Raw genomic sequence first — 72,089 nt, forward strand, 5'->3', positions numbered from 1 at the left:
GTTGATTTCCTTTTTTATCTTTGAATGTTCCAATGACCCGTGTTTTGTTTGGATTTTTTTGTAAATATTGTGCAACATGTCATGTTTTGTTAATTTGATATGAAAAACGGTTTGAAAAGAAGAAAAAAAAAAATGTCGAGGCCATTTTTTTTTTTGTTGAGAAATAAAAAAGAGAAAGCATGAGAAGTCTCCCGGTGTGCTGTTGGTGTGGATGCTCGTGAAATATGTGCTGACAAAGTGTTTGCTGTTTTGTTAAGAAGCATTTAATCTGAATATAATATAAAGTATCATCATTTGTCATGAAATGACGTTATAGAAATGACTTCACACATGTACACAGATTCTAATCAAGTCTTGGACTTAGAAAAAAAAAAAAACGCATTTTAAATCTAAAAAAGTCAGAAGTCACAGAAGCAAACGGATCCTCTGAGGAGTTTGCTCCATAATCCATCTTGTTGTTTCTGCACAATCTGAAAAAATTCAGCCCACACATGAACGGATGTCTGTGAAAGAAACGATACTGTCTGTTAGTACCCACGTGTGGTCCAAGGTGCTTCCAAATCCAAAACGTTCTGGGCCTTTGGCACTGAGTTCGCTGTCTCATCAAGACTTATTGGTCGTGGCCTCCGTGTGACTTGATGGATCAATGCTGCCGACTGGATCATTGATACAGTTTGTCCACAGTTTGTGACACAATCTGAGCTGTGGAAAGGAAACCTCCTACGGCCATGATGTTAGCCTCTTCAGGTCACTTCTTCATGATAGAGGAGATATCCAGAAACATGCTCTGAAAAGAAACAAAGAGTACAGCTTTGGATTAGATTTACATTCAGCCAGGGGCAGCGCCAGGATTTCTAGGGCCACCGTGAAAAGATGTCACATTGGGCCCCTTCACCACAACATCAGCAATATAACCACAACACCATTACACAGATGACCGCTAAAGAGCTTTTAAATAAGGTCATCAAAATCTTCAGTAACAAAATGTTTAGAACAGTAAGTATGCATGTTTTGATAATTGAAAACCAGAAATGACCCAATATCAGATGTCTGGAACTTCTATTTTTGTTGCGGTGGTTTCTAATCAGGTATCAATATCAAAAAGGTATAAACTAGTATCTTACTGAAGTTTAAATTCTGCTATCCTGACGACTTTAAATAACTAAAACTTTTTGTGACATGGTGAAAACTCTACTGCAGTTTAAATGTAAGAATTTTGAAGCATCTAAAAGGTTTTACTATTTTTTTTAGTTAAGGATTTTAAGAGTTAGGAGAGAGTTCAGAATCATGTTTATTTATTTGAACAATTTTACCTTTCTTATAACAGTTATGATTTAGAAAGAAACAAAGTAAATATGTATAAATATTTCAGGCTTCATAAGGGCCCCTCCCTCCCTCCATTAGGGCCCCGGGTGGTCAGTCTCACTCTTCCCCCCGATTACTACGCCCATGGATTTAGCTGCTGCCGGTCAAAACACACTTCTTATACGTTAACACATCCTCCGTCAGCAAATGTCGAATGTCAGTGCCTAAAAGAGTACACCAATCAATCTTCACGGTCACTAACAGCAACATATTAACATAAAAAAAAGAACAACATGCAGATCTATTCTTTTTGGTTAAAAAAAAAAATTCTCAAGTTGCATCAGTTTCACTATTAGTTCATTTAGATTTATTTTGGGGCTTTTGTGCTTTTATTTCAGAGATAGTCCCAAATCGGGGAGAGAGAAAGTGGGGGTTGACATGCGGGAAAGGAACCACAGGTCGGATTTGAACCCCAGCCGTCTGCTTGGAGTATCGTAGCCTCTGTACATGGAGCCCATGCATTAACCACTACTATTTCGGCGCCCCGTGATTTTTCCACAAATCTCAATTGTTACACTTTATTTTGTCTTGGACATCCCTCTATCATATGTTATGACAGATGTGTTTTTGTTCTGTTGATTCTATTGCTCTACATGAGAGCAATAATTATTATCCACTTGAATTTGGTAAAAGACCATTTATAATCAAATAATTTTGAATATTATTTTGCATTTTTATTGATCTCATCTATGGATCAACAAATGTGTTTATCTACCTGTATTCATACAAATCATTTTGCTTTGTATGTTATTTTTGTAAATATGTGACATCTTTACCGTCATCACATCACCTTTCTCTGTTGTTGTTTTTGTTTCACTTTTCAAATGGCCTTTTATTTGTTTGGCCTCCTGTCAAAACTGAAGGGCATTATCTGAAAGGACTTCAGAGCCGTTTGATTTCTTCTCAGACTTTCACTGAAAACATTGAATGGAAGCTGCCAACTGAGTCATCATCGGTCTTTGTCCTGATCAACAGGAATGAACTTTCTCTCTCTCTAACTTTCTCTCTGTCTCTTCTACGCCTCCTGATCGAGACTGTTTATCAAGTCTTTGTGTCTATGTAGTCGTATTTTCTCTTTCATACATTGGTGAGGTTTGTAGAATAAATGCTTCTCCTCATCACTCTTAAAGTGAGCACACCTCAGAGTTTCCCCCCTCGACTTCTATGATATTTCAAATGCTGTAGGCTTATGTGTTAGATTAATAACTAACAAACACAATTAAAGTCATGACTGAAATGGGTTGCCAGTTTAACTCAGACAGTAGAGCAGGCATCCCAAAAACAGCGGCTGCGATCCTTGACACACTGGTCGCTGGTTTGACAATTTAGTGCATGTCTTGTCAACTCTGTCCTTCCAACAGTTCCTCTCTCTCTTTAGCTTTGCCTTTCAAAAAAAGGCAAAACATTACAAAACAAATATCTAAAAAGTCAGGACAAAAATGGCAAAGGAAACCCACGAGGGAACAGTGTTCTTGTAGATTCTCAATCATGCAGGTTATAATAATCCAAAATGTATTCCAAAAGGCATCTGGACTTGGTTGAAGTTCTGAAGAAACCTTTTGGACGAGAGGGGAAAAGCCTCAAGAACCTAAACCAAGTCCAGTTGCCTCTTGGATTAAACTTTGAAACGGGTTGTGGACAAGCTGCTGGATCGTTGGTAACACTCAGTCTTTTATAATTAATCATTTGAGGCTCTTAACTGGTGCTAAATGACAATCAAACATGTGATTTTTCCCCCCGCCCTTTACTTGCCATTGACATTCTTCGTCCTCCAGGAGGAGGCATCATGGGCATGTCGCCCTGCAGAGAGCCCAGTTCATCTGACTCCTCTGAGGTATGTAAGGAGGGGCTGGTGGAGCCAGTCATGGAGGACAAACTCTCAGAAGGTGGCCTCATCATGAAGCTTGTTTTTCGGGGATTGGGGACTATGACTTCACTTGCTATTGAGTCTCTATGCTGGTCCTCATACAGATCTCTGCCAGCGCTAGGTCTTATGTTGCTACTTGACAGCAGAGCTTCAATATGGCATCTTTGGAGTTGTTGGCCCTCGTGGGGTTCTTCATTATGGATTGTTGTAATCCCTTCTTCATTTGAGACTGCAGAGGACCAGCCTGCATGGTCGTCCACAATGGCTTGACTGTCATGGGTTTGGGGGGCTTGGATGGCACAGTTTTGGCCAGACGTCACTGGCATCCTAGGCTGGGGGCAGATAAAGCTGGTCTGCACCAGCTGAGTCAAGCCATACTGTCCCCGTGAATCGTGGCTGGCTTTGTACCCAGTGTTAAAATAAGGAGACTTCATGTTTGACTCTGGGATCACTTTAAAGGTCTGAGTTAAGGGTCCATTATGAGGTGATACATTACTCATCACACAGAGGTGAGGTAAAGATGTCTTTCTCTTGTTCTTGTAAATCAAACTGTCGTCCTCTGTGTACCTCTCTCCATAAAGAGTCTGTTTGATTTTCTTAATTCCCAGATGGGATATTTCCAGAATGTTTAGGAAAAGTGACACACCAGCGATGATTATCATAAAGACCATGAAGATGGTCTTCTCTGTGGGCCTGGAGATGTAACAGTCTACACTGTTGGGGCAGGGTAGCCTCTCACACTTATAGAGTGGCTCCAGTTGGATACCATAGAGTATAAACTGGCCCAGGATGAAGGCAACCTCCACCGCTGAGCGTGTAAGGATATGGATGATGTAGGTTCTCAACAGAGAGCCTCTGAGAGGAGCCTTCTTCACCTTCCTCTGCTCGTCCAGCCTCCTCAGTTCCCTCTCCAGACGCTTATGTTCGTCCACTGCCATTTCAGAGTCATCCATCTCGTCTTTCAGCATGGCTCGTTTCCGGTGGCGCTCCTTCTCCAGTGTCCGGATGCAATAGAGGGCATGGCCCATGTAGACCAACGAGGGCGCAGAGACAAAGATGACTTGCAGGACCCAGAATCTAATGAGGGAGATGGGAAAGGCACGATCATAGCAGACTGCCTTGCAGCCAGGTTGGTCGGTGTTGCAGATAAACTCAGACTGCTCGTCGTCCCATACATCCTCAGCGGCAGCACCCAGGATCAGCATGCGGAAGATGAAGAGTATGGTAAGCCAGATCTTTCCCACGATGGTGGAATGAATGTGGACCTCTTCTAGGATGCTGCCCAGCAGGTTCCAGTCACCCATGGTCAGCTTCTCACCTCTTCAATGCCACATGTCCTCAAACTGTGGAGACACAGCATGCACAACATTTTAACATCAAAAAGCTAGACCACAGGATTGTTATGGTTTGCTAGACAATTGTAAGGGTAAAATAATACTATTTTTAAAGTATGGGCAATCAGTCCCACTAACTAAAGTGATTAATGAGATCTAAAGAGACTGCAACATTGCATGTTGTAAAAAAAGCAGAAAAAGCAGTCAGAGAGTTTGCACATAAAGGAAGAGCTGAGGCTGATAAGCAACTTATTTATTTGTAGGCAAAAGCAAAAGCTGGTGCAACACAAATGTCATTGATAATATTAAATTGCAATAAAATAGTTGTAGCTAACGTCACAGTTTGTTCACAACTTCACAACTGACACATCCAAAATGGGGCTTACTGGGTTTGGTAGGTTTCTACTGTGATTGGGCCCAGAGTTGCAACTTTGAATGGGTTAATGATGGGCCAACATTGGCAACCAAGAGGGACAGCATGGGCTAAAACATGGTCATGTATTTTAGACAGTAAAATATGGTACTGGATGGTCCATAGTTGGACACAATTATGCACAATGGGCCCTATATTGTAACCCATCAAGGCCCATCATCAACCCGTCTGTGCTTACGTTTTTCTGGCCTCCATGGAAACTGAGGACCAACTGTGCATGGTCTCAGTTGGGTGTACCAAATGTGGCCAACAGATGAGCCCAGGTGAAACCAATATTGAGCCTTCTTGGACAAGTTGGCTTGGCTGCATCCTCTCTGAAGTTCAGACTTCTTGTTTTATGTTTCCTCATGGCACTTTTGTCAGTGTTCTTGTGATTTTCCAAAAACTAGAAATCTATGTACTTCCTTTGGTGAATTTATTGGTATTATAACCAACAGAATTCTTGGCATTGAACATAGAATAGAACCTGTTGACCTTCAGAAAAATTGAGCACATTGTGATTAAACTCCATGAACACACCCAAACTCCATGTGATATTTTGTCACTCACTACTCTCTGACCCCCCTGACCTGTGTGTGGCTCTCAGACCCAACCCCATTAGCTTCTGAGGAAAAATAGAAATGTCTTTAAAAAAAGCTCACAAATGTATAGTTTGATTCTTTTTGATTTTCCGTTTTCTAAAACAGTGGGCCTCTAAACACCCAAGAGGGGCTTCTCAAGAGACAATTTCCAGGAACACAGCAGCAGGCCAGTTTTGTTGAATTGGGTCAAATAAACTACTGTGAGTTTATTAATGTAGTAATGAAATAACGTGTCAACCAACCAATCAGCTTTTGGACAACTCCTTGGCTTGGAGAAAGAAATATATACAGGCTTTGAATGCAAACCCACACAACGTCTAAAGGATATATCAATTGTTGAGTTTGGGATTTGTCAACAATTAAAAATGTGTAGATTGTCGGCATAGCAAAAGTAGTTACACAATGAGAATATATGATCAATCATATTAGCCAAATTATAAAACTGATGGGGTTTTGTTGAACACACAAAACAACTGATGATTCTTCAAAACATCGACAATGGACACTTTAATGGGATTTCTTTAGATTTACCACTTAATTTAAAATTCTGATGTTCTAGGTGAGAAAATTAAACGTTTTTACCTGACTAGCTTTGCCGAAATTTGAGAGCAGCTTTGTTTTTCGATTTTTTTAAATAGCACACACCATTGAAATCCTAGCAACAATATGCTCATCCAATCAGGTGTTGGAAGATTCTAGTTGATGTATGATTCAAGGAGATAACTGTCAATCATGTTAGGTACCACAATGTTAAAATCAAGGCCTGTCAAGAGGGACTGGTCAGACCAAAGAGAAACGCTAGCATTGTGATACTGAACTATTTATGTGTCCCTATTACAAGGAAATGCTGCCTTAAAACAGAATTATAAAGTTAAATCTCATTTTTTTAAGGCCTTAAAGAAGCTTCCATGTCCTGCAACAGATGGTATGATGAATATGATAAAAAATCAACCTGCGCAGTGGCAAAATTAACATGAAAATACTTTTTTATGGTGGATTTTTCCATTTGTAAGGTGACAATGATAGACAGTGAGTGTTTGCGTAAGTACAAATTAGGCAGAAACCAGTATTTCCACTAATAAATAAAAGTAACACATTTTTCACACTTTCAGGTCTTCTGTGTGAACAAAACTTGGATGAGTCATTCCTTGAACTTTGGTTTCGCACTCTTTGGGAGAATGAAATCACCGCCACGGACAAGAATCAGGAGCACTTACGTTTGACTAGTACGGGTTCCCTCTTTGTCTCTTGATGCACTTCATTGTGATAAAATATGTATCCCAGTAATTGACCAAGTCTGAGTGGCTACCCCATGGAGGTGTTTGGTGGTCCTCTTGCGTTGGTCCCCGTCCTCCAGCCCACATCCCTCAGCTGTCGTCGGTCTTTGTCTCTCTGTGTATCTGTGTGTGTTGTTTGGCTCGCTGTGTGTTGGAGTGCTCTCCCGTGTTACATGCAGGGTTCACAGGATGTGACAATCGATCGCCTCCCAACGGGACAATGTCCCCCAACCCCCTGCCTTCTCCCACGCCAACAGTGCCAGCATCAACCAACCGGTGCTGTCAATATCTGCTTCTCTGGCAGAGAGAGGGGATATTTGTTTATGGTTGCTCTTTCACATGTGGCCTCATTCTGGTGCCCTCAACATAAAGATGTAACTGAGCCAGCAGGGAGTCATCAACTCGCTTTCATGTAATGTGGGTAATGTGTTTTAATGGACGCTACAACATACCATCCTCTACACAGCTTCTGATTTTGGATTTGCTTCGTGCATGCACGTGCATGCATGACTGGCTGGCATCCCTGCTGTGATAATTCAATCCAACAGTCTGTACAGACATGTTGTACTGTAAAAGCATTCATGTGAAAAATACTCAATAGTGGAAAGAGAACAATTTACAAGACAGACAAACGATCGGAATTGGTAATTATTTGGGGCATTATTTTAAGCACACAGCAGGGAGACGATGTTAAAAACTAGCAGGCAACGGAGTGGAGCATTTAGCAACAAGAACGGCAGATTTGAAGCTGGTGGAGACCAAAAAAAAAACAAAGCTTATAAGGGGCAAACACTTTCTTTAAACTCATCAATGAGACACACACATTTGCAATTTTATCAAGCTATAGGGAATTCACTGGGATTTCAGGCCACATTTACCACATTACCAGAACCATCCAGATCATACCTTGTATTAGACCCTACACTGGTCCTGCTGAATATATTAGAGAAGAAGAGAAGGCACAGTATTTGATAAATTGATTGTTTACAAACCACAACTGATAGCAGAGTTTACTTTCTATTTTTCTAGTCTCTGGATTATTGTTCAGGATGTGTCTTGTGATAAACTGGGGGAAATATAAGTCATAAAACACTATGAGTGTACCCTTCTAGTAATCAATGTAAAGCTGTTTTGTTCTTCAACCAAAAACAAACAAGGTCAAGATTTTCCTCAAGTTTCTCGGTTGTTGCTTCTAGGATATTCCCCCCTCCTACTATCAAACCTTCGCATGACACAGGCTTGAGTTTTAAACATATCGAATGCTGACAGCAGCAGACCGCCTCGCTCAGCGCACAGAGTAAAGCAATAGTACATATTACCGGCTTGATTTGAAAGCCTGGTGCTTGGCTGCATAAAATGACCAGCTGTGCCTGCAGGGCCTTTAATTAGGTTTCCATCGCGCTCTGACAGAGTCAATGGAGCATTGATTTGATTTTCCCTTCAGAAGCTGTGGCTGTGGTCGCTGAAGCCAAAAGCCAGATGTCACACCAGGATCATTGGGTTACACAACCACTGGCTGCTTCAGCACAAGCTCCGCCCTCCCCCGCTGCTCAGCTGCCCGTAAGGCCGTTGGGGGCAGTGGGCGGGACTTAGTCAACTCTTTTTTTTTTTTTGTTTGTTGACACTAGGCCTTAACTCATTAACTTGATGTTGTTGATATCATGTCAGTAGAAGTTTAAACATATCTTGTTACAGAGCTTTTGTAGCAAGTGTTAGAGTTCAGCAAAGCACAAATGATATATGAAGCATATGAACTACTTCCAACTAATATTCTAATTATGTTTTCTACAGAGAGTGGGCTTTAGAGAGAGGAGAGGGGAAACATTCGCCTTGACACTGTGTGCTCCAACAACAATGCAGAGTGTATAACTATCAGTGTCTGTGGAACAGTGTGAACATTTTACTCAAGCAAACCAAAAACTAGATTCTGTGGAAGAAAAAATGTCAACAGAGAGGAGACTCTGATATCTGTTTAAGTTTATTTTCCTCTGGCATTGACTCTAGCTGGATATTAACGTTAAAACTAATTTAAAGTAAGGGGGTGGGGGTAAAAAAAAGGTAAACTTCATCCTGAGGTGTATTTTTGACTTTTATCTTTTATTAGATAGGACAGTAGATAGAGTGGGGAATTCAGGAGAGAAACAGAGTGGGGAATGACTTGCAGGAAAGGAACCAAAGGGTTGGACATGAACCAGGGCTTGGAGGACTATAACCTCCATACTTTGGGAGCGACCTAACAGCTTGGCCATCTGAGACTCATCATACTGCTTTTTGAACTGGTAATGTTTACTTCTTGTTGAACAAGGTAGGTTATAATTTTGTAGGTAATCAATTAAAATCAATTACAAAAACCACTGAGATCCAATAAAAACGGTTACAGTTCTATGAATCAAATTCCTAAACTCTGCGAGAGAGGGAAGAGCTTCAGTCTTTAGAGTTTGCTGGAGGGCGTTCCATGAAATAAGGGCATCAAAATTAAATGCAGTTTTACCAAGTTCTGTAAAAGTACAAGGGACTTTAAGAACGAGCCAATCAGAAGATCGGTTGGGGCCCAAATTCCAGTATAAAGAGGGTTTGTCTGGTTTGACTGTAAACGTTTCAATAAGTAATTTACTTGACGTTTTTATCACAGCAGCACATACAGCATCAGTACGCCAGCTTTCAGTAGCAGCTCCCGCTTCCTTATTTAGTGGTCTTTGACATAACATCCGGTGTTTCCACGGCAACGATAAACAGTGTGTCTGTGATGACGGCCGCCTCGACAAGACATGTCTATAAAATTTCAGATTTCTCATGTTTTAATAACTGGAAATATTTGAGATTATGTAATTACTCAAAAAAATATATAACATGGGTTTAGTCTCATTTTAATGAATTTAGAAATTTTAATGTAAACATCGTCATACAATTCTACATATTGTAAGTTAAAATCATGCACCATTGAATTGGGTTATTTATATGGATTAATTTATGGGAATATAGGGGCAGAAAAGTAACAACACTTTATCTTTATATGTCAGTTTAATATTAACAAATGTAAACAGTCTTCAAACTTTTAGCAAGCTCATGTAAAAATGAACTGTCCCAGTAATATTTAAGCAATATTTTAGTGTATGTAGAGGATGTATGTTCAGTATAAAACGCAGAAATGATTGCATCTATTAAAATATAATTTATTTTTAATAGTTTTTTAGTGATTAGTGCTTTGATTTTATTCCATTTTCTACCTTTGCTGATTAGAGTCTTTATAGGTTGAAAAAAAAAATCCTGTCAGTCTCTGTCCAGTTTTTATTCACTGTCAAGTTGCACCAGTGTCTCTGTGTTCTCATTGGTCTTCAGCTTCGCAAGCTCCTCCTCCAGCATGCTGATTCGCTGCAGCAGCTCCTTCCTGTCCTGCTGGGATCTGAGCTCCGTCTGCTGCTCCACCTCCGTGACCTTCCTCTCGTACCAACGCTCCAGCTGGATGGACACGGTCTCAAAGAAACGTTGAGTCACCTGATGGAGTATCCAAATCAACCAAATCACCAAATCTCGTTAACGTTACATTTTACAAGGAAATGTTCCATACCATACCATACATTTCCATACCATACAATTCCATACCATACCATACCATACCATACCATTCCATACCATACCATTCCATACCATACAATTCCATACCATACCATTCCATACCATATCATTCCATACCATACCATATCATTCCATTCCATACCATTCCATACCATACCATACCACTCCATACCATACCATATCATTCTATTCCATACCATACAATTCCATACCATACCATTCCATACCATACCATTCCATACCATACAATTCCATACCATACCATTCCAAACCATACCATACCATACCATACCATGACTCAACATATGTTATTAAAGTTTTCATCATGTCTTTTTACGACTGATATTGGTTGTTGTTTATCTCGCAGTTATGTCTTTTTGGCGCTCTATTTCCTTGATTGTCACTGTTTTTCAGACAATGTTCAGCTATTTCCTCTTTTTGAGTAGAACTTTATTGTAACTGATAGAAATAATCACCTTCCTAAAGTCATAACACTCCAATCGGAAAAATAGGTATTGAATTTTCCTCGTAGGCTCTAAGAAAAATGTTATCAACATGTTTCCTTGATTGACAGGTCTAATTAAAACCACTTCCTGCTACCATCTTATTTACCCTCACCTCCTTGGCGTGGAGGTTGTTCCTCTCCTGGATGAATGTGGGCTCTACAGGATGGTCAATAAAGAACTCCAGAGTCCTGGTTCCCTCAGCATGGATCCCTGTACGCCTGCAGCCGCTCATTAGCCCTGCAAACTGGTTCATTTCAAAGCTTTGATCCTGATGCTGGATCAGTCTGGGTGCCTGGTTGCCGATGCTGGACCAGCTGCTGCTGCTGGTGGAAAAGCCCTCCCCCCTGCACAGAGCCGGCGCTACAGGACCGTCCTGCACTCCCGGAGGCTGCCAGAGGGGTTCCACAGAGCCCAGCAGGAGGCCGGAGGTGCTCTGGGCAGGCAGAGGAAACAGCGCTGTGTTTTCATAATCATCTGATAACAGAGGGAGGGGGGTACAGAATAAAAGATCAATACTTTCCGTGCTGAATGACCCTTTGAAATGGTCTGCCTTCATTACATTTTTTTTTACTTACCTGGTGACCTGTCCACTTTCATTTCAAAATACGTCCCGTTCTGCTCCTGTTCCAGGATTTGCAGACTGTGAGAGGATCTAGACGGTAGGATGTTGACGTAGGTCGCCAGCGAGGTGCTGCTGTCTCCAGGAATGACAGACAGCAGGGGGAGGGACTCCAGCTCAGTGTCGCCCGCACACTGCTCCACGGACGGCGAGGGGAGGAGTTTGTAGTACTTGGTTTTGGCGGGGACGTGCACCTCCATGTCCTTTAGCTGGGACAGACACCACCTCTTCAGGTCATGAGACACTGCTGCCTGCTTGAGAAACATCAAACATTTACTTAGCCACAGCAAATACTCCTCAGACCTTGAAGGGGAATTCATGTATTTTTAAATCTGGGCGCTACTTTTTTAAATTTATCTCTGAAAAACTCCTTAGAATGTAAAGTCAACAGCTTTGAAACCGGCTGTAATGGCTGCAAAGTCATCGTTGGTGGCTAATATCCCAACCAAAATATTTCCAATAAAAGTTCTTGTTTTTATTACTGACAGGCTCGGACGGTTATTCTAAGTGTCTGACAACATTACAGAAAAGATCCTACAGAATTAGATCTATTTGTTAGAGGGGGATCCTAAACAGCTGTTACCAGATTCCACTGACAAAAACACTCATTTGACCTCCCAGAGTTCAGGAGTTACTGGACAATCATGGCCTCCATCTGTTTGTTTATTTGTTTGTGTTATTATGTGACTTTGGTGTTAAAATGGTTCTTTCAAATTGCAGTCATTCCTGCATATACTGTAGAGAAATCCATTGTCAGCTGGAGGTTTATCACCTGTACCTGTGTCATCAGTGTTTCCTCCCTCCCCTGAGCCACTCTCTGTTCGATCCTGTAAATCATGTTCCTCCTCTCTGCCGCGGCTCTTTCTTGGTTCAGCATGTCCAGAACTTTGATCTGAATAAAGTGCAAAAAAAAAATCTGAGCATTAAAAATACGCTTTGTGCTCGAGACAGAAAACACTGATGGCTTTTAGTGCAGAAGCCCCAGACCCCAGTTCAAAATGATGTAAACAGCATCAAGCCATCAAGACTCCATTTCTGTCTGCAGCAGGGGTAGGGATGCTTTGTTTTACACGTTGTGTGTGCATTTTGGATAAGACACTTTCTTTTGTACTGATATTGTGCAGGTTACGAGCTGCAGAAGCTGCACTAAGCTTTTCTGAATTTGCCCCTAAGGTGAAATGGTGAAGTGAGAAGAGGAGCACCTGGTGTCGGTTCCTGCGGTCCATCTGTCCCAGCCTGCAGCCGACCTCCTCCTGGACGTTCAGGATGTGCAGCCTCATCTCCTCCTGTGTGGCTTTCAGCTGAACCTCCAGCTTCTGCAGCAGTGGCTGACACTGACATCCATCAGCTGGAGCCTGAAGGGAGTCACATCAGCAGGAAGAAGGCCACAGAGTAACTCAAATTATAGCTCATATTATGTTTAACTTTCTCATTCTTCTGGAAATGTCTAATCTCCTTCCTTTACCAAAAACATCTGTAGTAAGTAAAGAATCATCTGTAACCTGTTTGATGTTTCCGTCCTTGTCCCGATACAGAGAGTAAAGCTGGAACGTTTTTCCATCCAGAGCAGGACTAACTTCATCGTCATCATCCCAGAGTAGATCTTTTTTAACGTGGACGTCCTTCTTTGTTTTTCTCCGATCGACATCTTCATTCACAGCCTGCAAAGTATTTAACAATGTCAATTTTTGATGATAATGATAAAATGAAAATCCTCTTTTTTTAATCAATGATCATGTTTTTCCTGCCAGGTAAGATTTCCGTGTGAAGTCGGGGTGAGCTGATGTAGGAGATCACAGCAGGAAATATTCAGGAAAATCATCACCAGCGAGTTGAAAGGGGTGTTAGAGGTTTTTATCCTGAGACCGACCCACAGCCAAAGACTGTGCATGCCTCCGATGCAATTTCAGTGCATGTAATGAAACTGCTTCACCATTTTCCTGTATGTCACTATGTTTGTCTCTGCTTTTTTGTTGCTATGGTAACAATGTCTTACTATCTGATATACTTGGATATAAAGGGAAAAACTCTGATCATAGAGTTGGACTCTGAGTCTCGCCTCCGCCTCTTCTTGACCGACAGGGAGGAAGCCTCCAGCTGTGAGGCGCATGTGTGAACAAGCTAGTCAGGAAGATTTCAGCGGCAGTCTGCCTAAAAACAGCGTCAGATAAATGATTAAATATTACAAAAATGATCAATAATGAAGCCTCGCTGCCTAGTGGGATGTTTCAGAGGAGCTGCTGTATTGGAGTGAGATGACTGAAAGCGTCACAGTAGAACACCTGTTGGTCAAACTGTTTCTGACTCACCTGGACCCTGACTCTCCTCTGCCGGGGGCTGCAGGGGTTGCTGACAGCAGCTGTGGTTTTGTGGTTTTGTTGTTTCCGTTTCTTCTGTCTGCGAGGACTCACCTGGACGCCCGTTTGTTCACTGCTGCAGTCCTGCACACCACGCACGGACCAAGATATTTCCATCAGGAGAAACAAGTGATTTAAGAAATTATTTATTACAATGAATTACATGGAAATGGGACTTGACAGAAATACTTTGACTTTTTGGGGGTGGTTGATGTGTTTGGACAACGACACTTCTGAGCGTCGACAGAATAAATTCCCCCCATGGAGTCCAGTTGGTGAGACCGGATGGGTGAAGAATTGATGGATGATGATCCTGTGAAGACTGGCGGTGTTGGGGAGATGGAGGGGAGCACGAAACATCAACATGAAGGAACTAAAGGCAGAGAAAGGATCATATTTAAAAGGGGAGCCAAACGATGATAGGCTGACAATGAGGGAGGAACGCCATGCCATTGGTGAGATGAGTACCGCTGACGGGACAGCTGATTATCCAATGACAGCCCCAGAAAATGACAGCCCAAGAATGACAGCGGAAATGTGAGTGAGTGTGCAAAAAGAAGGAGAGAAATTAAGGCTATTATAGTCTTCTTAGCTGAAATACGTTTTGTGTGTGTGTGTGTGTGTGTGTGTGTGTGTGTGTGTGTGTGTGTGTATTTTCTTACTTTGTTTGGTAGCATTTCCTCCCTGGGCTCAGACTGAGTCCTCCTCTCAGGTTTCTGTCTCTCTCTTCGTTTCTTGATTGTTTTCCTCATGAAGCGATGAACCTGAAGACAAATGTAGAAACACAGAAACAGCCTGTTCTGAGCAGGGCTGAAATAGAGGGGTTTATAGACATGATCAAATACAGGATCAGAGTGGATGTAGAACTCTGAGAGCTCTGAGACTTATTTAAACTGGTTGAAGAGGAGGAGAATATGTGACCTTTAAAATAAATTTGGATTCTTTAGTAAATTGTCTCAAAAAGTGCTGCATCCTTCCCCAGTCTCTTCAAGAAGTCTACAACTACAAACTCTGGCTAAACCAGTTAAAAAGCTCAACTTATAATAAAATAATCACACATTATGAACACTCTTATATTCTGTGAGCGATCAAATACTAAATACCAACAAAAAAAAGTCCTTGTCTATGTTTGTGATGATGATACCGACCTGAGGAGCTCTGGCCAGGAGAAGAGCGACATCTTTGTGGTTGTTATCTCTGGCTTTGTCCAGAGCTGTTTTACCTGCCTGGTAGTGAACACATCACAACAACAACATTATTAAAACTCACTGAAAGTACATCTGGCACATGCTTCCATGTTTGTCCCCGATGCCCAGACACAACCATCGGACTCTTTCATGCACGGCCTGCTCCGACCTCCACCTCAGCGCCAAGGAAGTGTGGATAACAGGAAAAGAATACAAAGGAGAAATCCTTCTTGCATCTTACCCAATTTTTCTTTTGTAACATAACAATGAGTAAGGTCCTTCACCTTCCTTTTTTAAAACATCTCAAGAGAACACTTGTTATGAATTCATGGCGCCACACAAATATTGATTGATTGATTTATATTTCTTATTATCCTTAGCCCCCCTCACTGCTGCACTTTTGTATGTATCTTTTTAATATTTAATGTTGTTCAAAGAGAGTAAAGTTAACCAGGGTCAGTCTTTGTATGTGCTCTCATACCTGGCAAATAAAGCCGACTTTAGGATTCATAAAGTGAGGTATAGCGCCCACTCGTTTCTGCAACACCAAATTTGGCAGAGAGGGTCTAAAAAGCAACAACGAGAGTGCAGTATGGGAAATGTAGGATCCTTTGCTTCTTGTGGTTTACTCATGCTGGCACCTAAAGTCTGAATTTAGCGCCCTCTGCTGCACAGAGTTTGAACCGACTTCTCTTGTTACATCACAAAATTTAAACGATCAATACTGAATTAGTGGACTGTGAAAACAACCAATAACATCAGACTGTTTCTGAAACCTCGACGGGGAGAGGCGTGGATGTTCTGAAAAAATGTTCAGACTTTAAAATCTAAAAATGAGGTGAGACTGACGGTTACATCAGTTGTATCAACATGAGGATAAAGTAGGCTGGGTCAGACGCAGTTATTCTGCTCAGATGGGGTGCTCACATTGTTCCTGATTTTCCCATCAGTCCCCGCCTCCAGTAAGAGCTCCACTGTCCTCTTGTGGTTCAGAGCTGCAGCCACATGCAGAGCCGTGTCCCCTGACTGCAGGAAAACAAGGACAGAATTTATTTACCGGTACAGTAAATGTTCTAACAACACTTTTATATGTATTTGTTTGCTTAAAGTTATTTGTTGTTTAAAATTTCAATAATGAAGATTCAATATTCTTGCAAAACTTTTACTGCTTCCTAACGATGCTCCACAAAACAATACAATAATTTACTGTAGTTAACCCTCTTTTTGTCTTCCAGTGACTCCTCTCGCTCACATTCTGTACCTGGTTTCTCTCGGTGACAGAGCACAGAGAACTAAGCAGGATCTTCACCAGAGTCAGGTTGTTGTAACGAGCAGCAACATGCAAACACGCGTCACCCATCTGCAACCAAAACAACACAATCATTTGCTTCATGTTTTCAAGCAATACCAAGTCTGCAGTGTATTACTGTGGTACTATCGCTCACTTTTAAAGGTCACATATCCTCCTCCTCTTCAACCAGTTTAAATAAGTCTCAGAGCTCCCCAAAACATGTCTGTACAGTTTCTTGTTCTAAATCCACTCTGATCCTGTATTTTATCATGTCTATAAACCCCTCTATTTCAGCCCTGCTCAGAACAGGCTGTTTCTGTGTCTGTACCTTTAAATATGTAAACGAGCTGTGTCTGACCACGCCCCCTCTCTGAAAGGGCATTTGTGTCTCGGGCTTTCTCGTTCCATGTCCTATTGTTTACGGTGAGAAGGCCGACTCAGAGGGCAGAACAAACATCTAGCTGTGGGAGTGTCATCCACCTGGGGGAGGGGCTACTGCCCTTTGTGATGTCATGAAGGGAAAAGCTTCAAACCTTGAATTCTAATGACACACCATGTTGTTCTGTGAGTGGAGCTCAGTACAATGGGATGTCCGAGGACTCACGTTGTTCTTGGTGTCTGGTTTGGATCCTTCGAGCAGCAGGAGGCGAGCGGTCTGAGCGTGTGCGTTCTGACAGGCCAGGTGGAGGGCTGTATTTCCTGCCTGAGACAAAATCACACTGTAACTGCCCCTGGTCAGGGTAGGGTTAGCCTAACAATAAAGCCATAAATATTGGTTTAATTGTCCTACCCTATTCCTTATGTGGACGTCAGCTCCTGCCTTGGTGAGCAGTTTGACGCAATGAGTGAAGCCGTGCCAGGAGACCTCGTGCAGCGCCGTGTTTCCGTCCTTAAACACAAAATTAAAACAGTTTTTCACATCGCAAACCAAACACACAAACACGTGTGCAGCTGGTGCTGGATTGTAAAGTATACAGGTGTGCCAGAGCTCACCTTGTCCTGCAGGTCGATAGCGCAGCCCCCCTGGATCAGAGCAGCCATCGTGTCACTGTTTCCCACCGTGGCGGCCCGGTGCAGGGCGGTCAGGTGACCACGACCCGGGTAGAACGAGGAGGGGACGTGGACCAGAGCTTGCTCACACATCACTACTCACAAACACACACACACACACTAACATTCAGGCACAGAACTGTTTTTGTTGAGTTTCAATGTAACTCTAAAATTTCAAGTTTTTACATTTTCTACTCACCTTCGAGAAGACGACCGGCACCATTCAAACGTGATGCATATTGAATTTTCTGTTGCAAAAAACATAAAACGTTTGAACTTTACAGAAACAACACTAAGAACCGCTCATGTGCTTCGTAGGATTTTAGCTTTGGAGATATACACTGTGGTTGATGTGCGCTCAGGATCACGAGGAAAGTCTATTAACTCACCTATAAACACAGCTGCTTCTAAGCTGTAATCAAGCCAGAATTTAAGCATGTCCTTCTCACTCACTCATTGCCAGATTGTTCTTTACCTCCAATGCAAGACTTTCTAGCACTGTCACTTGGATTAATTCCCTGTTGCCGACCCTGCCTGCCTCTAACAAGCCGGCCTTTTTTGTAATCTCTGAAATAGCCTCAACCTTCTGTCCTGCATGGGGGAAAGTTCTGTCTCTGCATTCCTGGATCCCGTCTGCCTCTCCCTTAAGCCTGGCTCAGACTGCAGAATCATCGGGCCAATGTGAGGTCCAAGATTTCGAGTGTTCCTGACTCAAAGATGCTCGGAACTGATTATCTTCCCAGATTATCTTGTAGTTGAGTGGCATAAAGATCCAATCTCAACATCCCACATGTTGAGATTGTTGAGATGCCTCAGTTTAAAATGTTGATGAGTACATCATGGCATGGTCTGGTGGAAGTCGTGTGTGACTACAATTAACCGCGAGAGACGAGGGAGGACAGAAATAAGTGGACAATAGTGGAGACCAGCAGCAAGATGCAACCCACACGAGTGAGCTGGACTTCTGTAATGTATCTGACAGTTACTATCTCACCTCCAGCTCTTGATGAAGAAAAGACAAACCATGTTGTCCACTTCCCCCCCTAGACATTTCTTCACCCAAACGTTTCTTTCCTTCTCTGCATAAAGCATCACAGCAATCGCAAATTTAACTGCCAGCTCTATCGTTAAAGTGAGGAGGTGCGTTCCTCGATAATCTTAATAAAATCTTGTAGTATGTGAGGTGCCGAGATTTTCATATCCTTTAGTGTGTGTAAGCTTCAGATTATGGAGAATAATATCTGTTAAGATCATCCTTATGTGTGATGCTACCTGTCATAAAAGTCAAATATGATTTGAAAACTCCTGAAGTCTGAGCCACGCTTTGGGCTCTTTGGCTTTTACTTTACTAGCCAATCACAGCGGCGCAGTTAGGAGAGTGTTTGGGTTGCTTAGCAACAGTCTATTCCTCAATTGGAATGCTCATGCTGCTTACTGTACCACTTTAAATATTACGTGGGATTAAAGGATCAAATTGTTTTCATAATAATATATCTTATACCTGTCACATGCACAGACCACTAACATGGTATAAAAAAACACACTGACCTGAATCCTCTCTCTGTCTGTCTGTCTCTCCTGCTCCTCTCTTCAGTGTTCAGCAGCAGACCTAAAAGACAAAGGATTTCATGTAAAGACAGCAGAGTTTGAGCTCACAGGCAGATTATTCTCTACTGAGGGTCAGCTGTTAATCTTTACTGATGATTATAGAAAGTCTTCAACCCGCAATGTGTGGAAACACAACACTCTGTTCTCAGCAAATAAACACACAGGGATCAATCACATCTTTACATGTTTATGTTTCTTTATTCTTAATTCCACACAGTAAAGGGTAGCGGTGTTTATTTGTTTGCATCTAGTGTTGCTGTGCAGCGTGTAAATAGTCCCTCAGTTTAACTAAAATATATGTCATATTCTCCTTTCCTTTGCAATAAGAGTGACCAGAGGTGCTGCTTGTCAAAAGGCAAGGCATGCTACAGCTTGGGGCCCCAGACCAATAGGGCCCCCCACAAGGACTGAGAAACTTCCTATAGCAACAGCAGTGGCTCAAAGTGTGCACATTTTTGCAATGACAGTAGGACACCTCCCTAAGGGGGCCCCATCTGACAGCACTCCCTCTCCATGCCCTACTAATCATCGCATGCATGTTTGCTGTAAAACCAAAGTTTGTCAGTGAAAGTCAGTGAGGGAAAATGAAGAGGAATTATGGACAGTATGTGGGAGTGAAAAGAGAATGAGGAGTTAGCGTCAGGACTCTAGCAGACATAATGGTGATGAACGCTCGTTTTAATAAATGTTTCACTGTTTCAAAAATGCATTTCTTTATTGGTACAAACTGTGTGGGGATGATTTTTAATTACAACTAATTTTATTAAGGCTAAGAGTTATTTAATATTTTGCATAATTAGGGGCGTGGTTGATTTGACTGACAGGTGGGCGTGTTGTAGTCTTGTCCCAGTTGGCTAAAAGCCTGTCTCAGCACCACCTCTTTGTTTATTTCTATAAGTGAGATGGAGAAAGCATTTTTAATACGGTGACCGATCCGGTCCTGTTGAAAGTTATTCCTCAGAGGGATTTTTATACCAAAGAGGCTGCTGTTTTAGAAGAAACTCATTTCATTTGACTCTTTTCTAATGCTGAACCCCTCTTAAACGTAGGACTACATTATAACTCAAGGAAGAAAACTTTAGTCCCTCCCCTCTCCTCTAAGGGAAGACCATTAGTAAGAGATCTTATAGAGGGGGCAACACGAGCAGATTACAGTCACAAAATCCTGCTTTGATTTTCAAATTGGCTCTGTATGCTGCTTCAAGAAGAATAAAAAAAAACTGTCAACTTTTTTTACCTTTTAGCAACAAAAACAAAGCTGCAGCTTTGCAGAATTTAATTGAAGATTTTGCCTGGAGAATCATCATTTTTGTTCGGATAATGTATAGCTTTGCCTTGTTTGTCCACAGAAAAAAATGCAATAATTTACCTTTATCTTCATGGAGCCTGCAGACCTCTGTCACTGGTCATCGTAGGAAAAAGGAGCATCCATGTAAAATCCAAACAAGCCTTTCAAAGAGCTGCTGTGTGTGTTTGTGTGTGTGTGAGAGGATGATACCGCAGAAACAACAACAGGCTAAATACTCAGAGTGTGTGAAGAGGAGCAGAGAGGGGGCCAGCTGTTACTGTGCATTAGAGCTCAGAGAGAGAAAGAAAGAGAGAGAGAGAGAGAGAGAGAGACATACATCTACTACAAACCTTTAACCCTCCATCTGCACACGCTCACTCTCATATGAAACGCTTTAATCGTGTCTATGACCTTGTTTTCTGTGATCCAGTCTAAAGTTGCACACCGTCTTGAGAATAGCGTGTTTTGAGTCTCCTTTACACACGCACGCACACACACACACACACACTCACACACACACACACACACACACACACACACACACACACACACACACACACACACACACACACACACACACTGTATTGGCGTGTAGTGAATCTTTTAGCGTGGATTAGGATCAGAACCCTCACATGAAATCTCTGGATTACCCGGCTTTAATGGGAGAGTTCTTCTTTTAATCTAATCTTTTGTTGAACATGATAAAAAAAACTAAAAAAGAAGAATTATCTGTCGGGGAGTTAAAACAGAAAGAGAGAAAGAGGAAGACGAGTGAGCATGGGGAAACTGGTAGACATTATGGAGATGAATGCTGGTTGGAGGGGCCCCCTTATCAATTTTTGCCTAGGGCCCCAACAGACCATATAATCGCCCCTGGATATCCTTTTTTATTTAGGAAGTCATTATTCCACAATAGCCTATATTAAAATTTTTGTTAAATGAATATTCAGAATCTCTTTAATACCTTAAACATGACTGACTTTAATGTGTTCTGATTGCTGCCGGCCTACTGCCTTTATTATTAAATGTCTGTTTTATGATGTATTTTTATTTTTGGGGATTTTTGGAACTGCTGTTTTAAAAATGGATATATCAAGAAATGTAACTCAACTTCTTTCACTTGAGATTTCATCTCACTCAATCACCCAGCAGCGCCCCCCCACCCCTCCCCTCCTCCCCTCCTGCCAGTGTGGCTGCAGTGTGTCCGAATGGAGGCAGGGGGTGTTGAAAGTTCACCTTCATGGCTCTCACGTATCAAATGACAATGTAGGGAAAGTTTCGCAGCAGAGGCAGCGGAGCTCAGATATAAAGACTCGAGCAGCAGAAATGTCGGGGCACAAAGTGTCAGCTGTGAGCAGGGAGGAAGAGGAGGATGAAGCTCTGGGATATTACGACGACGAAGACGACCTGGAGGCGTTTTCCGAGTCTGAGCTGGGCTGTGAGGACGGAGGTAGGCGGATATTTGAGCTGTTTGGAAGGTCACACTGCTGCAGGAACACTCTCACTTCACGAGTCTGAATCTGACAGTGGAACTGGCACCAGTCTGACATGTCTCTGAAACCGAGGATCTCGTCTTTTAAAAGTAACATTTAAAGAGCTGAAATCAAGCAGCGCATGCCATACAAGTTCTATAAACAGACACTAAAAGTTGTGGTCACGCGGAGGAATACTACACAAATCTGACAGATTTTAAACTCGTACATTTACCAGAATAAAGTCGTAAACAATGAAGTCGTAAATTTACGAGTTTAATCTCGTAAATTAACGCGTTCGAGACCAGCCTGCGCGAAAATGATGAGAGTAGAACTCTTAAAGTATTTAAAGAATAAAAGAATAAAATCGTTATTATAGTCTAGGCCTATATCAGAAGAGCAGCAGCATCCTGTTCTCAAATGACAAACATGAAGCATCTTGTCCTAAAGGTTTCACTAATAAGGAAATAGGCTACTTCCTTGTGTAGTCGGTAAAAACAGTTAGTTCAAGAGAAGTTTTCACTTCAACTTGGATGAACTTGTTTATCTGTAAAATGATGAACAGGACACAAACTGGCTCTGCACATGAGACACTTTAACAAGGCAGACTGATGACAGACACAAATAGATGTATTGGGGGCTTTACTTATGCAGATATGAAACTACACATGCTTTTGGCACATCATCATCTTCACATTGTCATAAAATATCAGCACCCTGAAAAGATACTGCAAGAAACTGAAGAAAGAAGCACACTGACTTGAAGGAAGTTGTCTGCAAAGGAAAATACTTTAAGAGTTCTACTTTCATCATTTTCGCGCAGGCTGGTCTCGAACTCGTAAATTTACGACTTTATTCTCGTAAATTTACCACTTTAATCTCGAAATTAAAAAACTTTTTTTTTTTAACTTGGACTTAATCCTCCGTCGTAATTTTCAGACTTTTCGGACCAAAACTTACATCTCTATATTGTTTAGCTGAATGGCGACAGTCAGATCAACATGTACATGAAAAATGAACTACCTGTTCGTGAAATTAAAAGTAATACTTGCTATGCAGAACATTTTGTTGGTTGTACTGTGTCAACCCATAAACTGTAAACCCAACAGAACGTACATCAAATATGCACCAAATGTCAAAGTTAGAGATGGGAAAGATTTGATCTAATATCTGTATCCTGTCCGATATTGAAGTAATGTCCACATCGGATATCGAACTGACCAATTCATGATGTCACCAATCAAGAAAACACTCGCAAAGTCTCGATTTGAAGACATTTAGACTGAACCGACAAATCATCATCACAACATTCAGACGAGATGAAACTGCTCCTTCTTGCAAAAAGTGCAAACCTTGTACTTCAGTATAAAATATTTAATTTGAAAACCTGACAGTTGTTGCTGCTTCCTGTTTGTATGTGAAGCCAGCACAATGCAAAGCCGGGTTTACTACAGCTTTGTGTAGCCTTACACATAACACAAACAACAACAACAATCACACTAGTAATTCTTTATTTGAAAGTATTGGAATCAGGATCTGTATCTGTAAACATGTTTCTGAATCGGATCAGAACTGAAAAAAGGGGCATCTCTAATTAAAGTGCACGTGAGGATGTATTCTGAGTTACACCTAACTGGATGATTCAGGATGCATTTTACTTGTGATAAACAGAACTCGATTCATCATAGATTCATATAGTTCATATAACTTTAATAGAAGCAAAGAGCTGCAGTGATTTTGTTCCTCTCCGTCTCTGTTTCTTCGTCACTGTTATCCCTCGATGTCTTCTTTAAGTTGCTCAGGAAAGGAGAAACATGTCAGAGAAGGAGGGATGGAAATGACTCAGGTTCACATCATGTGCTCTCTGTGTCCGAGCTGATACAAAATCATGAGAATTTATAATGAGGGGAGGTTACATCTTTACATGCTGCAGAGAATGAGTGTGACTTAGATAAGAAGCCTTGTGAGGATTAGTTTGACCTTTTCCAACATGGAGCGATGGCGAACTCAGTGTCAGAGCAGGAATGTGACACACACACACACACACACACACACACACACACACACACACACACACACACACACACACACACACACACACACACACACACACATAGGAACACAGACAATTGTTGTCCTGTACTGCTCAGAAGAACTGGCTTTAGGGAGTATGATGAAGCTCTTATGCGCTCTCCATTAAACACTTTTTTAACCACAATCCTCTCATGTTTGCCTGCTTTCAGCTCAAATAGGGACTGGATGTTTTTGTACATTAAGTCTTCAGTTCCATAAGTGTAATATTTATGTAGGTTAAGGTCAATTCACTGCAGTTTCATCCTCTGTCTGTCTGTCTGTCTGTCTGTTTGTTTGTGTGTCTGCCTGCCTGTTTGTCTATCTGTCTGTCTGTCTGTTCGTCTGTCTGTGTGTCTGTCTGTCTGTCTGTCTGTCTACCTGTCTGTCTGTCTGTCTGTCTGTCTGTGTCTGTCTGTTTGTGTGTCTGCCTGCCTGTTTGTCTGTCTGCCTCCCTGTCTGTCTGTCTGTCTGTCTGTCTGTGTGTCTGTCTGTCCGTCTGTCTACCTGTCCGTCTGTTTGTCTGTCTGTCTGTCTGTATGTCTGTCTGTCTGTCTGTCTGTCTGTGTGTCTGCCTCCCTGTGTGTCTGTCTGTCTGTCTGCCTCCCTGTCTGTCTGTCTGTTTTTCAGTGTTGGGCTTCAACGACCCTCTGAGTGGAGAAGTCAAACCTCGTATCCTGCTGATGGGTCTGAGGAGGAGCGGGAAGTCCTCCATCCAGAAGGTGGTCTTCCATAAGATGTCGCCCAACGAGACGCTGTTCCTGGAGAGCACTAATAAGATCTGCAGAGAGGACGTCTCCAGCAGCTCCTTCGTCAGCTTCCAGATCTGGGACTTCCCCGGACAGATCGACTTCTTCGACCCCACGTTTGACTACGAGATGATCTTCAGAGGAACCGGAGCGCTCATCTTTGTCATTGACTCACAGGTCGGTGAGATACTCGAGTCACCACTGGTGCAGCGAGCAGGACATATAAGAGACACATGTCAAACTAGTGTTCATGTTGAGAGTTCAGACTGAGTCAAAGCCAACGTATTTATTTATTTATTTTTAGAATGAATTGTAGTCACTCCAGACAATAATCAACTCAAGTCAAATCGATGTGAAAATCTATTTCTGTTAAGATTCTCTCTTAAACATGCAGTATGTAAATTCCGCCACCAGGGGGCTCTCAATCAAAACAATAACAAAAAATTAGGTCATGGCTGGCGGGGAATCATGGGAGTGATTCTCTCCGCCACTCCAGTGCCAACCCCGATGAAAACGAACTCCAAGTTGACCGTAGTCATGACAACTGGGCAAAACTGACCTGAGGAAGAGAATATGTTCACACACGAGCTAATATATCCAATTATAATTTACATGATGTTTTTAATCACAGCAGCACATACAGCAACAGCACAGCAGCTTATTATTAGCAATTCTTGATTACGCTTATGAAGCAGTCTTTGACGCACCACCAGGTGTTTCCATGCCAACGATAAACATGTTGTGTCTGTTATGCAGGGCTCGACAATATAACTGATTGCACATTCAGCTGGCCCGCTCGTGCAAGTTAAAATACTGCCTGAACCAAAAAATAGACTGGAACACGTTCTCAGTTTCACAGCGGTTTCCTGTCACACCGGTGTTTTGTTTAATTATTTTTTATTTTTTTATTTTTTTAAATGTCTGACTAGCTGACTTGTGATATTCAGTAGAGGAAATAGTTCCTGGAGGAGGCGGTGAATTTAACCGAGCTGAGTGCCTCTCTGGACCGTGTTTATACCCAGACATGATGGCGTTTTGGTTTTCTAATGTGTCTGAAATGTTGAACATTTGCAGGTTGTGTTACGATAACTCTAATTATTGTAAAAAAAAAAAAACCTCTGTCAGGCTTGCAAAAGTATGGTGAGGTAAAAATGTGCGTAGCTTTTGGTCTTCACATGGCCTTACACTTGAGATTTTATAGACTAATAAAACCAAATATAACGTTATTTATAGAACTCTTTTCACTCCTCCAGCATCATGACTATCTCCATTGAAGAGTTGAGTTTGTCTAACAGTAATCTTTGTGTTATGAATCTGTTCTCTTCCTGATGACAGGATGACTACGTGGAGGCTCTGAGTAGACTTCATCTCACGGTGACCCGCGCCTACAAAGTCAACCCGGACATCAACTTTGAGATTTTCATCCATAAAGTGGACGGACTGTCAGACGACCACAAGATTGAGAAGCAGAGGGACATCCACAAACGAGCCAACGACGACCTGGCAGACGCAGGCCTGGAACAGATTCACCTGAGGTCTGCGTAAGATTTTCACAGGAGATGTTTTTGTGGGAGTCTTCATGTATGACATTTACATTTTTGTTTGATTACTTTTCTGTCCATATTTAAATAGAAAAAACATCAAATTGTTAAGTATTTGTTTCTCTGATTTAGTCCCTTCTTTCCATCTCTACAGCTTCTATCTAACCAGCATATACGACCACTCCATTTTTGAGGCGTTCAGTAAAGTGGTCCAGAAGTTGATCCCACAGTTGCCCACGCTGGAAAACCTGCTCAACATCTTCATATCTGTGAGTTATCCTGCTCAACATCTTCATATCTGTGAGTTGTTCTGCTGCTGAATGTCCAGCTGATGTCTGAGAGACACATCTTCCTGTGTTTTACAATCCTACCACTAGGTGGCAGTAATACACAGCAGATCGCAGGTTGTGTTTCATGTATGTAGACATAGCATAGAAAGTAACCACTGTTTTTCTGAATTCAATACTCAGAAAATGAGCCCTCACTGATGAGAAAAAGAAAGCATAAGAACTAGATATTAAGCGCAGTGAAATGCTTTTGTTACAGCTGCATGAATTCAGCTTCCACAACACCAAGATGCCCACATCTCTGGTACTCAATTTGTTTTCCTAAAGGAGAGCAGTCTGTGGGAGCAGGAAGCAGGATTTTGAGACCGTCCTCGTGGTCTGTGTGCACTGGAGCTATGCAGGATGGACTCCAGGGTTTAAAAAAGAGAGATGCTGGAAGGATGCTGCAAACGGTCCAGCTGTAAAGCTCCTGCGGGAATGTTTTCAGTTTTTTTTTTTTTTTGCCTTGAGATGTCACTCTCTACCTGACTGATGGTGGTGCTGAGGGTGGGGTGGAGTGTGCAGTGAGTGCTGGCCTCTGAAGCTGAGTGTTTGCAGATTGGGTGGGGGGCGGGGGTTGCAGCCTTGTTTTGGATGGGGAGCAGAGTCTCCAGTAGAGAGGGGAATCAGGCAGAGACGGTGGGTGGGGGCCTCAGAGACTGTGTGTGATTACGCGGAGGAGAGGGGTTTGTGTCGACTCAACTGGAAAAGTGCAGCACCAGAATTTGAGGTTACGGCTGAAAACAGGCTTTCCACAGCTTTGTATGTGTGTGATAGGAACCAACATGATGTGTATTTGAGTAGAAGATGAAGAAATGTGTGAATTAAATCATACCTAATGTTGTAGCTATGTAGGAAATCATATATACAGTATGTACCTAAAGCCCCTTTTCAAATATTCACTCCTGAAAATGTCTTGATAATGTCAGGAGGACTGCTCTGGATAATCTCCTGACCTGGCTGTTCACATAAGAACTCACAGTGGGAGACTCCCTGTCAGACGGGAGGGGGGGCGAGGGGTCTCCTGAGGTAATCGTGACGTAAAAAAAACAATGTGGAAGTAGCAGACGAAGCAACAGAGTCCGCTATATGACACTATAATGAGAATATTGGCATTTATATCAATGATATGTGTAGTTCGGCGGAATCACAATATCAACAAAAGGGCGGTGAAGAACATACCGGAGAACAGAAAACAAAATGCAGCCGTTTAATTACGTTCTCAGCAGTCGCAGTATATAAACGTCACTCCCCCTCCCATCGGCTCGAGGTGAATTCTCCAGAGAATATCTCGCTGCGTTCTCACATCAGCTCAGTTGCTGCGGAAAAATATACTAGAGGTCTGGCAGGAGAAACTCCGGGTGAAAAATTTGACTGTCTGCGTTCACACATACAGCTGCTCCTGGAAATATCAGGATTTTTTTTTTTTACAAGTTTTCTTCAAGTGTGAAAGACCTACATATAGGTTGGAGTCAAGAGATCTAACAAAATACTTTTATTTTTACAGTTATTACAAAAATGGGGAGAACATGCAAACTCCAAACAGAGAGGCTCCTGTCTGACAGGGATTTGAACCAGGAGTCTCCTTGCTGCAAGGCAACGGCCCTAACCACTGCTCTGCTGTGCAGCCCCATCTTCAGTCGCACATTGAAAACATAAAAATAGCGCACTAAATGAGTATAAAAGATTCCATTTAATGCTTTAAATGACTTGCATTGAAGGCTAAATTGTCTGTAGTTACAGTAATCGATGGTTCAACTAAACTAAACGGCTTCTATCCTTTTGTGATCCTTCAAACGCTGCACTTCAGAGATGACATGTTCATAAAAGGCCGGAGCTCTCTTCAGCTTTTTAAAGTCTGATTCTCTGATTCATTTCTTCTATTAAGTCACTTTCTTCTCTCTCCCACTGAGCATTGTTTTGTGTTTGATAAAACACTTCTTTTGGTTTGAACAAGGAACAGAAAATGGTTTTCTTCTCTTTCTAATTGAATAGAGATCCTTCAAGATGACAGCTGATGTCTCTTCTCAAAGATCAATTAACTGATGAATTAAAGATGCAGTACTTGTTTTGAACAATGCTTTCCCTCCATTATTTCCTCTTTCTTTAAACGTACCTGCGGGGTATTTCTTTTAACTGAACATTGTGTCCTGAAAGGGTTTTTGAGTGTTTTCAATAAGTAGTAGCCGCCTGGATGAAAAGAGCATCTTTTTGTGCGGCCACTCTGAGCACTCAAGTAGAAAATCTTTTTCAGAAAGGCGCTGTTGACATCATGGGCGTTCTTTTCCGAATGTATGATATTCTCCGTATTTTTGCCGCCTACTGATCATATCTTGTACTCACATCCTCTTTGCTCCGTGTCTGATCTGGAAATAACACACTGTTGTCATAGAGACAGGACAGATGTGCAGCGCTTTTCTTCTCAGAGCACAAACGCTTCATGCAAACACTCCCGAGCGCACAGCCAGCGCTTTTCAGCCTGGAAAAAACGCTAGGTGGACACGGGGCCTTAGTCTTGGACATAAATAACTTATACCAGGACCCACTTGTTCAAAACTAACCTGATTGGGTTAACTCACATTGGATCAGATCTTGAAAAGCAGGTTGTTCCGAATAAACACAGGTTTTAAAAATCTGATTTGATCAGGCAATCCAATCCTCTTTTTTTTCAGGAAACCTTTAATTTGTGTTGACTGGGGAATAAATTGAGTAATATCGGCGCATATCTGCGATACAATTAGCCTTTAGTCACTGGATATAATAACAGTCGATACTATCGGCTGGCTGATTAATCAATCAGGCTCTAATAATTAAAGGGGCTAAATGTAACTTTCAAAAATACTGTGTTTGAAGCGATACTGCATGGCCGTTAGGCGAACTGCACCATCATCGACCGCGAAACAGTGGATATTTACCGGCATAATGTTTACAGAGGAGGTAAGTGGTCATACACATACACATGTGTCTGTATTCATTCATTCTCCATCCTACAAACGACAGTCTCGGCAGACACTGGCTGAGAGCAGGAGTGTGTGATGAGTTTGTACTGTTGATCTCTGTAAGCGGAGCGGAGTGAGGAGGACGTCAAGAACGCGCATAAAATGTCACTTCCTGGAGCTTTTGCGGAAAATACGACCCGGGGAAAAGTCAAAAGTCAGAATGATTTGCACTGATTTATCTTCTTCTCTGACTCCAGAACTCGGGTATCGAGAAGGCCTTCCTGTTCGATGTGGTCAGTAAGATTTACATCGCCACAGACAGCAGCCCGGTGGACATGCAGACGTACGAGCTGTGCTGTGACATGATCGACGTGGTCATCGACATCTCCTGCATCTACGGGTAAGCCAAGCAACACTCGAGGAAACGTAGTATCTCTGCCTACTGACCAATCAGATGTCTTTATTCTGGAGGTCTGTGTGCAGATCGTCTCGTTGTTTCCCCTCCCCCTCTAACAGTCCAGCAGCCGGTACTGAGTTTGGTCAAATCAGAGAAATGAGCATGAATACAGATTGTGAGTCATTCTTTTGCCCCACAGTTACCAAAGTTAATATCAGAGCCTCATTTCTTCTGAACACCACACACAAGGTGATGAGTAAGGTAACACCTGGGTTTACAAATGTGACGGTTAAAATGCAATATGCACCTGAGTCCTATGGTTCCTTTGATGATTACACCCTAATGCCTTCCTTCCTTTGTGATCTTTCCCAGAGCTAACACTCCAGAGAGGAAGAGTTAATTAAAGACGGGTGACCTTTCTCAGACGGGTCAGTCCATTCAGCCATTCAAAGGGTAACTTCATTTTCAATCAGGAGAAAATGAAGCTGTTCCTGTCTCAGCAACACACTTTGGAAAGATCTTTCAAAGCCGATAAACCAAAAATGTAAAGGTTTAATCTGCAACTTTTCACAACAGCAGATATCAAACATATCCTAACTAAATAAATCATATTTTAAAGACTTTCTAAAAAAAGAGGGAAGTCAAACTCCCTCTGAGTTTGTTGTTCTGAGCTCTGTGTTCACACTGACGGGACAGCGCTTCATTCAGCTTGTTTGTGCCTCACACAGAGGCTCAAACCTCAAAGGCAAACCCAGGTAAGACGGGATATATATTCCCTCCAGCAAACTCTGCAAGGGAGCAGAAGCTCTACTCCGAGCTCCCCCCGAATGTCTGAGCTCATCACTCTACCTCTAAGGCTGAGCCCAGCCACCCTCTGGAGGAACCTCATTTTGATCACTAACCATAGCTCATGAACATGAGGTGAGGGTTAGAACAAAGATTGACCGGTAAATCGAGAGCTTTGTATTCAGGCTCAGCTCCCTCTTCACCACAACGGTTCGGCACAACGCTCAAATTACTGCAGACGCTGAGCCAATCCGTTTGTCTACCCTCAGTCATGAACAGGAGAGAGCATCCGGAGAGAGCAATCCACTGATTTCCGGCAGAGAACCATGGCCTGGAATTGGAGGTGCTAACCCTCATCCCTGCCGCTCTGCACTCGGCTGCAAACCGTCCCAATGCCTGCTGGAGGTCCCAGCATGAGGAAACCAACCAAAACCACATCATCTGCAAAAAGCAGAGATGAGATTTTGAGGCCCCCAAACTGGAAACCCTCCTCCCCCCCGGCTGCTCCTTGAGATCCTGTCCATGAAAATCACGAAACAGAACCGATGACGGACCCTGAACATGTCTGACTTTGTGCAGAGGATGCAGACACAGCTCCCACTTCGGTCATACACAGACTGGAAGGCTCGTAGCAACGGCCCCAGGACCCCAAATTTTTGCAGTAACCCCCACAAGCCTTCTCCAAGTCCACAAAACACATGTAGACTGGATGAGCAAATTCCCATGGGCATGGGTCAGGTGTCCATATCATTTGATAGTTACTAATATTGTATCAAAGCTAACATTCTGGTTATTGTGAAAACCCTAACACATACACAAATTCACTCCTGTGCCATTAATCCACTTTATTAAGAATATTTGCTTCCCCATCCTGCTGAAACTGTGTGTGCGCTGTATGAAGAGACCACTCTACAGGAGTCTCGATAACAGCATGGAGTTGCAAGTGTCACTTTAGAACTTAAGAGTGAGGTTTCAGAGAGAAATGCGTCCTTGTGGAATAACGGATGTGAGCTGTTTGAGGTCCTTTCTGAATCCGGATGTGATTAAAGCCTCACAGCGGTGCGAGGTGTTTTAAAAAGCTTTCATAGCGCCATTTATCACAGACGGTGCAGACACAACACTGACTCACTGATAAGATAAAACTTGATTAAACTCTGGAGAAAAACTGCAGCTGCAACACACTGTTTTTAATCAGCATACAGAAGAATTACAGAGGAGAAAAAAATCCATAACCTGTTGTAATAACACAGCATTCATCATAGAGAGGGGGAGGATGATTATATCTTTTTAACGGGTCAGCATTCATAGTGCAATCCAGGTAAAGAAGACTTATATTTTATGCGAGTATGTAATCCATCACTTGATCTCACACTGTTTAAAATAAGTTAACTTCACGAGATGAGTGTGGATAAATGGTGGCCTTGAAGGCATGAACGCTACAAAATAAATTCTTGAAATGAATTAAACTGTATATACAGTGAAACTATAAATGAATGTCCTGCACTGTTACAGATAGAAAGACGATCTCTTCACCCTGAAAGATCTTTAAAAATCAAACAATATTTCATCTTTTTTCATGGCTTCTTTATCTGCACTGATGTCTGGAATTTTCTCCTTAAAGGAAGAATGTGCAACTCTGATCCAGTAGATGTCGCCCTTGAGCACCAGCATGAAACCAAAACAAACTTCAGTTTGGCGACACCTCCTCCATACTGAAGCCTCCGCTCTCCTCCAGAGACACACCTCCAACCCCTCTCCACTCAGATTCACACAAAGGAGTTATCAATTAGAACGCTCCATAATTAACCTCCATTGAGCACAAGCGGTGGACAAAATCGTCCTTTGCTCGATCTGCAATCACCTGTGTCCTGCATTGTTGTGTTAGCATGCTAATGTTATCAATTCAATTCAATTCAATTCAAAAAACTTTATTTGTCCCCGGGGGGCAATTCAAAGGCACACAGAGCAGTAAAATAACAACAGTGCAAGTACGAAACATTTTAACTTAAATATAAAGTGTCAATTTAAATACAACTTAAAGCTTAAACTTAACTTAAAAATACAAAATATAAAAGAGTAGATATGAGTGGACAGTGATCGGACTAACAGATGTAACCATAACTATGTGCAGTAGTGACCAGATGTAAACAGAACTATGTGCAGTAAACGAGAAATAAATATATATATATATACAGAGCTATGTGCAAGTAGGCTAAATACTAGATACTAAATGATAAGTTAATAAGGTGCATGGTGAATAATGGAACAACAGAACTAATATAAACAATATAACTGTAAAGGTAAAAATGAGATAAATAAAGTGACCGTAGTGCAATGATGGATAAGAACAACAGGAATAAGTAACCAGAACTGTATGAATACTGATATAAAATGGATAGAATGAAGTGATGTAGTGCATGAGACCAGATAAAGCAGTGGCTGTTAAGGTGCATGGCAAATGGAAAGAAGTAAAAAAGCAAAGTTCACAGCTGAGAGTCTGCATTGGGTGAGAGGTGTTGGTGTGTGTTGGTGTGTGTTGGGGGGGGGGCAGCCCTGGAAACAAAGGTTGCTCTTTTCCTCTGTGTCCTGCAGCAGGGACAGCGAAGCCGGCATCCTGAGGGGAGCCACTAAAAGGCTGGGAAGAGAGCGTGTGATGGGTCCTGCATGGTCCGACCTGCTAGCCTGAGTGTCTGTTGCTCATAGATCGATGTCAAAGTCCTTACAGGTACTCCAATGATCTTGGAGCAGACTGTGGCCGTGCTCTGCAGGTGGTTTCTGTTCTGGAGGGTGGTGGAGTGGAGCCAGCAGGTTATAGAAAATGTCATAATGCTCTCAATGAAGGAGTAGTAGAAGGTCAGAAGAATGTTCTTACTGACTCCAAAGGAATTGAGCTTCCTAAGGAGGTATTTTCGCTGCTGACATTTCCTGAGAATCTCCTCGGTGTTGGAGGAGAATTTCAGCAGGCTGTCGAAGATGGTACCCAGGTACTGATACTCCTCTACTAGTTCGACAGGATTCCCATGGATTGTGGTGATTGCAGCTGCAGCCAGTTCCCTCTGCTTGTTGGAGAAGGTCACCACCATGTCTTTGGTCTTGCTCACGTTCAGTTCGAGGCAGGTTCGCTGTCACACCACTCCACAAACTCCTGAAGAACTGGTCCATGGTGCTGAGAGGGGCCTGACAGCAGAGACAGGAGAACTGTGTCGTCCGCGTACTTCACCAGGTGATAGTTTGGCTGTGTGGTGCTGCAGTCATCGGTGTAGAGGATGAAGAGCAGAGGTGAGAGCACGCAGCCCTGAGGGGAGCCAGTTGAGGTGTGTTGGAGGTTGGAGAAGGTGTTGTTGACCAGAACTCTCTGTGATCTGTTGGTCAGAAAGTCCAATATCCACAGGATAAGCTGGTCGTTCAGATGGAAGCAAGTTGAAAGTTTGTCAGCCAGGATGTGAGGCTGCAGGGTGTTGAATGCAGAGGAGAAGTCTGCAAACAGGAGTCTGGCTGAGGTGTTGCGGTGCTCCAGGTGTTCGTGAACAGTATCTATAATGAATGTTTTTGCGTCATCGACACCTCTGCCTGCACGATAAGCAAATTGTAGCGGGTCCATCTGGGAGTCGGTTTCTCTGATGATGTGTTGCTTTATGATCCTCTCCATGGCCTTCATCACCAGAGACGTGAGGGCCACAGGCCTGAGGTCGTTCAGTGATTTGGCGGGGCTTTTCTTGGGGAGGGGATAACTGTGGAGTGTTTCCACAGCTGGGGGACTGTGCTGCTGTCCATAGCGCTGTCGTTAGCGCTCTTTAGTTAGCTCGTAGCTTCACATTGCATGTAAATTGACACAGAATGACCATGATCTATAAATGCTAACATAACATCAAAATAATCAGTGAGCATGTTCTTCTTCTTCTCTCTAGTTCTTGACTAAAACAGCTTTTATACACAAGGGGAGGAGCCGGCCGTCCCTTCCATGTAAACACGACTCTGACAACAACACAGCCAGCAGGACTCGAGCTTCTCACTCATTGTAGACAGTCATGACTCAGAGACACATTTACACAGAATAGACTTTATTTCATGGCGGCTGTGGCTCAGTTGGTAGAGTCGTCGCCTCTCGACCACTAGGTCGAGGGTTCGATCCCTAGCTGAGTAACATGTCCGATGTGTCCTTGGGCAAGACAATCAACCCTGCATTGCTCCCGCTGCTTCGGTGGTGGTGTTGAATGGATTAGTGTTGTACTTACTCTCTGATGTACATCGCTTTGGATAAAAGCGTCTGCTAAGTTAATTGTAACATTTATGTGTAAAGTATTGCATATTCTTCCTTTAAGAAGCATTTGGTTTGAAATGTCAAATCAATTAAGTCCTGAACAAAGCAGCACAGCTTTGATTTGTGCCATTAGATGTGCGAGCGTCTGCGGTTTGTGTCCTTGCGAAGGTGAAGTGCGCCGAGCAGCTCGAAGGTCTCGGTGAATCTGAACACTGGATGTAATAATAGAACAGAGCAGAGTGCGAAGTGAAGCCCCGAGCTCACTCTCTGTGCCGCTGATCCCCTCGTCAGATCTCCTCCGGTCTGCTCCACATTCTCTCTGCAATTATCGCTCCAGCTGGGAGAGTAATGAGGTCCTAATCTAAACCTGTCTCATTCTGCGGCGGGCCACAGAGTCAAAATGACCACTGAAGGAATCGGGATGTTCTGATGTCAAACATGTTTTCATTTTGAAAATGCTCCTGTAGCTCAGACTAACGACATCACAGGTAACAGTTATCCAATCAAATATTAGTTGGAAGAAATTACTTTCTTGCATTTGTACATCGTTCAATTCTACTGGATCCGTACTTGTATCCGTTGTTTTGGGGGATTTTTGTGCCTTTTATTGAAGGGACAGGACAGTTGATAGAGCTGGAAATCAGGGAGAAAGAGAGAGTGGGGAAGGACGTGCAGGAAAGGAGCCACAGGTCGGATTCAAACCTGACCCCACTACAAGGATTACAGCCTCTGGACATGGGCCGCACAAACTAACTTGGCCACCGGTGCTCCAACAACACTTGATTTAAAAACAGTGTGTTGGTGTGCTCGTGGAATCCTGCAATGTTTACTGTCCATCCTTCCATCCATTATCTATTATCCCATTCAGGGTCACAGGCTGAACCCAGCTGTCATTGGGCGAGAGGCGGGGTTACACCCTAGACTGTTCTCCAGCCAATCACAGGGCTGACATATAGAGACAGACAACCAGCCACACTCACATTCACACTTCAATTAGAATCACCAGTTAACCTAACAAGCATGTCTTTGGACTGTGGGAGGAAGCCGGAGTACCTGGAGAGAACCCACACATGCACAGGGAGAACATGCAAACTCTGCCCTGTCCGATGGGGATTCGAACCAGGAACCACCTCGCTGTGAGGCAACAGCGCTACCATGCAGCCTTGTTTACTGACACTATTGTTTGTCTGTTGTTTGTTTGTAATAGGCGTTATGGCTGTAGCAGATTCTGTGGTCTTATATCTCTCTGAGAAATGTATTTACATTCAGACGCTTTCAATTATTCTTTTGAGTTCACTGTTTTTGTACATCTGTGTTTGAACAACAACGCTGCTATGACATTCACAGAAAAAACGGAGCGTGCAGCATGTGAAGCAAAGTCTGAAGCAAACAGGAAGAAGTCAGAGGTATGCTGTGGGTTCTGGAGTCTTTTTGTTAGTCGGCTCACATGTTTCTCACCTGAGGAGATGATCTCTGCAGCTGCGTCTCACCAAGAGATCTCTATGAAGCCAGGACAGCGTGTCACAGAAGTCCTGATGTATTTATTCCTCTCTTGTACTTTTTCTCTTTGTTCATTGTGATGGAACAAAGAAGAAAAAAATTCTATCATGAGACGAGAAGAAGAAGGAATGATTTGTGGTTGAGAAACACGGGGCTTTTTTTAGGGGAATGGAACAACGGGCTTTCTGCAGAAAATCATTTTCAGACATGATGTTGTAGATCGACAACACAGGGAAAGATTCAAAGTGAAGGCGCCACAAAATGTGCTTTTATATTTAAGAGAGTTCCATTTCAGAAAGCCGCCCTAAAATAAGATGAATATGTTTACGATTGTATATATAAGACAAATAGATAAAGTCCACAGGTTTGGACTTCTGTTTCATGTTGCTCTAAGGTTGTAAACATTTTAAAATGCTTTGATACTTTTCAATACCACATGCTTTAAAACAATATAATCTTTGGTTTTGGGGCCCAGCCGCATGGGGTGCCCCATTCAGGTTAGGTAGAACATTGTCCATCCTAAATTTAAAGACTTTCCATTTATAATGACAACAGAGGTCAGGACGCCATAAAAGAAAGGAGGCAAATTTGACCCAAGCAAGAACTTGTTGAGAAGCTTTTTTCAGTCGGAGGCAGGCTAAGGAGGCGAGCACTAACGATCCAACACTCATGTATTGATGTTATTAAATGATATCTGCAGAGGGCCAATTCACTTGGCCTTTCAGGGGCCCAGCCATATTATGTGGGCGTGGCCTGCTGAAAAGTAAACAAGCATTTAAAAGATTTTTTTAACCAAATGCTGCTGTGAGAGAAAGAAAGTGAGCACTGTCTTAAGCTGTTTTCACATCTGAACCCCTGAAATTATCTCGATAATTTGAACTGCAGAACTCCATAACAGATGCAGCGGCGAACAAACAAACAGATGAACAAATGCACGATCGGCACCTTGGACAGCGACGCGGCACATCAGGCACATACCTGCGGCAAAAGTGCTCAACCTTTACGGTGCACTCCCCACTCACAGGGCGCTTGCACGCCTTGCAGGAGTATAAATGCTCAGAAATCTTGTGTGTTTTATTTTAGTAACACATAGGCTTCAGAAAACATACAGGACACATATTTAAGAAAAGACATAGGATGAGAGGCTCGTGGTTTTTATTTAAAAAGAGTTATTTATATTATAAAAACCCAAACCGTCCGTCAGACGGTCTTGGCGGTTCTAGTGTTAAAGCCCTATATGTTGCATAAATATGTTGGCTACATAACCGTAGCGAAAGTTTCCATTGTGTTTTTGCAATTAAGACACTGCAAGTTTGGTTATTAAAAACAAGGAATTGTTGGGACTTATTTTTTCTCGGCCGTGCTATTCAAACAGGTATCACATTGTACTAGAATCGTTTCAAAGTTCTGGTAGTGTGACAGGTCTATATTGTACACATTGTCTAAAGACATTTAATTCCCTCTCATGACATTTATAGGTCTTCTGAAAACGACTCTCACTCTCCTCCTCCCTCCTCTTCTGCAGCTCTCACCCTTCCTGTCAGCTCGCCGTGTTATCTCTCTGAAAGAGTCTCTCCCGCAGTTGAAGGCAGCACACAATGATTAGCCTTGATTAGTCCACAGAAAATCTCGCTTTTACTCTCACCTGTCATTATTTCACTTGTTCCCCGACATCAAAGGCAGGCGGTGAGCCGGGAACAATGTGGAGAGCACGCTCTTCCCTTTCTAATGACATCACTGACATAATCTGAGAGACATCTTCTGAAAATAAAGAAGAACGGATGTAGAAGTTTCAAGAAGAGTTAGACATAATCTATCTTCTCAGCAGCAGATCCTTTAAGTCCTTTAAGTCGTGTCGGACTCCAGCACATCCCACAGATGTTGATTAGACTTCTAGGGGAATTTGAAGGCACCCTGAGCCAGCACCCTGAACTTGTTGCTGTGTTCGTCCAGGCCACTTTCTTTCCATTCCTCCATGGTCCACTTCAGATGCTCACATGGCCATTGTTGGCGCTTTGAGCTGTTTACATGGGGTCAGCATGAGCTCACTGACCAGTCTGCGGCTACACAGCACCGTACACATCAGACTGTGCTCTGGGTTCTGACACCTTTCTACCAGAACCAGCATCTACCTATTCAGCCCTTCGAGCTCCAGTAGCTCCTCTGATGTTGTAGGTGAGCCTTGGTTGTTCATGACCTTGTAAATAATAAATGGACTTGAGCTTGTATGGCGCTTTTCTAGTCTTCTAACTACTCAAAGCGCTTTTACACCACAGGTCATACCAACACATTCATACCTATTCATGATACGTAGCTGCAGGAGCTGGGGATCAAACCCCAAACCTTTCAGATGAGAGATGACCGACTCTATCAATGAGCCGCAGCCGCCCCACTTGGGGAACTTCTGTTTATTTGCACACTGGCTTCGTTTTTTAACACTGGAAGTTTCCACTTAGTTACTTATCTCACTGCGGACTCTGGAGTCAAACAACTTTGCCCCACTAGTCTGCCTCCGTTCATTTCACCCAGATGGCGAGGCGTTGCACTCTCATCTTGAACTGACTGTGTGTAAGGGACGAGTCCCTCCCAAAGTCCCTCGACCCTGGGGCGAAATGCCCGTCTGTAAAGATGCAGCACATGTCTTAAGGGGGTCCACCGCGTTTACATGCATAGACCGAATATTAGGGAGAAGCTTAAACTGGAAGGGGTTTTAAAATCAACAGAATTTAAATAATGTTGTTTGACAACACGCATGCAAATGTAACGGAGCGATGCAAACCAAATCCTTAATTGCTGTTTGGTCTCGATGCTGCCCCTGGGCCAGGTGATCTGTATTTGACTCATGTTTATGAGATATGAAGCAGCGCATGTGTGTGTGTGTGTGTGTGTGTGTGTGTGTGTGTGTGTGTGTGTGTGTGTGTGTGTGTGTGTGTGTGTGTGTGTGTGTGTGTGTGTGTGTGTGTGTGTGTGTGTGTGTGTGTGTGTGTGTGTGTGTGTGTGTGTGTGTGTGTCCACCTGAGGCGTCACAGCTGGGGGTTGGAACAGAACTAGGCCGCGTTTCGCCTGAAGTGAGAGAATATTTAACCCGTCACAGCTGCGACGGGGGATGTTTGACCGAGGGCACAAACAGGGACTCTGCTAATTTCACATTCAGACGGTGGATAGGGGTCGGATGCACGATCACGTCGGATTGTTTTCTGTTTGTAACTGAACAACATTTAATTAATCATTCGCTTTAGTGACTCCAGAAAAATGTGTGCACTCGCCTCTGTCCTGGAATTGTTGAAGGCTGTTGAAGCGTTGTAGCTACCAGTTGGACACGCTCGCATAAATCAGCAGATTGTTGTGCAGGCTGCTGCCATCGTTAACATCACAAGCAGCTGGGGTATTATCCTTAATTAGAGGCCTGAGTAAATGGAGACTTTTTCACCTCATTTCATTAATTAACGCCTCTCTTGTGAGAAACCTGGCATGCTTGTAGAGCTCAAACATATTTCTCTGCAAACAACGTCAGCCAAGTCTATTGTCTCTGAAAGGCAATTATTTATTTTTGTCAACAATAATTAATTCACGTCGCTGGCATTAAAACTAGCTGTGCGTGTTTCTCAATCTGTTGAGCACTGCGACTATTCTTAGCACATACATATGTCATAATGCCACGGCCGATGGCATGAAAACATGGGATTAAGTAGAGTAGAGTAGAGATGCATTTCATAATTACAATTAATCCATCATCTGAGAAGCTTTTTATGGTATTTATACTGTAGAGCGTGTTTGTTCTCTGCGATGCTTCTCGTACAGATCAGAGAGATTTAAAATGAATCTGCTTTTTGTTCTTATGAAGATGAAGTGAAGCGTGACGTCTAAAAATAATTCTGCTGCCATGAACTAGAAGGCTTTTGGTGTTTAAAGTCTGACACTTTGATATCTAAACATATCACAGACTAAAAGGTTTTGCAGACGCTGGGTATCTAGCAGGTTTACGATTTAAAACTACAACTAGATATCTGTTGAGATCAGGGCTTGACATGCTGGGCTGGGATGTGGGATGCAGTTACACTACGGTCACTCCCACATGCCACTTTGGCGGTTTGAATTTGACATGTTTTTTAATTGTAGTTGTCTCAAAAAGGTCATCTTACATTATAAACTCAATGCATTTTGACACTATAAAACTCCCATTGCTCATTGGTCCATCCATGAAGCCTCATGTCTTGTGCTTACGAGCTATTGACCCTCGACACTGTAGTTCCTGTGGTGAACATGGTGGAGATATGTGGTGGCACATAAAAGGTCCAACAAAACCCAGAGAGCGGAAAACACAAAAGAGAAAACCTGATGATGAAGCTGAGAAGGGAAGAGGAGACAGAGAGTGGAAGTCAGGTCAAGAATAGCTGGTATTTAATCCAGCCAAGACAAAAATGTCTTGCACCATTTGTTGGATGTACGGCGGTGAAACGTTGAGTGGGGTCTCATTTGTGGTTAGGACAAGGAAAAAACGTAAACCTAAAACAAAAAAAACAACTGACGCTGAGAATGTTTTCACCATCGGTGCTGAACTGCATTGGTTTTGTGTGAAAAATTGACCCTTCCAGTTAAAGGAAGAAAGAGTTAAATGATTCACCTGAAGAATTGTAAATAACATTCCTAGAAACTTCCTAATCATACTCCCTGTTTCACCCTCCCTGCACGATTTGTTTGTAACCTCAGTGCTTTCAAATATTCATAAAACTTTGTCCAGAGAGTCTCATTAGACTTCACATCTATTTCATTTCAGCAAGTTTTTCAAAAGGTGAAGTGACAGAAGTTTATATCCAGTTTTATGTATAAAACACAAAAAGGAGGCCTGTATGCTCAGTCAGAATGACCCTGTGGTGGCTAACGTCAGGAAGACTCTTTTCTTCTCTGTCTGTTTACAGTGGTTTAATAAAAGAGAACATTTCAAATCAATTTAATTTGAAGAAGACTTGATGTTCTATTCATGTCTTCTTCTCCTCGTCCTCATGAGCCGATGCATCAGACTTGATTATTTCACACTTTTTCTTGCAATCACCCTGTCAGTTCTGAAGGCTTTTACTGAAAGCTAAAGTACAACCTTCAACCTAATGCAGTGTTTATTTGACTGATTCAGTGGTAATGAGAGTAGACGCTACACAGGGGCCTGTGTGCTGTTAAATGAGTTACAGGAGGTTCAAAAAGACTGAACGAACATTCATCAGGTGGAATGAAGAAAATCAACTTTGTTTCTGTGTGTCAGTGAGCGTATTCTCTGTCCAATGTTCCCGTCTTGAGTTTTGTCTTTTCTTCTCTGTCTGCCTTTAAATCACTGCAATCACTTTTTCTCCTTGTACCTCGGTCTCTCTTTTTTCCACCTCGCAGCCCTCTTGACTTCTGTTGTTGAAAACTAAAATCACTCACAGTTGTCATGCGAGTAGGATCGACTGTGTCGCCTAAAACAAAAATCGTATCCACTCCTCTCTTGATACACTTGAAACTGGAGCCACAGTAGAAGTTCGCCCTATCTGGTGTGTGAGATTTTTTACTTTTGCTTTCTCTCTCCTCCCCTTCAGTGTGACGGACAGTGGAGCTGGTCTGCCTTACGACGAGGAGTCCATGGCCATCATCCACCTGAACAACACCACAGTCATGTACCTGAAGGAGGTCACCAAGTTCCTCGCCATGGTCTGCTTTGTGCGCAGGGAGAGCTTTGAGAGGAAAGGTCAGTCATCGACTCTCATGACAACAGACCCTCCTTTCTGCTTGATCTCAGCCATCGTGGTAGAGTTGCAAAGTGGGAGACTCTTCTTTGGATGTTCTTTGTTTTGGAAGTTTAGCACTAACATCTTAAAGGGTGTGGAACTAGAAAAACAGAAAGTCCAGTAAAATCCAGGATATGAATTGCACAGGTATACAGTATAAGACACGGTCTCTGTTGAGGGTCTCCCAGAGGAGAAAAAGGCTCACTCTGTCTTCCTTTGTGGTGATTTCCATTACATTCAGCAAAGTCCCACATGTGCAGTTTCTGTACAACTGTGTAGCTCTTTTAGTACCATCTGTCTTCCCCATGTGGAGTTCTTAATCCTGCTATCTAATGATGATGTTGACGGTTGTAAATTGCGGACCTACAGCCTGTGACCTATTTGCATGGAGTTGCACTGCCCACCTCCGCTGGTCACTTGTTATCTTAAATTAAGGAGTCTTTTCAAACTACTCTAACACTGCACAAGGTTAATCTAGTTTACAGTATATCACCGTTTTCTTTAAATGCATGATTATGATCTAAAGAGGAAGAAAAACAGTTAAGAAATCTGCATTTATTGTCGTTTCCATGGTCAAAAGTTGGGAATGGTGCCCAAATAACCGATTGGTACCGTCCTTTTTTGGCACCCTTCTGTTGGGATGCCAAGTTGAACGATAAAGGCCGAGCTAGATACACTGCAGTCTGTTGATTGGTCGAAAAAAATTGTCCTTTTTCCTATAGATCAGCTGTTTCTTTCGACAAATAAATAGATCAGCTGTTACTTTGAAGTTTTAGTTCTTTTAAGTTTTTCATTCCATTTAATTCTACTTTGACTTCTTCACAGAGGCACAGCAGTGATTGTCCCTGTGTTTCAAAGACTCTGCAGAGAACCTGAATAACACCCATACAGATGATGTTGTTCCTGAACAGACGGACAGAGGGAGCTGCGCTCAGAGTGTGTTTCTGTGTTTTTTCTGTTGCTGTTGCTCTGAGTGCTTTGTAATGATGGAGTGTGCAGGTGAGCTGCAGGGAGCTGACCTGGAGCAGCAGGGGCGGGGTCACTGCCTCACTGAAGGGCACTTATCCTCCGCTGCTGATGGAGTCTGGACATTGTCTGTTCATATGCCATCATTTGGAGGCCATTCAGGCGTCAGAGATTTCAGGCTGTGAGTGTTGTGTCACAGCTTGACTTCTCCACCTGCTGCAGCGGAGGTTCAAATAAGGTTTCTGATATGGTCTGCAGTTCAAGATGTCTTTAAAAACAGGGCCCAAAAATAAATCTTAAGGAGAACGATGACATGTTTTACAAGTTAGTTATATCCAGAAACAGCATCAAATATGTTAAGTACAGAGAAAGTCATATTTGGAATTAAAATCTGGGGATACCCTGTGCAATTTATGGGACAATTCTGACAAGCTTTTTGTAGTGTTCGGGGGGTGCGCGGGCTGATCAAGGCACGATCTGCTGCTGGCACGATATCTACGACTGCACTGCACACAAGGCCTTTTTTCCCCTGGTTACGTCTAGGCAAACTGTACGACAGCATCTGAAATCACCATGGAAACAGCAGGCAGGCATGCCTGTCTGATGTGCCTTCCCATTCTAATCATGAAAGTCATGAACTAGAGAAACATTGGCAGGAAGTAGTCTCCGACCTCTACCTCTAGGGAATATTTGTTATGATTTAGTTTTGTAGTAAGTGTGTGTTTGTTCGGTGACGCTGAGTGTGTGTGACAGTCTTTGTGAGAAATCTGAAATACACATTGATCGGATTTCAGCTGCTGGCTGTGAAGGCAACTCTATAGACCATTTTCAATGCTCAGTTCTAATTTAACGCGTATAGTGTGAGCTCTCATGTAGGGGTCTACAATCAGACCGTATGAGCACATAATTCAAAAGCTAACTCTCTTACTGCCGGTCAGTCAGGTGAGTCAGAGCTGCCCGGCAGGTGAGCGGCTGACTGCTTTTGATGTCCTGACTGATGAAGTCTTCTTCAACATGTGTACTCTCATTGCTCACCTGATTATTTTTAAATGAGTCTTATTGAGGAGCTGCTTTGAAGTTTCAAACATTTCTCCCAGTTACTATAAAAGTGCCTCTTAAAGCTTGTGTTGGAGTTTATGATGGGAGTTTCACCTAAAGCTCTTCATTAAACATGTAGCGGTGAAATCACTGTTTATATTTATATTTCATTTAGTCTAAGTATAGAAATGCTTGTGGTGTAAGTCACATTTTAGATGCAGAATGGTTTATAGACCAATGCAGAGCTGGCTAAACACTGAAGCTTCAGTGTCCACGACATGGCAACCTGCATGATCATCAACTATAGGGGAAAACAGTTATCTCCAATATATAAGACGCAGTCTGTTTTTGGGGAGTTTCCCAGAATGTGTAAACTGCCTTCCTGCGTGATTTCTATTTTGTTCAGCAAAGTCTACAACGTACCATTTTTGAATCCCAGCACAGCTTGCAATACACAGTGAATAGGGATGAATTTTCAGTCATGTCACTTTGCATGAAGTGTGTGATGATGGCGTGTGTCTGCATTTTATTCTGGTATATAAGACCCATCCAACTTTTAAGATGACAAAATAGTTATTAAAAGTGCTTCTTAAAGACCGGTGTTTATGGTAATTAATTTTGCCTATCAGGAATTGTTATCAAGGTTGTACCAAACTTTATCTTGTTTAATATCCAAGAAGGTCCCTTTTTTGGAAATGCTATCTCCATCTTACTTACTTGAAACAGGCAAAGAGGTGGAGCTGAGCTGGGCCTTAATAAATCAATCATTATTTGTATAGCACACATTCATAACAAGTGTTATCTGGAGACGCTTTACAAAAGACTATATGGGATAATATGCAGGAAGGATTTCTCCTTTGTATTCCTCTCGTTCCTGTTGTCCACACTCCCTTGCCGCTGAGGTGGAGGTCGGAGCAGGCTGTGCATGAATGAGGACGGCGGTGGTTGTGGGGACGACACAGTCTGATCGTAATGGCTGGGCGTCAGGGGCGTCAGGTGGTAGTGCCATATCACCTAATGCGAGTATGTTTCTGAATGATGAGGTTAAAATTTGCAGTCGCTGTAGGAAGAGGAGGGAGTGTCCCTCATGATCTTGATGTTCATTTGTCACGACTTCTATTCAGAATAAGTTTTTAAACCCATCAGTGGTTCATCCTGTGGGAGAAAACTTCTTTCACATCAGTAATATGAGCTCTTGGCTGTTCCCCGGCTGTGACAGCACTCCCTCTGAGATTCAGGTAGAGAATACCACCAGCATTGTAATTTCTTCCTTCCTGTCATGGCTGAACTGAGAAGTGAGGAATATTTCCTGTCAAAGACATCTACTGTATGTCAAAATGACAGAAATCCATCACTTCACAGACACATAAAGCAGCAGTGTAACATATTATAAGACCAGATGAGGCGACAGCTATCAGACACTGGTCCGTTAAAGGGGTAGTCTGTGAAAATATTTACCCTCACAGTTCATGATTTTGAACTCGATGTAAAGTCAGACAGTCCAGTGAGTTCAGTAAAAGCATCATTCTGATTTGTAACAAAGTCTTACACTCATGAGTTATTTTTCACAAAGATTTAACCCTAAGCAGCCATGTTCTGTCACATATTTTGGAAATAGATGATTTGAACTGACAGTTCAGACGTGAGTCAGGACGACTGCAGGAAACAATTTCTCATTCAAAACTCTGCCCTCTTGTTTTTTGGCTTGGTCCTTGTACACATAGCAACAACTTGGTAGGCAGCACACAGTACAAACCATTGGGGGATTTTAATGACACATTATTGGGCTTCCAGGGCTGCTTAACCCACCCAAATTAAACAGAAAGGAACTCTCAAAGCATTTGTAATGCACAAAATTAATTTTTCTGTTAACACTTTTCAAAATCAACAGTTGTGCAAAAAATATGTAAAAACAAGAACAAAGTTCAGGGAGCTGCAAAGCTTTACAGTTGTGTTTGTGCTTGAATATAATTTGCAAAACATGTTTTGTTAATTCTACCTTGAGACTGGGTTGAAAGCGCTGGACAGTCGTTGAAAATGGATCCAGGGTTCAATGAACCTGAAATCCTTCGGTTGAATTATAAATTTCAAAACACAAGGTGAAGGAACTTGTCTGCTGGAACTCTTTCCACTCTTTACATTGTCTTCTACCATATTCAGAATCAAAGAGGAAAGCTTAATTCATTACCCTTTACAATCAAACTGAGGGACGTTTACTTTGAACGAATAAAAAAACTCAACATACATTTTGTTTTACATTGAGTCACTACAAATCATGATGCTATCAGAACCAGATAGAGACAGGGACTCAAAAGCAGACTACACGTGGCTGTTGGGGTTGTATCAAGTCAACTTTGGTTATATTCTTTAATAATTATTAATAATATAAATAAAATATCATCAAACTATGTTTAATCTCGTTTTGGGGCACCACCCTGTACTCAGGGAAATATAACCAAAATATCACTCAAATCAGTCTCAAATTAGTTATTTGATTACTAATATTATTAATAACTATATTTAATAAATTGAAGGCGTGAATCCGTACACAAAGCCTTCGCACCCAGCTTATATCACAATGCAAATACACCAGTAATCACAAACAACTGCTCTCTTAAATTATAACAGAATTTATTTAAACAAAGCAACACCAATAAACATCAATGAACTTAATCAAACAAATAACTATCATAAACTAATCTAAGCAAACAAACATTATCAAGCAAGGCTTGTGGATGAGGTGTGAGTGTGTGAGAGAGAGAGGGGGGGAAGAAGAAAAGGGGGAGATTGCTTCGTCCCACGTGGTCGCCCTGCCAATGACCTAATGTGGCCTTAATGTCTAAAAGAGACCGAGTTCGGCCCTACACGATCTGTGTCTCTGAGGCGTCTGGATGGCCGCGAGTGTATAGATCTGTGTGTGTGTTAGTCAAAGGGGAAGAAAAAGGATAGAAGAGGAGCGTAGAGGTGGAGAGAAATGCGTGCCTGAAGAGGCCGGATCACAGTCCGAATCCCGCACCACAACTCGGAGTAATTCCCTTCATTCACAGAAACAACCCAATGGCCGAATTCAAGTTAATACGGTTTACACTGGCCTTTCTGATCAGAAGAATAATACCCGGTTATAACGCTGTTACGCTAAACACATATAGGACGCAGTGGTCCGAAATGGGAACAAGAGTTTTAAACGGGTAAAACTCAGGACGCAACGGTCCAACAAAGATAAAAATTACAGTTTCTGCATCAATCAAACAATTGTTAAAAACACTCTCTAAAGCTAATTCTGCCCAGACCTAATTAAGCCTCACTTGTGAATCGCTTTGCCTGCGATCGGTGAAGGAAAAAGGAGTCCGGCGATAAAACAGATCTTCTGTCCATCCTGGTGTAGAGGCGTCTGATGGCGGCGAGGGTCCCTTACGGCAAGAGCGGCTTCGTTGGTTCTCCATCGAGTGGAAAGATGTCCGTTGATGTCCTTTCGTTGCAGGACGGAATAAGACCGTTATCTTTCTGATAATCTGTTATAGTCTAACGCTCTCCGAGAAACTGAGACGCGTTCACTGGACAATCCGAGCTCGGAATTTGGAACACTGCCGGCCGCGGATTACCTGCGCGCCAAAACTTAAAACAAAGGAAGATTGTTGCAGAAAACAGGAGGTGAGCTTGGGTCCCAGAGCACTTAAGCCAGCGCGTGGAAAGAGATTGAACGAGGGGAGTCTCAGAGTTTTATCACCTGGCCGCCTTCCTGTGGGGTCTCCCTCAGGTTCCGGTCCCCCCTTTACGTCACACGTAGGTGTGAAGTACCGCAGGGAATTCTGGGATAAAGAGTCCTTTTAGGCCACTTTGTGATCTCAGTAAATAACTCAAAGGCCCAAGTCCATGGTTTGACTGTCCTAAGCCTGCGTGGCCCAACATGGCTGAGTTCAGGAAAAGGCTCAGTTTAATTACAGTCCAGGTCAGTACACAGGAAGGCAAATCTTCAAAGCAAACAAATCTAAAGGGAGCAGGCAAAAGGCAAAAACAGTAAGGCAGGCATGGTCAAAAATCACTATAAGTCTACTAGGGAAAAAGGCTGGAACAAGGTGACACACAGGAACACACTACGAACTGGCAACATGAGGGAGGAAACACAGGGATATATACACACAGACAATCAGGGGATAACGAGAGAAAGGTGAGCACAATCGGGGCAGGGAGGCTCAAGGCAGGAAAACATGAGGGGCGGGATCTGAAAGACAGGGTGCATTCGAATTGTCCCTCCAATCTCCTTTCACTATCCACTTTACCTTAACCCCGGGGAAAACATCATGAGGTTAAGGAAAGATGTTAGGAGAATTCATAAAGGACTTAGGGAAAGGCGATCTCGTTGCTGTGACAAACCGACCGCATTTCCACTAGGCGACGTCATTAAATGCGACGGGCCAGCGGAGGTTAATGACGTGGGTCTGCCGTGGTGAAACTACAATGTTCCGAAAATGGACTACTAAAAGAGCATCTAAAAAACTTTCCCCTGTGCCTCTTACCAGTGAAATAATCCTAATTACCACATGGTTGGGATTGAAATAAAAGCAATATAGACCACCAGGCTACGAGTAACAAAAGTGAAACAATCACCTTCCTGTCCACTCAGAAATCAACATCAAAATAAGTATGATTGTATGAAATTAATTGTTACATTTATGTAAGATATAGCCTACACATAATATTTTAAGCATACAAATGTACAACTGCACAAAGCATTCTTAAGTGAATGAAATACGTTGAATAAAACATCATCTGGCTAAAAATGTCTCTTATCTTTTTATCCCTTGATCTGTGTCCCTTTACGATCATCGTTCATTTCCGTGAACGGTCGGATGCGCGACTCGCTTTAAATGTTGTGGCCGAAAGGAATTGTGGGGCGGCATATCTCATCTTCTTTCGTAAAGGATGGTCCAGTGCTTTCCTAAGCTAAAGGAGGTTATAAAGGAAGCATTGACCCACCTTTCCTTAGCTTTTAGAGAATTTGAACGGCTCTTATCATGGCCGCCACTTAAATGCTTCCGGGTCATTTCACTCAGTTAGGAACCTTCCTAAGCAAAAGTGACAATTTGAACGCACCCACAGAGACAAGGGTAAGTACAAAATAAAACAGGAACAGAAAATAATACTAAATTAAAACCGCAAGCGGTGATGAAGGGCCCTCGCACCCCTGTGCATGTCGGGGTGTGTTGCGACCGCGGGAGTGCAGCAGCAGCGGAACGTGGCTAAGCAGCAGACCGTGCAATCCGATTTGTGTAAAAGTCGTACTATGGTATGCTGAAATAGGCAGCGTAATGAAGATCACAGAAATTTTTGACGTAGAGCAGTTCAGGATGGCACTGTCATGATAGCTATGAAATTTGGAGGAAATTGAGCATTGTATATAGGATGTAGTACTTATTCTTTGCAGTATGGGGCACTATGGTTGAAGTTGACTATTGTTATGTCAATGTGTTCAGAGGCGAACCCTGATCATACATGTGAAATTTCAATCAGATCAGACAAAGTATATAGGATGTAGTACTTAGTCCTTGCAGTAGGGGGCGTTATGGTTAAACTTTATTATTGTTTTGTGTCACTGTGTTCAGAGGCCAACCCTGATCATACCTATGTAACAAAGTATATAAGAGTTACAGCCACTTCCTGTTTGATGGCGATGTGATTTGTGGACTTCCTGTTGAGTTTTGGCCGTGGGTGCAAGAGCCTTTTTTGTAGGTTTTGTCATGTTGGAAATGCATAGTAAAATTTGGAATTGTAGGTTCAACGTGCTGCGGGGGCTGAATGTTTGAAATATTGTAGGGGGCGCCACTGAGCCATTAAGCCACGCCCACTCACTTAAACGGTATAACATGTTTGACTTTACTACCAGGATTATATGTATGAAGTTTCGGGACAGTACGACTATGTTAAGCCCGTGAAAAAATGACTTCCTGTTTGATGGCGAGCGACGCATTCGTATGGCGACAGTGTTGGACGTAGGCGTTTGAGCTTGAAAGTGTTGTATGGCCAAGGTGTTAGCATGGTCCACACCAATTTTGAGGGGAAAATTAGCTACCGTGTAGCAATGGCTAATGCTAATTGAGAAGCAGTAACTTCCTGTTGTCAACAGGTGGCGCTGTGACTAATCAAAAAATGTCAATCATGGATGTGTTCAGGGCGAGTCCCGTATCATGCATGAGAAATTTTAATATGATTGAACACTAGATGGCAGAGATATAAGCATTTACTTTTTTGGCAACTTGCCAAAACGCTCAAAAAACTTAAAATGCACGCCACGGCCACGCCCTTTGACGAAATAACGTGCGGAGCACAACGAGATATGCTGAGCCTGTCTAGAACGCACTGACACTGAGTTTGCGCTGATCGGATGAGCACCCTTGGACAAGTGCGTTCAAATAGGAAGGCTGAAATCGGCGATTTTGGGCCATTATCGTGAAATTGAAGTTTAATTTGTGGACTTCCTGTCGGGTTTTTTGAAATGCTGCAAGAGGATTTTTAGTCCGTCCCGAGAAGCTTAATATGTGTACCAATTTCCGTGAGTATACGTGAAAAAAACCTTTATGGGGAGGCCATTTTGAAAATTTGAAGGGGGCGCCACTGAGCCATTTTGCGAACTCCGTTTACGAAACCACCAAAATATCAAATTTTTCACCAGACCTGATGACCGTGGAAAGTTTGGTGAGTTTTCGGGCACGTTCAGGCCCTCAAAAGTGGCCGCAAAGAGGCAGACTAAGAACGAGAAGAATAATCGCACGGTTCGTGCTCGGGCCCTAATAAATGAGTAAAAAACAAAAAATTGACATTAGGTAACTTTAGGGATCGTGTCAGATGCATGTTTGGCAAATTTGTGGCAAGATGCTTCAAAGAAAAAATTAATTGAAAACGCAAAATTAAAAAGCAAAGGTTAATACATGTTGATCATGTTGAAAACAGTGGTCAATTTTAAATGGCTCTGGTGCGCCACAAGGATCTGTTCTTGATCCTCTTTTATTCAGTAAATGCAAAACGTTTTATCTCTGCCATCCCAAAGTGAAATGTCCATTTTTATGTAGATAACATTATTTTATATACCATTTATTATTCTCCTAATCCGGCCACATATTCTTTCAACACAATGAATCAACTTTTTTTAAAACATCATGTAAACATACTGCCTGAGACAAACTGGAAGGTCAATGCTAACTGGTATAAAGCCTGAAATATCGAAGAATAACTGAAACTTAAGGCCTTGGATGTAAAGACCTTAGCAGAGTCAGACTGCTCAATTTCAGCTTGCAGGTTATTCCAGATGAAATGGTACATGATAGGGGAAGGAGTGGCAGCCTGTTGAATCTGTTTGAACTCCAGGGACAGACAGGAGCTCTGTATTCTGGGAGTGTTGTGCAAGAGATGGGATATAAGGATTAATGAGATCAGACAGGGATGAAGGGGCTGGAGTCATGTGAGGGACCTTGAAGTCTGTTCCTAAATAGATGGGGAGCCAGTCAGGTGAAGGCAGAATTGGTACTTTCTTGTTATAGCCAGGAGTCTACCTGCAAGTTTCTAAACATTGTATTGCAAAAAGCCTGTGAAACAATACGCTTAAGTCAGCAACTGTATCAATTTGGGCCGAGGAAACCTTACTTAAGTCATGCTGCGTTGGTAGAATAAGTCTCTCTTGTTCTTTTCTTCATCTAGTAGTTAAAGAAAGAAGATACGATCTTATGGTGGTTCATCAAGAATCTTAGCTGTTAATCCTTGAGAATTAACACAGCTGTCAAGAGGAAATGTTACATGAGCCAATCACCACCTTTACTGCAATGTACAGTTGAGTGTCGTCACCGTAGGGGTAAAGTTGAATCCATTACTGTGTACAATTGGGCCTTAAATAGAACACATTGTGTTACTTCCACTATGTAAGCTGTCTTCACATATGCACTACTGAAAATTTGAGACAGCCTAACCCTGAAATCTTCCTCAGTTGGTTGTTCAAAGATGCATCTCACAGCAGGAGACCATTTTTTCTTCAGGGCAGACACAATTCATGGAGAAGATTCTGAAGTTGTCAGAGTTGTTTGTACCTCAGTATGATGTAATGAACCCAGACACAGTGTTGGGTTCTGCAACATAACTAAGTAGAAACAAGACTATAAACTATATAATATGCCACACATTACTGTACCCATAGACTGTAAATATTAATGGACGAAGCCAGACTGACGTCAGCCATCTGTTACAGCAGGGTGCTCTGGAGGCTCATCAGCAGCAACCTAACGACAGGCTGAGAACTGGAGCTGAGGCGGGTTTTAAGCCTCTTGATGAACCAGTACATCGCGCCCACCTGTCAATCATGTCAGTTCACGACCAAACTATGGATAACACGTATCGTTCATGAAATCAAAACGGAGCCGTACAGTGTGTGCCAGTGATGACTAATCAGACCAATTTTGTTTTTTGTACCAGGCTGTAAACATGTTAATTTATGCTGTAAAAACTGCTTTGTGACTTCCAGTGCTCCTGGAGCCAGCATCTAATGGACACTCGACGAACTGCAGGATTTTGCACATCCTCATTGGCTTCATTTTTAAACACCGGAGGTTGCTGCTTGGTCTAACCCTGCATACAGTCTTACATCTTCACTGGAAACCACAAACAAAGATTCTAGAAGTAATAAAACTCAAATCTCCCTGAGAAGAAATCTGTTGACTTTGTTTTTAATAGGGATGGTTGTGACTTTTTTTTTAAAGCTTTGTGAATGTGCCTGCAGCTTTCAGTAGTAATTAGTAAAATACTGCTCAATGCATAAAGGGATTATGTGAAGCTTCTTAATCTCTCGGTGTATTATGCATGAACTCCACTGCATTTGCCCAAGACTGATGACATACGACCAATGACATTCTCCATTATTAAATCCCACTTTTGAAGCCTGTTTCAGGACAGAGGATGTTTGTGTAGATCAAAATGCAATCTCCTGAAATGCTGATGGAGAAATGATTTGTGTACATGTCCTCCATGTGTCCCCTATCATCATCATTTATTAAAACAGGAATCATAAGATTTTATTCTCAATGTTTATTCTGTGTTTCAGCTTTGCCTTTGCTCCTGCTTGCAGTCGAGCTCTTTCTGTTCCTGTTCTCTCTTTAGTTTTGTAGTCTGACGTCATCCGCTGTATGTTGCATGGTAACGAGGTGATAGTAACACTCAGTGACTGACAATTACTGAAGTTGTGTGGCTTCTTTTTTTCTTTGAGATTAAAAATCCCCATGGAGATGTTCAACCACTGAGACTCACATCTAAGGAGAGAGAGTCAGAGAAACACAGACCAGATGCTGTTTACAATTAGGGCTCTTGAAAACCTTTCATGCATGTAGCACACTGTGCTTATGTCTTAAAGTTTTAATTTCAATGTGCACATATTTCTACAAATTAGGCTTCGACAGACTCAGTTGATTCTTAACACTACGAGATTGAGATTGTCTTCATTTTACGTCTTCAACTGTCATCTGCCTTAGCCTCAGATTTGTATGCAGCATGGTTATTTGATATTTTCACATTAAGATGTCTTTCCAAAATCTTTCAATTTTTAGATGCAATACGTTTCCTAATTTGTTGTCCTATCAGCCGTGAAGCCAATCATTCGGGCTCATGCTGTTACAGTGCAGCAGAGGCCATCACTCTCATATACTCTTCCACTTTAAAAGTACAAATCTGTCCAGGGTAAGGGGAAGACAACTGCAGACGTTAATAGTTTTCACATCAGTTGTCTCTAATAAGTAACTGTTTTCATATCCTGAGCAGACAGACTTTGTGTGGTATCAGTAGGTTTTCCTCTTGACAGCCTTTATCTAGAGTCTGTTGATGCTGGCACTTCCATGTTTTATAAATAATATTCAGTCTTTAGCCGGTCGTAGACTTCACCCTGTCCTCTCTTTTGTTTCCATTCACAGGGCTGATCGACTACAACTTCCACTGCTTCAAGAACGCCATCCAGGAGGTTTTTGATGTTCGAGTGAAGGTTCAACAGAATCGTAAACTCCTCAGTCAGAGAAGGTGGAGCAAACTAAGTATGACCAATGGAGTGACCAACAACTCCAACTGAGGACAAGATGACATCACACAGCCAAAAAGTGCCTGAACTGGATCCTGACAAATCCAGGAGAAGTCCCTCTGCTTTTAAAGGAGCACTTTTTTTTTTTGTTTTCTCCTTAGTGAGAATCATGAAGTCTGTTCTGTCCATGGTGACTTTGACTGCCGTCCTACCAGGAAGAAGCTGACTGTTTTTTTTTTACCAACCTTGCTCATTTATGTGCCAAAATTAGTTTCAAGAGCGGCACCACTAAAAAAAACATACAGGGAGAGTTAGACTTTATGTGTAGCAGGCCGGTTTAGCTGCTTCTAGTGAGAAAAGAATGTAACTTTAAGACCTAGGGTCTCTATCAACCATTACAGTTAGCTTTAATAAGAACAGAAACATAAAACAGCAGACAAGTTTTGCGATTTAACTTGTGCTTGTCGAGTTTATCCTTCACTAAATACACTAAAGGAAAGAAATAGACAGGAGGCATGACAAACATGGTGGTTCATAGGACGGACTTTAAGATGGTTTCAATGGCTGTCTGTAAAAAAAGGCTCTATTTTCACACATGCACTCCTGAAGGTGTTTAAACAACCTGCTGCTGAAACCTTTCTGAGTTGGTTATTTACACACTTGTCTCACAGTGGGAAGTTTCCTGTCAGACAATAATTAACACATGACAAACATGTTTGTGCTGAAATCCAAGATGGTGGAGGAAGCAACAGAGTCTGACACAATAATGACTGATTGAGTGGTTTTTGCTTTTATATAGATGCTGGGTTATTTGGACGTATTCACGGTATCATCAAACGAATGGAGAAGAATACACGAGTGAGCAGAAAAAAAAAATATGAAGAAGCTTCACGTCATGCACAAGATCCCACCCATGTTTCTCCAGCCTCTTTATGTTCACGCCCCTCAACTCCTCCTCCACGGTGAATTTTCCTGAATGTTTTTCTGCGGCATTCACACATCAGCTCACCACCAACTTCATGCAGAAATGTTAAGAGGAGGCTGGCAGGAAAAGGTCTGGATAAAGTCTGTTTGCGTTCACACATGTAGCTTAACTTGAAGATTTTGGGAAATTTTCAGGAGTTTTTTTGCATGTGTGTAAACGCCAAGAGTCATTAAAGACGACTTGAGGCCTATTGGGACTGGAAATATGTCTCTTCAAGCGAAGAGGTGTCTCTAACATGTGTTTATCAGAGATTTTCATCCAGTTCAGAGTGTGTACATGGGTAATGTTTAGCACCAATACTTTAATAATGGAATATTCTTTCTTGGGAAAGAGAGGGAATGATATGCAAGAGTTAGGGTATAAATCTGACCCAGGTGGCTGCACCAAGGACCCCGACTTAGGCTGGAGATACACTTGCTTTTAACTACACAATCACATGCACATGATGTCCTCCCCGCTGTGCACATCCTCAAAAACAAACGTAATGCAGTAGTAAGATGCAGTATGGACAGGATAGTGTAGGGGTAGAGGGGATGTGACCAGGTGAACACAGCAGCAGGGACAACAATGGCAGAATGGTTTGAGAAAAAGCTGATAGATCAAGTCTTAATAGTCCCAAAGAAAACAAGAACAGGATAAAGATACTCACCATTGTCTCAAAAGGCTTGATTTAAGAGTCTCAGAATCAATCTATATAAGTGCCTTTGTCTGTCGTTTTACATGCCGTATACTGCATGCAGCCTGATCTCTCTGGTGTGCCCTCCACTTCAAGAGGAGAGACTCCAGATATGAACTAATTAGAAAGGCTTTGTTTGGTGTAAAAGTTGGGGTACCAGCTAGGTTCAGGACACTTTTAAAAACAGCCTGTTTTCAGGACAACAGATCGATAACACGAGGGTGCTTCAATCTGCAGGAGATGTGCCTGTACAGAATTGTTTTGCTGTAATGTTCTGAGTTTGTAATTGGAAAAATGATCCGGTGTGGCTGACTGTTGTGTTGCTCCAATAATTTAGGTATCCCTGCTTTTTACAGTGTTGTTTATCTCACTATCAAACTGAGATAGACAACAAGGAAGCATGAAGAAATGTATTACTCCTAAAGTGAAAAAGCTCAGTGTGCTAGACTGATAATGTGCCTTATTTTAATGTGTTTTTATTGCTGATTATTTATATAATTTATGATGCTTTCTACTGATAGTTTACATGAAAGGTTATGCCCCTATGAGGGAAATTGGATATTTCCATTTCCAACATAATAAAGTCATTATGTCGATATGACTGCATGTACTAATTAAAACTATTGTTACATTTTTGAACCTTCAGGAATTATGATTAAAATAGATATGAGGTCACATTTTTAATAATAACGAGGTTTTCAGTCTCAGGCTCCGGACCCTCCACAGAGTCATTGAATATTCAAACGGAGAATAAGCATGGGCTTGTCCAGACAATTTAGACAAGGGGGGGAGCCATGCCACCGCTGACCACCCCACCCTACACACCCCTGGGTTTAAGGAGACGGGAATGTGCACTCCTTGGACAAATCGTACTTAATAGTACTGGTAATATATTTTTGAATGATAAGAGGGTTAAAAGTACATCAGCGTGTCGGTATAAATCTTTGTGAGCTCCGTCTGTGCTCGAGAGAAGAACATAAAAGCATTTCACAAGTTGACGGCTGTAATTGCTGCAATTCTGAGAATTTGGGAGCTAAAAAAGGTCACAGTCTACAGAAACAGAGAACAGAAGAAAAGAGAACTCTGTAAGGGTTAGTTGTTAGCTGTTTTTAATGATTCACGTGTTGATTTCTACAGGAAATGTAGGATATTTTTATACAAGGTTAAAGGAAGAATGTGTGACATTTTACACTTAAATTCAGCAGAAATCCAGTCTATCCTGTTTAAATGAGTCATGACTGTCTACAGTGAGTGAGAAGCTCGAGTCCCGCTGGCTGTGTTGTTGTCAGAGCCGTGTTTACATCGTGTTCACATGGATGTATAAAAGCAGTTTTAGTCAAGGACTAGAGAGAAGAAGAACATACTCACTGATTATTTTAATGTCAAGTAAGCGTTTTTAGATCACGCTCATTCTGTGTCTCTGGAGGAGAGCGGAGGCTTCAGAATAGAGGAGGTGTGGCCAAACAGCAGTTTGTTTTGGTTTCATGCTTGTGCTCAAGATCTACTGGATCAAAAAGTTGCACATTCTTCTTTTAAACACCTTGACTGATGTTGTATTTTCAGCTGTGCTAATCGAGTGTCTATCATGGTTTTGAATAAAACTTCTTAACCAGACAGACTTTAACTGAATGTAACCTGAAGTGACACACAGTGCTCTGTAATCGTTCTGTAATGTCTGCTGTGACGTCACAGAAGTTCTCTTCACTGTTTGATAACTTATCGATGTTTTACTTATTTATGTATTTATTAACATTTGTGATTAAATACATTTCAACATGATGTTGACACTGTGTGTTGACTGTGTAAACTCATGTTAGTTTCATAAATTAAAGTCCCACCACTGCACTGCTCTTCTGCACTGGTGTCATGTTTTATTACTAAAAGGTTGCCGCTCGGTGACAACGCAGGGGAAAAAAGAGTGTCTGATCACGGTCGTGAAGAGCGGCAAAAAATGTCTAGGTCCTGAAAAAGACGGAGCGATGAAGTCTAATTTGTGGAATTTAAATATGCCACCGCCATCTTTGTAGGCTGGATAGGTGTAACAGCACTATGCGTCTTACAAAATGCAGTTGCACTCAAAGACCTTCCGTGGGCGCCAAAGCGTATCAAACCAAATTCCCACATATTGGTGCTTTAAGCGAGATCTTTGTGTGTCACTGTGGTGACCTGAATGGTCTGTAAACTACCCTTTAAGCTTTTGTGTGTCTTGAACTGTATACAGTAAGTTAAAGGCAGGGTTGGTCATTTTCTCCAGATCCACTTTTTTAAGATTTTGGTTGAAAATGTCTTTAGGTCCTGACAGTGCATGCAAGTGAGGGGCGTGGCTTTTGAGGGAGCACAGAGGGGTGGGTGCTGACGGAGCACTGAGGGAATGCTACTTTCAAAATCATGCTAGTTTTTGAAAATGACCAACCCTGCCTTTAAACTGCACTCTTCTCCAGTCTATGAGGGTGGAGGCCAAAACCACAGACACATTTCTCAACACCTGGACAGTTTAAAACCAAACGACTGATAGAAGAGCAACAGGCTGAAGTGAGTTTGACGTTTTCTGAACACGAGAATAAAAATTGTCTGCACAGCATTTCACAAACCTGCTGATGGGTTTCTCTGACTTGTCTTCTAACCAACTAAACGCCATTTAGCCGTCTGAAGAGCTGCTTGTTGTGTAGCTTTAAGGGCCACCAAACCTTCAGGACACCCACACAGGTGAGCACTTTAAACTGTGTGTGTGTGCTCATGCTGTTTGATTGATACTCTTACACTCCCCTGTTTCTTTGGCTGTGAAGTCACTTATCCAACCTCTCATTCTGTGTTTCATGTTGCAAAAGAAGCTCTGAAGTTAACTCAGTAAATATTTTTTTTAAACAGGTGAGTCACCAACAGATAATGAATAGCATTCCTTTCCCTCCTCCTTTGTTTGACTGTTGTCTTTATGATTCATTTTACAAAAATGGTACTGATGAAGGTTATTTCTTTTTGTAGCCGCCTTTTCACATTTCTCTGCAATTTCATTTCCTTTCATCACAAGATGTGCCGGTATTCATACAAAATTACCGTCAGTCCCGTCATTTGAATTCTTCACATACTCTCAGCTCTCTCCATCTCCGGGCCTTGATTGTTAACTTCTGTCAGGTGAGCGCCATCACAGGCTGCAGAAGAGATGATAGGGAGAGTACAGCCTGCAAAGCACAGGAGAGAGAGGAAACAAACACACAAACTTCTACGGCACCTAACAAATCTTTTCATTTTCATCAGTTTTATTGGCACAACATTTTCAGAAAACTTCTGTGGATCCAAATGTAGTTCCGTTTACCTTCCACCTGAGGCTGCATTTATACACATTAGTCGTAAATATGAGTTTTTGACTTATGTATATGACTTGGGGGGGGGGAGATAAACAGCAATGCATAAAACTGCCAATGTGTTTCTCTGACTTGTCTTCTTCTAACCAACCATTTAGCCATCTGAGTTGCTGCTTGTTGTGCAGCATTAAGGGCCATCAAACCTTCAGTACACCCACACAGGTGAGCTCTTTGAACTGTGTGTGTGTGTGTGTGTGTGTGTGTGTGTGTGTGTGTGTGTGTGTGTGTGTGTGTGTGTGTGTGTGTGTGTGTGTGTGTGTGTGTGTGTGTGTGTGTGTGTGTGTGTGTGTGTGTGTGTGTGTGTGTGTGGGCTCATGCTGTTTGATTGATAACTCTGACACTTCCCTGTTGCTTTGGCTCTGAAGTCGCTTCTCCTCTTTAAGAATATTAATAACTCCTATAATGTTCCAAAATCAGAGAACAACAAGCATCCTCAGTTGTCCTGATTTGTCCCGTTTTCACTTCCTGTCCCTCATCACCTGAACGCAGCATCGATCACAGAAATAAGTAGCTCATACATCAACAGATGTGAAGGTCAAACAACAGCAGCTGGATGCAGCACAGCAGTGAGAGTGTAGATACTCAAATATTAAGGGGATATCTAATCTTGATATTCAACTATACTGTCAGTTAAGAATCTGTTGCTGTTGACGTCTTGCAGATAATAAATGTCTTTTTAATTCTGCAGCCATGACACACTGCGTTAAATTTGTGTTTACTCTTATTTATTTTTATTTTGTAAAATGACGTCAATACTCAACATTTCCTGTTTACGAGCTGTTGATTCGGTTTTGTAAAAGTGCCATGTTTAATTAAAACTGAGCAGAGAATCACACCCACGAGATTTAAAACAGCACCATGGGGGGGAGAGACAACCGGAACACATGAACTGTCTGTGAAACAGAAAAACAGGGACAAAGCTGAGAGGAGGGAACATGCAGTGATTTAAAAATTGGAGCTCAGAACATAAGGAACATTTTATTTTGACCCTTTTTTAAGGTTACTATATTTCTTAATTCAAACTGAATTTGTTTTCTTACGGTTTTCCAACATCTAACATAAGTAATCCCTTCTGTCCTGTGTGTGAATATTCCCCGTGCACATTTTCAGATTTTTAAAACTCAGTCAGGAGTGAAAAAAACAAAGGTGACCAAATATTTGGTAAGATAAGATATAGGTGTACTTTATTGTCGTGTTGTAGTCAAGACCAAACTAACCGAGACCAGAGTGCTCCGAGGCCGAGACAAGACCAATAAATCATTTCCTTTACTCACTTGTCTCTCCTGATTGAATTACAGCGTGAATGATCAAATTACCGAGCAGTGCATCACAGTCAGTGATTGGTTGTCATGACCGCCTGCATTGAACTCCATCGCTCACCAACGTCAGCCGACCAATATATTTCAACCATTTGGTATCAATCACAAACGACAGCACCCTGGGGTCTTTCTGCCTCCTGAGAGTAGTACCTGCACACATGCAGTCTTATTTCTTCTTCTGGGGGGAACTTTGTCTCTGCACCTCATGGTTAACATCACACAGCTGAAGAAATGCTGCTACAGTTATAATTTCCGTCCTCCTTGTGACCCTAAAGTGATCGTGCAGTTGGAGCGTGTCCCATGTGCAGAGGCTCGCTGTCGTCCTGAGGTAGAACGACCCTCGACATTCACCACATGTCATCTCCCAACTCTCTTCTCCGAGCACTTCCTGTCTCTCTTCACTGACCTCTCTCATAAAGGAACAAACCACCCCGAAAATATCTTATATTACTATATAATTATACTATATATATATATATATATATATATTAAAAATAACAAGAAAATTAACATATTGTAGCCCGCAGCAAAAATGGTTGATAGGACGACTTGGGCTAACCGTCACCATGTCATTTAATTAGCCTGAAGCTGGATCGATCTGATGGGAATACCCCTAAGATTTAGGTGTCACAGGTAGCTCATGTTTATTCACTTTATTCCAAGTCGACCTCGTTTTAAAAGTATTTAAATGTTTTATTTTGTGTCTGCCTGACCCAAATAATGTAACGCTGTGGCTAAAAATGTATCGCTGTTTTGAGATTAAAACCTCGGATATCTCCTTAATGCTCCTGCGCTCTAAGCTTTTTTTATAATCCTTATGTTTTTGATTTTTTTTTAATTCTATTTATATCCATTTAGGACATTGGAATCTATTTGCAGCTGTAATGAAGTTGTTGTTGTAAAAATGATAAATGGACTTGAGCTTGTATATTTTTTTCTAGTTTTTTTCTAGTTCTTCTGATTACTCAAAGCTCTTATACTCTTATATAACTAATATTATTATTATTATTTTATTTATAAGTGTTAATATTATTTTTTGACTATATTATTATTTACGTTATTATTTCTTGTCTGTATTATGGATTTTGCACCAATGTACCTCTTATTATTTAATTTACTTTATTAGTATTGTTTTTAATTGTTGTGTCTTATTGGTGATATTGTCATTGTGGGGGTGGAGTGGCAGGGGGAGGGGTTGGATGGGTGGATTAATAGGAAACTTGTAGGATTTCATTGTACTGTTATGTGTTCCGAAACCTTATAAAATGGCAATAAAATATGTTCAAAAAAACACTACAGGTCACACCTACACATTCACACACTGATGCTAGAGGCTGCTGAGTGAAGAGTCCATCAGAAGTAACTAATCCATTCATACACCACAGACGAAGCAGCTAGAGCAACTAGGGCTTAAGTGTCTTGCCCAAGGACACATCGGACACGTGGCTGCAGGAGCTGGGGATTGAACCCCTGACCTTCAGATTGAGAGACGACGACGACTCTGAGCCACAGCTGCCCAGTTATGACTGGCAGAGTCTAACTTTCTTAATGCATGATTGAATCTGTTTCCATGCACGTGAGGGATTCTCTGAGACGATGTTTGCAAACTCTGAGGTAATGCAGAGTTCACAACGCAGAGTTTTTCAGCTCTTGTCAGATTTGGGTTTGTTGTTTTCCAAAAAGGAAATTATGGAGGAAATTACTCTTTTCTTCTTCTTCTTCTTCTCATACTGAGCCAATCTTCTGCATCCCCGTTTATCTTATGTTGCAGGAAGATAAGCAGTGCCCGCTGGCTGCAGGGAAGGGATTCAGGACATCTGTGTTGCATCAGTCTGGTGAGCCAGCGGTCAGTTATGAGTTTCCTGCCATGAATCATTTGTTTCTACATGCACCACAAAGTCGCTGAAGTTTTGATTATGACTCCTGTCAGGAGGGGAGGAGAAAGTCCTAATACTTAAAGTCTACATAAGGTCATGGTGGGTTAATCTCTGTTTACAGATTCATGTAGAATCTGAACCAGTCTCGGGGTCTGGGTTTGAGTAATGGAGGTGGTATGGTTTCCTTATGTAGTATAGTTTGTAGTCTGAGTAGAATTGACCAATCACATGGTCTAGACCTTCTGTTTTTGAAAAATGTCTTGAGATGACATCAGTTATAAATTTAAGACAAATATTGACTGATTGATTGATTGAAGTGTAGCCAACTTGAGCGAACAATCTGCACGACGCCATGTCACAAAAGACAATCAACATTTAGATTTTCTGATTTTCTTAAGACTTGCTAATAAAAGAATAGCACAAGAAAATCACTTCCAGCTTTATACCGAGTGAGTAACTTATTATTTACAGTTAAATTCGATCCCCAGCTCCTGCAGCCACATGTTCTGTCATTCAGATCTCTTTGTTTTCGTGAATCAAACTTTATCAAAGAAACCTCTTTGAGTAGAAATGGCATGTTTTCCTGACACTTATGGAGTTGTTATGCAGCTAGGATGTGAATTAAAAACCTTTATGGAGACATCACGTTGTCTGTGACTTAAATAGTTCTTCAGCACACGATGATTAACCCGCCATGTCAGGAGAGATGATATGTTGTTGAGTCTAACTTCCACGTTCACAGGCCAATGCAGTCGGAAGGAAATTATGATGTTAATATGGCCTGACAGGTAAGCAAAACAACTTATTAGATGATGTGTGTGTGTGTGTGTGTGTGTGTGTGTGTGTGTGTGTGTGTGTGTGTGTGTGTGTGTGTGTGTATGTGTGTGTGTGTGTGTGTGTGTGTGTGTGTGTGTGTTGTGGGATCAAAAGCATTTTTCTCGTCTTGTCCGGATCTCAGACTTGTTGGACTCTGGATTTTAAATCAAGACCGGTCCAGACCACCACTCAATACTCAATGTTTTCGCACGTCATTAATGTGACAACAAGTAACTTCAAGCGACGACTGATTGGTGGAGCTTGTTGTTACCATGGAAATGTTTCCTGCCACCTAGCCGGCTAGCTAGGAGGCCGCTAACTAGAATTGTACTAATAGCCTATTGTTATGCAGCACTGAATGTAACTAAGAAGAAGTGGTATGATTTGCAATGGATTGTGGGATGAGTAGTTCCTTGACTCTGGAATAAAATGATGTCCACAGTCTTGTACCTTTGTCTTTTTCTCCATTTTCCAATCTCTATTTTTGCGCTGAATTAAATGATTTCTAGTCACTCTCTCTCTCTCTCTCTCTCTCTCTCTCTCTCTCTCTCTCTCTCTCTCTCTCTGTTGTCACTCAATAATCACCTGCTCCACCACTCTGCTGTATAATTTTGTCTCGTTAGGTGGTGTTTTTTCTGCTTGTTGCTTCCAGTGATTTCTAGAGGTCTGTGTTTTTGCTTCCTGTGTTGTAACATTTTTATTGCTGTTCTAGTTTTGGTCTCTAACAGTTTTTCGGTTTTGTGGTTGGTGATAATAATATTTAAGTGTGGTGTACCAGGCTGCCTCTCCAGACTCCCCTGCCTCTGTTCTTCTCAGATTCTTCAGATTATCCCAGAGACTCACCTGCTCTGTTATCGCACAGCCGTCAGTAGCCAGCCAGCCTTCAGCCACCACCACCTGCCTCTTTGTTTAAGTGTCCAGACACTGTTTTTGTAACTATAATAATGATTTAAGTATTTGAACAGCAGAGAGGCAGAGAGAACTCCCATGATTCCCCGCTAGCCTCAACGTCATCTTTTGTTATTGTTTTGATTGAGAGCCTCCTAGTGGTGGATTTTACATACTATGCGTTTAAATTCAGGTTAAGAGTGCTGGAAAAATATGTCAATAAAAAACACTGATGTAAAATAACCCAACCTTATTAAAATAATAATATAATTATGATGAAATGATTCATCTTTACATATCATGAGCAGTGAAGTCAGGCAGCGTCATCCTACTGTAGGATCTGTGTTACGTTTGGCAGCTGCTCTACTGTTTGTGTTTAAATATTTGGGTGTGCATATTGTGTGTTTGTGTTTCCGTCTGTGTGTTTGTGCACACATGTGAAGGCTTGTCTCTTCCTTGCCAGGTCACAGTGGATTGCGTAACAGCTGCTGGTGGCTGCGGTCTGCACTACATTGTGTTACATAAGACAATTTGATGTTCAGAGTTATAATCCGGCCTGTGCTGCCTGAGCGCTCCCAGCTGGGATTTCCAGCCTGTCCTCGCCCTGAGCCCTGCACTCAGCTCCCATCAGAGCTGCTTCTCACACACACACACACACACACACACACACACACACACACACACACACACACACACACACACACACACACACACACACACACACACACACACACACACACGCAAACACACAAGCACTTCTCTACATACACGGACGGGTCAGTTCCTGATCCATGACAGGGTCTCTCTGAAGGGTTTCATTAGGCCTTCTCTGCATACCATCTCACTCTCCACAGAGACAAACTGCCAACTATTAAACCACTTGTGCACCCTTTACCAGTGAAGAGGTGAATTCTGGCTTTCAAACTGTGCTTTTTCTGTGCATAATTTATACTTTTAAAAGACTGTAGGTTGAAAAAGCTGCACAAAAGATTGAACTTAAGCAGGAAAATGCATCCGGGTTGATTTTATACAGACATGGACAGACTCACATTTTTATTCTGAGTGTTTGACAACAATACAGAAAGGATCCCTACAGAGATAGAGCCTTTAGTTAGATAAAATACTTTTAATTCCAATCTCCAAAAATGTGTTATATCACTGTCTCCACCTCCATTAGTGAAACCATGTATTTAACCCTGTAGAGCAGGGTGTGTGAACTGCTGTCTTCATAGGTAAGTGACTTTGTGTTATTGTGTGACTTTGCTGCTTTCAACGGATGGTTCGAATACAACACTTTTTTATTTTGTCATACAGTAGATGGGCAGACTGTATCGACCCCGCGCTGGGAGAAAGTGGTGTGACAGCAGCAGGTTATCTAAGCGACAAAAAAAACTGCAAAGGAAAAATATCCACAGCAAATATACACCAACCAATAAGAGGTTAGAAAATATACACAACACAGTACACACTGTGGCTCAGTTGGTAGAGTTGTGTCTCAACCGGAAGGTTGAGGGTTCGATCCCCAGCCCCTGCAGCAACATGTCCAATGTGTCCTTGGGCAAGACACTTAACCCCAAGTTGCTCCTTCTGCTTCGTCGGCTGCGTGTGAATGTGTATGAATGGGATTAGTTACTTCTGATGAAAAGCGTTATACGAGCTCAAGTCCATTTACACTGACACAAAAAAAAACGACCTGATGGAGGCAAACCAATAACCAAGGTCGTTTTCACGTATTCTGGACCTCATTAACTGTCTACGGCATGGTGTTGCCATTTTGCACCAATTACTTTATCTCAATTTTACTAAAAGGTAAAGAAATCCTCTATTTACTCTTTTGTTGTGAAAAGGAGGTCGGGTTGAGAACCACTGGTCTACATGACATACTATGCGAAAACCAATAGCCAACTCAGAGCCAGAGTCAACAAGCACAGGAGCTCTCAATAGAGATCCTAAATCCTGAATCCCCTGTGGCCAGACACTTCCTGTTTCTGTGGTTAATCCCCACAGTGGACACACAGACCTTGAAACAAAACTTCTTCAATGTGAAAGCAGATGGATTTTTCTCCTGAGAACTGAACGGCCTCGAGGCGTTAATGAAACACTTAATTTGTCTGTTTTTTAATAGTCATTTTGGTTTTAATTTAGAGCTGAATGTTCCAGCATGGCTTTCTTCTCTTCTTCTTTTTTCACATTCAAATTGTATAAATGTTCGTTTTGATTTAATTCTTCCCTATTTCCTGTAATCCAGGCAGCTGGTCTCAAATAATTGGTAGCACCCAGCGGTTTGACTGATCACACCTGGCTTTGTCTCTGGCTTTGTTTCCGCTCTGTGAAACACTCATGTCAGCAGCACTGATGATAGTCAAGGACTGAAACATTTGCTGCTGTTTTTGTTCACCTTTGTGCACCATGAGCACCTTTACTTGTGACCACTGTCTTAATTAAAGAGACGATTTCTGCATCTATCTAAGAGGTGGACTTTTCTGTGACTTCTTAGCCCAGTGGAATTGATGTGCAAATCTAAAAAAGGTGAAATGAAGCTGGAAACGTTCCCTTTGAAATTAGTAGGTACAGCACCTGTCAGAATGAACAAAGAGAAGACAGATAAAAGAGAGACTATCCCTGCCAGACAGGAGGGTAAGACCCCCCACCCCTCTTATTGGCTCAAGCTGAATTATCTGGACAATATCCTGCTGCATTCTCACATCAGCTCACTCGGACTTGCTGCAGAAAAAATACTAGGGGTCTGGCTGGAGAAACTCTGGGTGAAGTCCAAACAGAAAATGTTTGCGTTCACACATGCAGCTTTTATTTGTTTTTTTTTATTTTTTTGTAAATTTTATTTCATTCAAACAAACAATAAAGTTAAGAAAAATAAACAAACATAAAATCTCAAATTTTGAATGAAAAGGAGCAGAAAGAAGACTAATCTTATAATATCTGCCTTTCGCTCCTCCGGGAAATATCAGGAGTTTTTCAGGATATTTCTACAAGTGTGAAAGCCCTATCAAAGGTCAATCTTTCTCTGGGATCCTTTCTGTAATGTTGTCAGACACAGAGTGATAATCTGAGCCTGTCGTGACAAACAGGAAGCTTTAGTGGACGCACTTTATCAGGTGTGACAGTCAGGGGAATATTTCCTTGTACTTTTGTATTCCCTCTTAAAGATAACATGATCCTCCGTCAGCCCTGACGCCTCCTGACTGTTGTCTCAGTCCATTAGAGGGGGGACTGTTAACTTTGTCTGCTATGAGCGGGGTTCGTAAAGACACACCATCCAAGCAGCTGAAATGAGCCCCAATAAAAAAATAAACCCCCAAAAATGTCCCAGGTGTCTCCCGGGAGGAAGTCTGTGATCTGAGAGATGAAGAGGATGTCGGAGAGAATATCCAGCACCGGCATCTGAAGATCACTTCTGACGTTCAGCCGGATGTCTTACACCGGGAGGCGTGTGTGTGTGTGTGTGTGTGTGTGTGTGTGTGTGTGTGTGTGTGTGTGTGTGTGTGTGTGTGTGTGTGTGTGTGTGTGTGTGTGTGTGTGTGTGTGTGTGTGTGTGTGTGTGTGTGTGTGTTTGTGTCACCTGTATCCGTGTGAACTCCCCGGGGTGTTTGGGTTTCTCACAGAAAAGATGAGGGGGTTTGAAGCCTGGCTGACACACACATGAGCAGCTCTACATGCTGAGTGTCGGCTTCATCGGGGCCACAGGCTCCATCGCCTCGTAAAAACAAAACCTGTGGCTGTGTGTTCATTTCAAAGAGCTTCAAAGTGAGAAATCAATTCTACTCCTCTCCAACAAATCATCTATTTATTTTCACTTTATAGGCTCCGTGTGAAGCTCCTGCTCAGCTATCTTTGAAGGTAGGATCAGGATCATGTTTATAGGCTCCTTGAAAGATGTCTGCATTTGTTTTCACCCATTAGCTAATCTCAATTAAAATAGAATAAAGGGTTTTCTACGGTGGCCGGTAGGGGTCAAACGCTCAGCAACCGATGAAACGACATACATTTAGAAAAACGTGCAGCATATATAGAAACGCTACACATTCAAAAGCAAATGCAAACTACCACAACAAATGCAAAGGCTGAAACGTGCTGCAAAGACACAAATGTGCTGCAAATAGGCAAAACAACTGCATAAGCATCAAACACGCTGCAAGTACAGAAACTAAACTTAAGTCAAAACACACACAACCAGAAAACAACTGCAAACACAGAAACGCTGCAAGTTAATCCTTAAACGGAAGTGCTCCAGGCCTGTAGGGGCGCTGTGGAACTGTTCATTTCGATTTATTTACAGAATAGAGTAAGAGAGACAGCTAGGAACAGAAAGTTATGTTTAGATAGGGGAAGTTGTATTGTTGAAAGACATAGGATAACTTCAATGTTACTGAAACGCGGCGATAAAGCGAGTCCAACCGGGATTTTGACATCGGGGACGAGAGCCGAGTGTGGGTCCGTGGCTGTTGCGTATTACCGGGGCTATGCCCCACTTTCTATTATAGGCAAACACAACTTTATAACATGTAGGAGGGGAAAACACAACTTTGAGAAATTAGGTCTTGTTGAGCGGTAGCTTTACTAAGTTGGCTGCCCGGCTACCGGCACCGTTGCCCAGCTTGAGTAGGCTACGGGACTTCCGTCTGCCAGGATTTTGAACTTGTCAGGCCCGGGGCAGAGGGCTCTCCGTGGGTGAAGTGTCAGTGTTTGATGACAGGGAGAATGTTAAACTGTAGCAAAGAGATGAGTAGCAAGTTCAACCCGGACACCGGGGACGGTGAAAGCATGAAGTGTCAGGCTGGTAAAGCGGGTGCAGAGGGATGAGTTGCAGCTGGAGCTCATAGCCCCAGAGCTAGCACTAGCTCCAGGCATCCCGGGGCTACAGCCACAGACCCACACTCGGCTCTCGTCCCCGATGTCAAAATCCCGGTCGGACTCGCTTTATCGCCGCGTTTCAGTAACATTGAAGTTATCCTATGTCTTTCAACAATACAACTTCCCCTATCTAAACAAAACTTTCTGTTCCTAGCTGTCTCTCTTACTCTATCCCATAAATAAACCGAAATAAACAGATCCACAGCGCCCCTACAGGCCTGGAGCACTTCCGTTTAAGGATTAACTTGCAGCGTTTCTGTGTTTGCAGTTGTTTTCTGGTTGTGTGTGTTTTGACTTAAGTTTCGTTTCTGTACTTGCAGCGTGTTTGATGCTTATGCAGTTGTTTTGCCTATTTGCAGTGTGTTTGTGTCTTTGCAGCACGTTTCAGCCTTTGCATTTGTTGTGGCAATTTGCATTTGCTTTTGAATGTGCAGCGTTTCTATATATGCTGCGCGTTTTTCTAAATGTATGTCGTTTCATCGGTTGCTGAGCGTTTGACCCCTACCGGCCACCATAGTTTTCAAGTGTTTTTTTTTTTTTTTTTATGTTTTAGAGTTTTACAAAACATAAAAAGATGACGGATGGCTCCTTTATGTTTCGGATTTAAAATGACAGTTATTGTTTCTGCATCAAACAGGAGACTCTTCACATTTTTGTGTGTAAAATTAAAATTTTCTCTTGCAGAAAAATCAACAGTTTTCTGAATTTTATGTCCGAAATCCCCATGACTATAAACTCTGGCTAATACCACCTGAGGTCAAAATACTAATTTATTGATTTGTTTGTGAATTTGCATCATTGCACATAAATCCTGAGCTTTGGTTGTGCATCATAAATGATTCAGTCGTACTATTCTAGTCGACGATTATTCCAAACAGTCAGTTTGTAAAAACCATAGACTGTAAATATTAATGGACGAAGCCTGAGTGACAGAACCCATCTGTTCCTGTAGGGGGCTCCTGTCTCAGCCTAACTTTCGGTCAACCTAACGACAGGCTGAGAGCTGGAGCTGAGGCGGGCTTTAAAGTCTCTTGATGAACCGTTACATCTACCTGTCATCTACCATCTAGCTACCATCTTACATCTACCATCTAGCTACCTGTCAATCAGGTCAGCTATGCGCCTAACAATGGAGAACACGTAGCGTTTTCAAATATCAAAAGAGAGGTGTTTTTAAAACAATTCAACCCCCATACAGTGTGTGCCAGTGATGACAATAACTAATCAGAGCTCTTTTGTTTTTTGTACCAGGCTGTAAACATGTTTATTTCTGCTGTAAAAACTGCTTTTTTGCCGGTCATGTGTATTCGACTTTCTGTGTTCCTGGAGCCAGCCTCTACCTTTTCGATTCATAAAAAAGATAATCCCACTTCGGCTCTTTTAGAACAACAGTTTTGATTTGTGTGGATTAGGAATAAGCTTCTATTACATGCTGCTCTGTTAATGTTGTTTCAATGTTGGGACTCGTTCACTGAGTCATGGCACGATTACCTGCAGTCAGAGGTCGTAGAGCAAAAATAAGTTTGTGTAGTACAGAAAGGGACATGCTGCAGTATAGCTGTGCTTTGGACTCAGTCACATTAAGAAACATTAATAGGTGGGTAAAACGGTGAGAAGAATCCAACTCTTCATCTGTGACATGACCTGCTGTTACTCAGACTCCTTAAATGAATCATTCAATACAATATATAAAATAGAATTTAAAACTGTAAAATATAAAAAGTAAAAAACACAAAATGTACAAAAGGTGCAATGTAGGAGCTGTGTAGTGGACTATGAGAAAAGAAAAAAGAACAACAATAATCCAGTCCTATAGCCTCATATAAAAGCTGTTAAGATTACATTATTTTTATATGGATGAAGTGGATTTAGTGACTTAGTGGTAGATGGTAGATGACTTGATTGGTGGATAGTGATTGGTCTCCTTCTTCACTACTGCTCTGCTGCTTTGAGAACACTGTCTGTCTCAACCTCTGGCATTCAAAGACACACTCTACTGCAGGAGGTTTCATGACACATCCTGACAGATGTAGATGCATATAAAGTGTGAAGTCGATGTATTTTGATGCTTTACTATCACACTTTTTATATAGAGAAAATAAGCTACAAACAAGACAAGGTCAGCCATGACAGGTGTCAACACTAAAAACAAGCTGATGTTGTGTTGTCCTCTCACAGCAGTTTTTCTTTTTTTGGTGCAGATCAAACTCCCATCATCCAAAAATTGCTCCTATTTATTTTTCTTGACTGAGGTGCATGACTCATTGTCCCAATCGGTGCACATTTTCAGAAATGTGTGGGCTATAAAGAGAGCAGGGGCTGAGGTTTTGAGAAAAAACTGAAAAACTGACCAGAAAATTGTCCATGTCAGAATGTAGAAATGTTCTTTTTCAGGATTTATAATTATCCAAATCAAAACCGAGATGAGGCCCCTCGCTTGCAAATAATGAAATCATAACAGAGCTTCTGATTCAAAGCAGAAGGAAGAACATAAAGCATGCCGTACATTAACACACGGTCTACATTATGAACCATTTCGATGTGTTTTAACTCTGTCCTTTGTTTGTGCTTTCTTGTTACCCTCGAAGTTCCATCCCTCTTTTATCAAGGTCGCCATGGCAGCCGCTTAATTTCATCCATCTGCCCGAAGCCTCAAGAAAGTCCAGAAGGCACAGACGAATGTTTACTTCTCCCTCTACCCCTGAGCAGTGCACGGTTTAATACGAGGTCTTCTCTACCCTTCACAGACAATTAGAGGCTGTCTGTCTCGTGGCTTTCTTGGGGATTTTTTAGAGATTGATTCACTGACCGAGGCTGCCTCTTTTGTTGTCATTCACATCCAACGCCCTCTGCCACATTTAATCAAGGCTCAAAGTTGCACTAATCAATATTTTTATGGTCAAATGACAAGCATGTGATGTGAAAGGAGGCACACATAATGAACGTACAGAGAAAACCCTGCAGATTGCAACCTGAGTAACCTGAAGGGTTGGATGTGTGAAGGGGTTAAGATGTTATCTTGTACATTTTGTCTTGTGTGCATCTCAGCTTCTTGTGGTGGTAATTGTTTCTCAGAACAGACATCATCGAGGCACCATAAAAAAAAAAT

At 42.1% G+C, this 72,089-nt stretch overlaps 3 protein-coding genes across 5 annotated transcripts; 1 reads left to right on the top strand and 2 right to left on the bottom strand.

The window, feature by feature from the left end:
• Positions 1–2,776: 2,776 nt before the first annotated feature.
• On the bottom strand, positions 2,777–6,992 carry gja10a (gap junction protein alpha 10 a). Its single transcript, XM_061063108.1, has 2 exons — positions 6,798–6,992; positions 2,777–4,575 (listed from the first exon to the last, which is right to left on the bottom strand). Exon 2 carries the CDS (start codon positions 4,534–4,536, stop codon positions 3,082–3,084), a length of 1,455 nt encoding a protein of 484 aa, XP_060919091.1. The 5' UTR covers positions 4,537–4,575; positions 6,798–6,992; the 3' UTR covers positions 2,777–3,081.
• Positions 6,993–10,058: 3,066 nt separating this feature from the next.
• ankrd6a (ankyrin repeat domain 6a) lies at positions 10,059–18,106 on the bottom strand. Of its 3 annotated transcripts, none has more exons than XM_061062626.1 (15): positions 17,643–18,106; positions 17,387–17,538; positions 17,184–17,282; positions 16,998–17,096; positions 16,364–16,462; positions 16,030–16,128; positions 15,064–15,141; positions 14,578–14,679; positions 13,868–13,999; positions 13,061–13,219; positions 12,761–12,913; positions 12,337–12,450; positions 11,515–11,809; positions 11,046–11,413; positions 10,059–10,352 (listed from the first exon to the last, which is right to left on the bottom strand). In XM_061062626.1, the coding sequence occupies exons 2-15, from the start codon at positions 17,534–17,536 to the stop codon at positions 10,146–10,148; spliced, it is 2,154 nt and encodes a 717-aa protein (XP_060918609.1). In that variant the 5' UTR covers positions 17,537–17,538; positions 17,643–18,106; the 3' UTR covers positions 10,059–10,145. The 3 variants fall into 3 exon arrangements, with proteins under 3 accessions (XP_060918609.1, XP_060918610.1, XP_060918608.1); XM_061062627.1 differs by having other exon boundaries at positions 11,052–11,413; positions 11,515–11,812; XM_061062625.1 differs by having other exon boundaries at positions 11,515–11,812.
• A 3,425-nt stretch (positions 18,107–21,531) lies between these two features.
• On the top strand, positions 21,532–55,852 carry rragd (ras-related GTP binding D). The gene is made up of 7 exons (XM_061063214.1): positions 21,532–21,789; positions 24,512–24,807; positions 25,966–26,165; positions 26,326–26,440; positions 29,694–29,836; positions 41,951–42,099; positions 54,085–55,852. The coding sequence occupies exons 1-7, from the start codon at positions 21,666–21,668 to the stop codon at positions 54,234–54,236; spliced, it is 1,179 nt and encodes a 392-aa protein (XP_060919197.1). The 5' UTR covers positions 21,532–21,665; the 3' UTR covers positions 54,237–55,852.
• Positions 55,853–72,089: the final 16,237 nt, after the last annotated feature.

The sequence above is a fragment of the Labrus mixtus genome, chromosome 18 (genome assembly GCF_963584025.1).
Source record: "Labrus mixtus chromosome 18, fLabMix1.1, whole genome shotgun sequence".
Taxonomy (NCBI): domain Eukaryota; kingdom Metazoa; phylum Chordata; class Actinopteri; order Labriformes; family Labridae; genus Labrus; species Labrus mixtus.

Coding starts and splice junctions, on each gene's coding strand:
- ankrd6a (XM_061062625.1), bottom strand. CDS start 17,536: ATGTGTGAGCAAGCTCTGGTCCACGTCCCCTCCTCGTTCTACCCGGGT. Junction 13,220..13,867: donor AGAGGAGAGTCAGGGTCCAG/GTGAGTCAGAAA, acceptor AATACTTTGCAG/GCTGTGAATGAAGATGTCGA. Junction 12,451..12,760: donor ACCGCAGGAACCGACACCAG/GTGCTCCTCTTC, acceptor CACTTTATTCAG/ATCAAAGTTCTGGACATGCT.
- gja10a (XM_061063108.1), bottom strand. CDS start 4,536: ATGGGTGACTGGAACCTGCTGGGCAGCATCCTAGAAGAGGTCCACATT.
- rragd (XM_061063214.1), top strand. CDS start 21,666: ATGTCGGGGCACAAAGTGTCAGCTGTGAGCAGGGAGGAAGAGGAGGAT. Junction 24,808..25,965: donor TCTTTGTCATTGACTCACAG/GTCGGTGAGATA, acceptor TCCTGATGACAG/GATGACTACGTGGAGGCTCT. Junction 29,837..41,950: donor GACATCTCCTGCATCTACGG/GTAAGCCAAGCA, acceptor CCTCCCCTTCAG/TGTGACGGACAGTGGAGCTG.